This window comes from Trichosurus vulpecula, chromosome 4, assembly GCF_011100635.1.
Source record: "Trichosurus vulpecula isolate mTriVul1 chromosome 4, mTriVul1.pri, whole genome shotgun sequence".
NCBI classification, from domain to species: Eukaryota; Metazoa; Chordata; class Mammalia; order Diprotodontia; family Phalangeridae; genus Trichosurus; species Trichosurus vulpecula.
Genome location: NC_050576.1, coordinates 191,820,603 through 191,881,550, shown reverse-complemented (window position 1 = coordinate 191,881,550; position 60,948 = coordinate 191,820,603). Strand labels below are relative to the sequence as shown.

At 44.1% G+C, this 60,948-nt stretch overlaps 2 protein-coding genes across 2 annotated transcripts in view; both read left to right on the top strand.

Moving 5' to 3' along the window:
- The first annotated feature begins 474 nt into the window (after positions 1-474).
- On the top strand, positions 475-8,982 carry C1QL1 (complement C1q like 1). The gene is made up of 2 exons (XM_036757777.1): positions 475-1,074; positions 8,803-8,982. Exons 1-2 carry the CDS (start codon positions 475-477, stop codon positions 8,980-8,982), a joined length of 780 nt encoding a protein of 259 aa, XP_036613672.1.
- A 45,674-nt stretch (positions 8,983-54,656) lies between these two features.
- The window catches only part of KIF18B (kinesin family member 18B), a 19,398-nt gene continuing 13,106 nt past the window's right edge, over positions 54,657-60,948 (top strand). Inside the window, exons 1-2 of the mRNA XM_036756931.1 lie at positions 54,657-54,742; positions 60,038-60,367. Of these exons, the coding sequence (XP_036612826.1) occupies positions 54,682-54,742; positions 60,038-60,367 (391 nt within the window). The 5' untranslated portion in view covers positions 54,657-54,681. The remainder of the gene's footprint in view (positions 54,743-60,037; positions 60,368-60,948) is intronic.

Below are 60,948 nucleotides of genomic sequence, written 5' to 3'. Positions count from 1 at the left end.
GTACCACCCCCTCCTCTACAGCCTCCACCCGATCCCCCTCTCGGGAGGCGGGTCCCAGCCTCCTGCAGCCCAATTGAACCCTAGCCCCGCCCGATACTTTGCCTCCCCTCCCGCCCGCAGAGTCCGGGGGAGCGGCCGGGGGAGCGGCCGAGGGGGCGGGGCCCGGCCGAGGGGGCGGTGGCCGCGGCAGCTGTAGGAAACGGGAGGTGGAGAGCGGGCGGCGGCGCTGCTCAGTCCGGGCCGCGCCGCGGGAGGGAGAAAGGGTGGGAGGAGGGAGAAGGGCTAGGCAGCGCGGTGCGCTCCGCCCGGCCCCATGCCCGGAGCTCCGCAGGACCGCCCCTGAACACGGGCGCCCCACTGGTGCCCCCCCGCCCCGTTGGCACCATTGCCCCGACGGCGCGACCGGGCGGCCCGGCGCTTGCTAGGCTCCGCGCCGGGAGGAAGACGCTGCTGGCGGCCGCAGTGGGAGTGGTGATGCTGCTGGTCCTGGTCGTGCTGATCCCCGTGCTCGTCAGCTCTGGCGGCCCCGACGGCCACTATGAGATGCTGGGCACCTGCCGAATGGTGTGCGACCCCTACCCGGCTCGGGCCCCAGGCTCCACCACTGCCGCCCGCCCCGACGGTGAACCCCTGAGCGAGCACAGTGGCGCGCCCCCGCCCTCCACTCTGGTGCAGGGACCCCAGGGGAAGCCTGGCAGAGCTGGGAAGCCTGGACCCCCAGGACCCCCAGGAGATCCTGGCCCCCCGGGCCCTGTGGGCCCCCCTGGGGACAAGGGTGAGCCCGGGAAACCAGGTCCCCCTGGCCTCCCGGGCCCTGGAGGCAACGGTGCCATCAGCACCGCCACCTACACCACGGTGCCCCGGGTGGCCTTCTACGCTGGCCTGAAGAATCCCCACGAGGGCTACGAGATCCTCAAGTTCGACGACGTGGTCACCAACCTGGGGAACAACTACGACGCGGCCAGCGGCAAGTTCACGTGCAACATCCCTGGCACCTACTTCTTCACCTACCACGTCCTGATGCGAGGAGGGGATGGCACCAGCATGTGGGCAGATCTCTGCAAGAACGGGCAGGTGGGGACAAGGAGAGGCTGGGGCTGGAGTGGAGTGGGGAGAAGGGCAGGGTTGTGAGAACAGAGAAACTTTAGCACAGGGTCACTGAGGTAGGTGGGTATCCGGGAATGGGAGTGCGGAGGTGACTGGGAATAGGGAGTTCGGGCTCTGCGGTGGCACGGTGTGTAGAAAGCACTAGATTTGGAGTAAATATCTGGGTTTTAGTCCTCTTTTTGCTGCTGTGACCTTGTGCAAGTCACTTCCCTTCTCAGGGCCTCAGTTTCCTTCTCTGTATAATAAGCAGATTGGAGCAGATGATCTCTAAATTCCCTTCCAGGTGTAAATTGGAAGAGGGGAACGACAGGTGGGCACTGAGAGTGAATGGGGAGGGCCCAAAGGAAAGAATGCCTGGAGATGAGACAGGTGGGGAGGGGGACAATTGGAGATAGGAGGGGCCAGAGAGACAGGACAGCAGGAGTGCTAGGAGGCAGGAAACAGGAGATACTGTGAGCTTCAGGATGGGAGGGGACAATTAGAGCAGGTGAGCAGGTACTAGGACCAAAGGGGCTTAGGATAGCCAGGGCACACTGGTCATTAGAGCTGGAAACCCACCCTCCAGGGCCTATAGCCCTTAGGTGCTTTCTGGCTGCCCTTCTTTCAAGTAGGAAGATACTGGGTAAATCAGCATCTAGCCCTGTCCCCATCCCCCAGGACGTAGCAGGGTAGTCCCTGTGGGAAAAGTTTGCCTTCCAGAGACATGGTTTGCAGGTGTCTGAGTTCTGTTGCAGTTCCTCTCTCCTCCTTATTTGCTTGGGGGAGGGGAGAGGGTGGTATCCAAAAATTCTGCCCAGGAGAGTCTTCCCCCTTTTGCCCGAATACTTTGAATCCCCAGGAGACTATAAACCTGAGATCGAACCTGGAAATGCAGGAAGCTGTGGCTGCCTTCACCTTGGGGGAGAAGGGAAAGAGGAAGATCTGAAACTCTAAGCTTCAAATGCTAACCTCGCCCCCCTGCCCTGTCCCAGCCCCCAAACTCATCCCGTAATTATTCCTTTGACCTGGCCTGGGCTGAAATGTCCCTCATAGCTGTCCACTGACCTAAGGGGTAGGGTTGGTGGTCAAGCCAAATCCTCAGATTGTGGGAGCAGGAGGAAAGGGTTCTCAAGCAACTGAGCAGAGTGGGGAGGGACCAAATTGGGACCTTGGCCTCAGATTATTCTTTTCTCTCCAATAGCCCTTGCCTTCTCAGCCTGTACTAAGGCTCATAAGTACAACTAAAGGTGGAGGGGGTGGAGATCAGGAAAAAGTCATGGTGCTTTGTTTGTGTCCCTGTCTCATCCTTTCTTATTCTTTCATCTCTGCCCCCAGTTGCTAAATTGGGCAAGCTAAGCTTTTCCCTGGCCTTGATTAGAACACAATTCTGCTTATTAATTACCAATAAAAAAATCAGCAATGTCACCGTTGAATGCTGAGCCCTGAGTTTCTCCTTTTTCCCAAAGAAAGTTCGAATTCAGAGCTTTCAGGGGTTGGGATGAAGGGCTGTGAGCTTGGTCTTTCCAAGACAAGTGAGATACCCACCCTCTCCAGCCCTGCCCCATCACTGGCTGGCCTGAGGGGAGGTGCCTAATGCTAAAAATACACGAATATCACTTATGGAGAAATTATGACAGCTTACTGCCATCACCAAACAGAAAAATAGCCTGACATCCAGGCCAGGGGCACGGTCTGGGCAGAGCCTGGCAAATCGGGGCCCTACTCTTTGAGATAGCATATGGGGATGGGGAGAAGTTCAGGATCAGTGAATGACTCAGGGAAGCAGCCAGTGGGGGAGGAGAGAGCCCCACCATCTCGAGGCGCGGACACCTTTAATGTGTAATCATTGCCTACAACCCCTCCCACATGATCATTCTCAAGACCCCTGGCACCAACCCTGACACACACTTCTCACCCCGGTCAAGCTGTCCTTTCCTCACTGTTCATGATATTCATTCTAACCAGGTTGGGGGGTGGGGTAAGAACCTAATGTGATGTGCTCCAAGCCAGCACCCTCTCCACCTTCTCCCTTCCAGAACAGCTTTGGTGGGCACCTGGGACTAGCCTTGTAGGAAGATACAACAAGGAAGAGACAGGGAAAGGAGCAGAGCTGGGAGGAGGGGTAGGGAGCAGGGGAAAAGAAAGGGACCAGGGGAGGGGCATTAGGTTTCGGGATGAGCCAATAGGGAAACTTGTTGCCTGAGAAGCAGAATTCTTTCCTTTTCCCCTGGGTCTCTACCCTAAAGCCTGAGAGAAAGGGCTTCCAGTCACTATCCAGGAGCTGGTCTTTCCCTAGTCTTCATTCTCCTCTGCTGGGGGTGTCTTCCTGGACGCTCTGGGCAGGCCATTCATGTCTGCTATTGGCTGCTTCTCATATCTCTGAGGTCCAGCCTGCACTTTTTGTTTTCCATTTGTGGATGCTCAAATTTCCCTCAAACCCTCCCGTCTCCCTGACCACTGAACTCTCTCAAAGGAAGGTGTGGGCAGGTCCTTAGACCTAGACACTGGAGAGTTGTAGACCACTCCCCCAGATTGGGTCCTTGGGTGCAGGGGCAGGGAGATAGGGGGAAAGGGAAGGAGGAAGTGCTGGCTCTGACCCAGCCATGTGTTAGGCAATGCAGTTATAATATAGAGGGTTGTTCCACCACTACCCAGGTCATTTATAAGGGCTAAACAGAAGGGCTTTAAAACCTTGGAGTATATGAAGGAGTATGGAGGTCTGTTGGGTGTGGGGTATAAAAAGGAATTCAGTACCTGTGACCAGTATTAGTTACTAGAAGAAGAGGGATTCTGGTCCTAAATCTGTCACTGTGTGACCTTGGGCAGGTTATTTACCCTCTCTGGGTCCCAGTTTCCTCTTCTGAATAATGAATAGGTTGGACTAGATGATCTCTACAGACCCTTTCGGCCCAGAAATTCTGCACTACTGATTCTAGAAGAATCAGTGGGTGGTTGTTTTTTCCAAGTAGGGAAAAGGGAAGAATTTTAAAATGTGATTTTTAGAGGAGACTGAGGCAAGAGTTAGCTTAATAGAGGAAGGCAGCATAAAAAAGATCTGGCTTCTTTCCTTCTAGTGGGTCCAGGAGTGTGTGTTTTGTCTCTAAAGTCTAAGGGAGGATTCAGCCATGACTGGTGACCAGGGGTGAACTATGTCAGAGTCGTGGCCCCAGAATCCACTTGAATAGTCTTGTTGGAAGGCAGGCAGCCCCAGCATCTCTCCAAAGCAAGTGAAATACATTTACCCCATCGTAAGGTTGGTTCACTCATGGTGTTGGAGGAGAAGACCAGGAAAGGCTGTGTACACCAAGGCCCTTAGTGGATCTGCTTCCTGAGGGAGTGGAGCATCCACTCAGGAGCCAAGAGACTTTAAGAGGCAGTTCTTCAGTGGCTGGCTTCTTTAAAGTCCCTATTTGAGTCCAGGGGAGGTGAACTCCAAATAAGCGTGCTGACCAAGAGAGGTTTCAATAGCACCACAAATGCATAAACTCAAAAATTCCTGCAAGAAATAGGATTAGGCTGAAGATCCATTCCCAGCATTTTTTCTATGGAACTAACTGACCCTAGCAACATTGTTTCACCTTTTCATGGGCCTAATTTACAGCCTTGAACTTTCGTCTTAGACCCAGGATAGGCAATCTAGCCCAACCTCTCATTTGACAGATGAAGTAACTGAGTCCCAGGGAGAATAACTGACTTAAAGTGTCCAAAGTTACACAGGTAGTAAGTTTCAGAGAAATTATTTGAACCTAGATCCTCCAGAGATCTTTATACATTGCCTCCTGTTTTTCAGTTTCCCTTCCAGGGAACTGGTCAAAAGGAGGTGACCTCAGCCCTGCAAGAGATTGAGGCCAGTTAGGCAGTCATTGCAAATTCCCTGTTCTCTTCCTCCATGGGAATCACAGAATCTCAGATTCGGAAGGGACGCCAGAGACCATCTAGCCCAACCCTACCTAAGCAGGAAGTGGCAGCATGGACTTGTAGTCAGGAAGATATGAGTTCAAATCCTGCATCATACATTTATACCTTACTTAAAACACGAATAGCTTTAGGATCCTGAGCAAGTCACTTAAACCTCTTTGAGTCTCAGTTTCCTTATCTGTAAAATGGGAATTGTTGTAAGGGTCACACATGTTAATATATGTAAACTTTGCAAACCTTAAAGTCTTATGGAAATGCAAGTTTTTATAATATTCTCTATATTATCACCAACAAGTGGTCATCCAGCCTCCACTTGAACCCAGACATCAAGTAAATGAGTCTCTTCTGTTCCCTTTCCTGATCTCCCTCATCATTCAGTAATCCCAAGTTCCTTCCTCCTTTCTGTCTCTGGGGTCCTGATTCTCAAGGTTCAGTTCTCTGTCCTTTGGAATAGGACTGGAATAGCACAATCTTGATGCCTCATTAGACAATTAGGATAATTTCAAGAACAACCATTATAATTAATAAACAATAATCATAATACTTCTAGATGCCTGTCATATCACTAGGAGATTTCTAATGCAAGATTATTACATCATTTATTCAGAAAATATTAAAATGGATTTGGTTATTAAAAATGCACTCTTAATGAGTGAAGACCAGATTAATCTGAGTAATAAAAATAAATATCAGTAATGTATTAGCAGAGATAACAACATGTATACATAATAATAAATGATACCAAGATCAGGGAAAGAACACCAAAAGTTAGCTGCTTATTTCTCTGGCGTACTCAGCATTTTAAAAGCTTTCCTCAACATTAAATCCCCCCAAAGCCCTGTTTTTTTATCATATCAAAAATCTAACCTGAAAGTATCAGTGGTAAAAAATAGAATCTTCTCACCCATCTCCCAGAAGGAGAAACTGAGTTTCCCTACCCTATCCTAATCTTCCCCTGGGCTTAGCTGGAGAGTGAGTGTGAAACCAAACAGAAGTTTTTCTAGGGAAAAGGGACCAGAATTTGAGTGTTTGGACATTAAATGAATGGTGTGCACATATATGGAGGTCCATTCCATCACTGACCTGCGTTGCTTCTTTGAGCCCATAGGAGGCAGTCAGTTCTCTGGTGGTATTCTACCCCTTGAGTGGCTACTTTAGGATCATAAATTGGAGGGCCAGTAGATTGGGGAGAATTAGGGAAAGGAGCAGATCAGGAGGGACTCATCCTGCTCCTTAAAGGACCAGAGATGTTTCTAAGGTTATAGGCAGGAATAGTGAACTAAACGCCTCTCTTGTTTCTATGTGGTTGGCAGTAAGATTGTGTCATCCCTCTCCACATCCTGAAGTGACTCCTGATCCTGGGATTCAGGCTCAGGGTGACCCCACATTCTAGGAAAAGGCTGAGCAGGGAGTCTTACCTTTCCCCTAGGCCATAGCTAGAATCCCCTAGACCTACACACATCCCCTATAGTCTACCACAAAGGGACATTTCCATGAAAGGGAATGCAGAACAGGGAAGAGGGTGAGGGGAACTCTTCAGAATGGGCAGTGGGGAAGTGGTTCCCCTTCCCTTTGTCACACCAGCAAGGTGAGGGTCAGGGAGCTTCAGATGCAAGATTTCCCCAGTCCTAGTTCAGTTTTAAGCCTAATGCCTTTATACACTGCTTCCCATATGTCAATTTCCCCTCTAGGAACCAGATCAAAAGGAGGTGACCTCAGCCCTGCTACAGATTGAGGGTAGTTGGACAGTTGCTGCAAATACCCCATTCTGTCCCTCTGTAGAAATCATAGAGTCTCAGAATTGGAAGGGATATCAGAGACCATCCAGCCCAATCCTACCTAAGCAGATATTAAAGCTTTAATAGCTTTAAACTGTGCCAAGACTTTGGGGATACCCTATATTATCTCATTGATCCTCACCTGGGAGGGGTGTGCAGCGTATTATCCCCATTTTACAGATGAAACAACTTGCCCACAGTCACGTATCTAGTGAGTAGCACAGCTGGGACTCCAGCCCAGGTTGGTCCATTCCAAGTTTAATATTCTTTCTAGTTCCTTCCTTAAGTTGCCTTCAAAATCAAGGAACCCAATAGACTCATGATCCTGAGATTTAAAATCTCAAGATGATCCAGAGAGGGAGAAAACATACTGGCATGCCCATTGCCCGCACTGAGCTGTTGATGTCTCACTCTCTCTTGTTGTCACTTTACTTCTACCCCTGAAAGGAAGAAGGAACCAACTCCAAAGCTGGAGAGTCTTGGAGGGAAGAGACCATGTGGCCATATCCCTGGCCGTGGGGTAGGTGGGGCCTGCCAACTGAACTTCCCATTTGCATGAGGAGATGGAGGGAATTCCTCAGCCTCCTAAGTCTTCATGTGGTTTTCAAGCTAGCATCCCCAATTACCCTGCCAACAGAAAGCAAGAGGAAGATTCCACCTGCGCCCCAGAGGGCAGCAATGAGTAAGATCCTGGTTTGTTAGGGAGGTGGGGAGAAGGTTCCCTTGTCTTCCTCTGAATTGTTTCCTTCTGATGAAAGAATTGCCTTTTATACGTATAGTAGTGGAAAGACCACTGGACTGGGAGTCAGAAGAGCTGGGTTCTAGTACCTATGGCCAATTGGTAGGTAGACCTTAGAGGTGTCATCATAAACCTTGAACCTCAGTTTCTTCATCTGTAAAATGGGAATAATAAACACGTGCTCTATCACTTCACAGTTGTTTGTGAAGATCAAATGAGATTCAGTGATGTAGGCAAAAGCCCTTAGTTGACAGTAAAACTATATATATATATATATATATATATATATACACACACACACATATATACACACATATGTATACACACATACCACATGTAAGATATAATGTATCTATGAGATGTCTATGTTATATATAAGATATATGTATATATATACACACACATATATATAAGAAATTATTATTATTGAATGGGGGAATGATTAGGAAAGGAATAAAGATGGCTTTTCAGCTACAAAAGCCAAAAGCCATCCCAGTCCCCTTTTCAATCAGTTGGGAGTTTGGGTGGGGGGAGGAGCAGAGAAGAACTGCAAGTTTTTCTGGTTCGCCTCCTCCTTCCCTGTAAGTAATTAGCATCTGAAGATAGAATAAAGTACAACAGAGCTAAAGAGGCCCTAGAGATGATCTGGTTCAGGGTTCTCTGTAAATTAAGGGGGCCCCAAAAACCTGTGTACAAGTCTCTTCTTTTGCACCACTCCCCACCCACACTCAACCACCCTACCAAACCAAAGAGGAAGATTCCATCTTAACTCCAAAGTGCAGCAAGGAGTAGACCCTGGCTTGGTTTGGTTTTTTTTTGGGGGGGGGGAGGGGAAGGGATCCAAATTGTTTCCCTCCGATCGAATAAATGGAAAAAAGATATTGGAGATCAGACACCTGAAGGTGGGAAAGGAGGGGGCCATGGGGATACTCTGTCCCTTTGTCTTCCAGAGGTGCGGCCCGACTCTACACGAGTAACTGCAAGAATTTTGACATTCATTCCCCTAATTTCTCCCCCTCTTTCCCTCTCCCTGTCATCAATTCCTTCATCTTCTGCCTTTTTTTCCTGTCTCCTTTTCCTCTGTCCTCCCTTCTCTTATCTTCTGCACCCTCCACCCCATCCTCTCTCCCTCTCCTCTATGTTCTGTCTCTAATCCCCGGCCCCTCTCCTCCTCTCCGTTCTCCCTTCCCTATTCCTCTGCCCCCTTTCCTTCCTCTCTTCTGTTCCTCTCCCTGTCTCTGTCCCTCGGTTTCTCTACCCGAACCCCACCTCGGCACCCAGGTCCGGGCCAGCGCCATCGCCCAGGACGCTGATCAGAACTATGACTATGCCAGCAACAGCGTGATTCTGCACCTGGATGCTGGGGACGAGGTCTTCATCAAGCTAGACGGCGGCAAGGCGCACGGCGGCAACAGTAACAAGTACAGCACCTTCTCCGGCTTCATCATCTACTCCGACTGAGCCCGGGCAGGGCGTCTCTCCCTCTCTCGTCCCTCCCGGACCCCCTCCCACCCAAGCCACGCCCGAGGGGCAACCTCGGAACTACCCTCACACCTGGACCGGACGGGTGGAGAGGGGGGAATGTCCCTGGTCTCCTCCTGCCTCCTTCCCCCCACACCTCCCCAGCGAGACCCCGAAAGGAAAGGAGGGGCTAGGGGGGTGGAGGATGGAGGCAGCCTCAGCCTGCTCTAACACCTGAGACCTCAGGGGCCACCAGGTGTGCGTCCACAGACCAGGGCCCCGGGGTAGCTCTCGCTCACAGACCGCCCCTTTGATCCTGGGGCTGTAAAGACCTCCACCCCTTCCGCACTGTATATATGTATAATACGACTGTATATTGTTTCGGAGTGCCGCGTCCCCCTCCCAGTTCTCCTAATCCCGGGGGAAGGCTGGGAAGGAGGAATTATCAGAAAGGTAAGCCTCTCCCCCACAGGGGCTCCTCCCGCTCTCTGCCTCTCACCTTGGGGAGGTCAAGTTGGGGGGTGCCCCGGACAGCCTTCCTCATCCCCCCCAAACTCTTTCCCCCAGCGATACCCAAAGCCCCTGGCCCGGCTCCGCCGCGCCCCGTCTGACCAAAGCTATAATAAAAACACACGTCCATCCCGTTGGCTCCTCCTCCCGTCGGCCGGAGATGGGGAGGCTGAGTGAGAGCGGGGGGGTGGGAGAGGGGCGCCGTGTGGCCCTGACCCTTGAGACTTGGAGAACAGGTGAATGTGAGAAGGCCTGATGCCTGAGTGACAAGCGAATCCTTTGTGAAAGGAAGAGTTTGGACCAGGTGATTTCTTCCGGCGCTGATCTTCGATGGTTCCAACGATCTGGGCTATGATTACAGTTTCCCCTTGCGATCCGTGTGCTTGAGACCCGAGATGCTGGGGAGAAGAACGCTACCTACTCTCATTTTCCCTGGCAGGGCTTTCTAGAGATCATCTTGTCCATTCCCCCTGCCTTTAGACCAGACCAAACCCATACAGATGAATGGGCCTTCAGCTCCATTTGTAGGGGTCCTATTTTCCCTCCACAACCAAAGTGAAATATGAGTCATCCGGGGCAAAGAATTCACACGGAGAGATACAAAGGGAGAGGGGTGTGGAAGTCAGTTCTTCCACCTAAAGAGATTATTTCAGTTACCAAGTCCAGGAAAGAACATTTGGCCTTCTAAACCCAACTCCACCTACAGCCTGCAAGGCAGGGGAAAAAAAAATCTGGTACCGTGGTCAATGTTATTGTCCTTCCTCCCCATTCTTTCTTTTAAAGAAATTATTGATGCCTTTTGGTTTCTATGTCACATTCATTTCCAGATATATCCCTCCTTCCTCCTCTACCCACCCTTCCAGGAATACATACATATATACAAACATACATACAAACATACATACATACATACACACATACATACATACGTGTGTTGCCAATATATCACACCCAGAGTCCTGCCCCTCTCCCCTGCCTCTGAAATAAGGGAAGTACAGGGTGTAAAGTTGCTGTGTAAACTCTTTCCTAGGGCCAAGCTTGATTATTCACACAGCATACCCTTTCATATAAATACTTTTCTGCATTCCTAATATTCCTTGTTTCTTTCACACATCATAATTTGTTTAGTCATTCCTTAATCAATGGATGCCTACTTTGTTCTCAGCACTATAAAGTGCCGCAATTAATATTTTGCTACATATGGTACCTTTCTTTCTGCCCAGGAAAGCCTTAGAATATATGCCTAGAAGCGGGGGATCTCTGAGTCAAAAGGTATGGACAGTGCATTTTCTTAGCAGAACTCCCAATTACTTTCTAAACTGGTTGGACCAATTCATACTTCCACCAAGAATGTATTAGCGTGCCTTTCTTCCCATAAGCTCTCTAAATCGGCTGTTGCCATCTTTTGTCATCTTTCACAGTTTTCTGGGGGTGAGGTGAAGCCTCAGGGATATTTTAAATTAGCATTTTTTCTTATTTGGAGCAATCTGTCAAATGTTAATAGTTTGCAATTCATCTTTTGAGACCTGTTTATTCATATATTTGACCACTTTTCTGTTAATGAATGACTTATGGTCATATATATTTGTGTTAATTCCTTATATATCTTGGAAATCAGATCCTCACTAGAGATATTTGATGAAAAGCCCCGCCCCGCCCCCCCCCCCCCATTGACAGTTTCCCTTCTTATCCTAGATGCATTGGTTTTGTTCTTCAAAACCTATTGGTCTTGTTTCATAAAGCCTACCAGGAGACAAAACTGACTAAATTCAGTGTCACCAGTTTTGAGTTTAGCTGAGGACTAAAAAAAGAAAAATAGATAGTTGAGTCCAATTGGTTGGAGGAAGGAGGAAGGAGGAAGGAGAAAGAAGGCGAGGAGTGAGAAAGGAAAGAAGTAAAATGCATGAGTAGGGAAGGGTTGGTAACAGTGCTGGAAGTTCTGTCTTCATAATCTAGGGAGATTGGTACCCCTAGGAATGAGCCCATTTTTATCAAGATCACAGATCTATACCAGGAAGAGATGTCATTTCCAGTTCCAAAACGAAGCATAAATATACTCAATTTTCAATTATCCACCCTAGAGGGGTGGTAGTAAGAGATGAATTAAAAAACAATAACAGGTAATGCAGAAGTTAGTTTTATTTGCCAATGAAGAGCATTAAATGTTTTTTTTTTAAATTTATGGGTTTCTTTCTAAATCTTTTTGGCTCAGGCTAATGCTAAAATGAATTTGCATTCCCTGAGTAAGCAGTCAAGGAATGGGGATTAAGAGGGAGAGTCTTTAACATTTGCCATGGACAACTTAGACCTTAGAGGTCTCCTGTTCAGGCCCAGGAGAGGATCTCACCCTGTGTAGGCGCCCTTACAAACGTAACTGGCTCTCTCAGAGACTCCCTGTTTGTGATGAGGTTATGGCTACCCTAGAGTTGGGCACTCCAGTCTTACTGCGGGCAGAGGTCCTGTGGATGCCTTTGACAGAGCTGCTCTTTGATAGAGGCAATCAGGGTCAAGTGACTTGTCCAAGGTCACACATTGGGCTTGGCAGCCAGAGGGCAGCACAGTGTGCGGGGAAATGCTATATTTGGAGGCCAAGAACCTGGAATCTGACTCTGACATCAGCTTTAATTTCCTCATCAGTAAGATGAGGCAGTTGGCCTAGATGATCTTTAGGGGCCTTTCCAGCTCTAAATCCTGCGACCTTTCCTTATTTTTTTCTTGGGAAGAAGAGTAGGAATGGGTATTATGGCAGATATAGCCACTGCTTAAGCCCCACACCTTTCCAGCTGAGGTTAGGAAGTGAGAATGTGAAAGACACAACTTCACTGTCCCTATGCCCAATAATAATAACAACAGCTGGCATTTGTACAGTATTTTAAGATTTGCAAAGTGTTTTATAAATATCGAGTTTTATCCATACTGTAACCCTGGGAGATAGGTGCTACTATGATTATTCCCCTTTTATAATTGAGGAAACTGATACAAACAGGTTAAATGACTTGGCCAGGGTCACACATCTAGGAAGCATCTAAGGCTGGATTTGAACCCAGGTTTTCCTGACTCCCACCCCTCCTCCCATGCCTGAGCACTCTGTGCACTATGGCACCATCTAGCCGCCATATTAAAATGTATTTCTAATATTCCAAACCCAGTTTTTAAATTATCTTTTGTTTTGACGGCCTGTCCCTTTTCTCCTCCAGAGAGAGAATCATCTACCATAGCACACTGCAGATGTAAGGTACACTAATTCTTTAAAACCCTTTTCATTACACTGGTATATACTTCTCTAACTTCAACACTGCCAATAATTGAGGTTTGATCATGTGTGTACACCCTACAAATATGCCCCCTCCTTTTTAATTTCCTAAGGCCTTGGAGGCAGGCAATTCACATCTGTCCTCTAGCTGTTGTTTTAAAAATCTCCCTTCTGCATTCTCTAGTCTCTCCAGGCCTCTCTAATCCTCCCCAAGGATCCCAGATCTCCAGAGGCATCCCTATCATCCACCAAAGGGGATGTTCTCTCCACCCTCCCCCTAGTCCCACCTAGCTCTTGGTCTTTTAGCTACCTTGGCAGAGGAAGAGGATTTGAAAATATGCCTGGAGCAGCAGTGCCCGGCTTTCAGGAGCCCCCACTGGCCAAAAGACAGAATATATCTTGTGCTAGTGACTTGGAACAATCTCTACCCTCCTCTGTGGCAGAGGAACTTTATCTAGGGAATTTCACCACTCCAAATTACCCATGCTCTGTCATGAACACCGAAAGAACACTGGAGCTAGGGTCTTCCAGTTTTGCCATGTCCACTTAAAGAGGCCTCAGCTTTTACTGTCATAGAAGGGAGAAATCTTCAAAGCAAGAAGGTGGGACCAAGCCTAAGGGATTCCTGAACTCTTTCTCCCCATTAATTTTTTTTTTTGGAGGGGAGGAGGTGAGATGATGGGGTTAAGTGACACAGCTAGTAAGTGTCAAGTGTCTGAGGTGGGATCTGAAATCAGGTCCTCTTGACTCCAGGACAGGTACTCTATTCACTTCGCCACCTAGCTGCCCCTCCCAGCCATTTTCTTTTGGAGGCAATCAGGGTTAAGTGACTTGTCCAAGGTCACACAGATAGTAAGTGTCTGAGGTCAAATTTGAACTCAGGTCTTCCTGACTCCAGGGCTGGTGCTCTATCCACTGTGCCACCTAGCTGCCCTTCTCATCCATTCTTGACACTTAATTTTTTTTTTTATTGGGGACATGGTCTAGAACTTGAAGAGATCTTAAAAGTTATTTAAATCCAATCCTCTCTTTTCACAGGGTATTGAGGCCCAGAAGTTAAGTAAAGTGATTTGCCTTAGGTCACACAGGTGGTAAGTCAGGATGGGGGTTTTGAATTCTGATTAGTTAACTCCAAGTTCTTTTTCTACTGCCTACCTTTCCTCCCATCCCAGTTCCAACTCCATGTCATGTTCCTTGGAGCCATTTAGTAAAACTAGCTTAATGGGGTTTTTTTTTGTTCTTTGTGGATATTAGAAATAGAAATCTGAAGGGTCCCTGCTAATCCTCTTCCCATCTCCATACCTTATTGCCTGTCCAAAGCTTTGCCAAAAGTCAGGGTTCAATAAATGTTTGTTGAATTAATAATAATAGAGCACATTACTTTAGTCCTTTAAAGTTCAGCTTAATATAGTCCAATGGTCCTCAAACTTTTTGGCCTCAAGTCACACTCTTACAAATCACTGAGGATCCCCAAGAACTTTGGGGTTATATTTATCAATATTTCCCATATTCCCATAAATATCTTATTATTATTATGAAAACAGTTTTGACCTTAAAGACTCCCTTTCAGGGAGTCCCCAAATTTCATTTTGAGAACCATCAGTGGCAGGGGTGGGGAACCTTCAGCCTCAGTACAGCTCTTTGGTGGAATCCAAACTTCACAGAATGAATCCCCTTAATAAAAGAATTTTTCTGTCAAACTGGGACTCAGTCAAAAGGTGGATCACAAGGACCTAGAAGGCCACATAGCTAGTAAGAGTCTGAGGTCAAACTTGAATTCAGGTCCTCCTGACTCCAGATCCAGCCCTCTATCCACTGTACCACATAGCTAGTAAGAGTCTGAGGTCAGACTTGAATTCAGGTCTTCCTGAGTCCAGACCCAGCCCTCTATCCTCTGTACCATTTAGCTGCCTCTAGAGAAATATAAAGCATTCAAGTAACCTGCATTTAAAGGAGGATTCCCACCTCCTCACTACCCCTGACCTACATTTCCGTTTCCCCTAAGGAACAAGTCCTTGGGGCTGATGCTGACATGAAACTATGACATTGTAGAGAAGTTCTCTTTCTCAGAGTTCTACATAATCTCCCTAAGACTCATGATATCACCCTATTGAAATTCCCCTAAGGAAGCCAAACATACTTCAGAGCTTGCCAGAGAAACAAGCCTCTTCTCATCAAAACTCCATGGTCCAGATCACTCTCTGGTTTTCTTCTCCAAAAAGGGTGCTGCATAGGAACCAAGCAGACTGTACTCTTCTTTCTCCAAGTGGCAGGCTATTTCAGGGAATTGTCTCTCTCTGGAAGGTCTGGTATCCAAACCAACAAACTCAGGAACACTCAAACCTGGGACTACCCACAAGACAATCAAAAGGCTAATGCTGCCTCCCTTCTCTGAGTAGAAAACCAGGTCCTGGGACCACACTGCCTAGGATCAAAACTCCTGTAATGCCAGAGGGTAAGGTTCGGTAACATTCCTTGAGCAGGTACAAGTCATGAGCTTCTGCTGGAAATCCCCATTACTGTTCTGGAAGAGTGGTAATACCTTTGATGCACTTCAAAGAAGGCAGAGTAAGGTCCAAGATAAAAGGCACAAAAAGAATGTGTGTGTACATGCGTGTGCGCGCACGCGCGCATGTGTGTGTGTATGTGTGTGTGTGTGTGTGTGTGTGTGTGAGAGAGAGAGAGAGAGAGAGAGAAAGAGTGAGAGAAACAGAAAGAAAGAAACAGAGGGAAGGAGAGAGGGCAGAGACAGAGAGAGGAGGGGGGAGGGGGAGAGACAGACACACAGAAAGAGACAGAGAGACACAGAGAGACAGAGAGAGGGGGGAGGAGGAAAGACAGAGACACGGAAAGAGAAAGAGGAGAGAGACACAAAAAGAAAGTGAGACAGAGAGACAGAGACACACACAGAGAGAAAGAGAGAGAGGGGGGAGGGAGGGGGAGAGAGAGAGAGAGAGAGCTTACTTTCACAAGTCAGCTTACTTTTTAGAGGCTAAAAAGAGGGGTGGCTTATCCTGTCATCCAGTCATAAAGATCACCCTATCTCCTATCACTTGCCTCTGCCAAAATGGCTTTCACCCTGTAATTTCATCAGGTTGACTGGGGAATTCAAATTTGTCCAGGGACTCTCCTGATCACCCTCTTTACACAGGATTACTTGTAAAGGGAAAGAGCCCTAAGAAGTCAGGGGAATCAGGAAAGGCTTCCTGTAGGAGGTGGCACTTGGGCTGAGCCATGAAGGAAGCTAGGGATTCAGAGAGGCCGAGGGGATGAAGGAGTATATTTCAGGTCTGGGGCAAAGACACAGAGAGGGGAAAGAACTCATGGACCAGTCTGGCTGAAAATTAGAAAGCAGGAAGGAGAGTAAAATGTAAGAATCAGAAGGTAGGCTTGAGGCAGCTTGTAAAGTGCTTACAAGGAAGGAAGGAAGGGTTAACATCAATCTGGAGGCTGCTCAGCCATCCTTAGTCACCTAAACACAGTTCCCACCCACTCTTACCCTAGAAGGAGAAACTGGGTTTATTTATATACATGTGTCCATGGCACACTGGCCCTGGGCACAGTCAGTGAATCAGATCCAATCTGGGAATGCCCCAGAAGACAAGGACTATCTCTATCCTGGAAGGAGATTGTGGCCTGAATGCTGGCCGGGGAGGCTGACCTCTGGCTTCTATTCCTTAGGGACCCACTAGTTAAGAAGGGACTCCTTTCCCATTTCTCCCATTACCCCTCTGCAGATTTTCCTACCATCTTCCTGGAAGAAAGGTGGGGAGATCGAATCTAAAGTGCTCAGGCAATGCTGTCCAGCCATTCCTAACAGCGCCACGGGAGAATGTTCCTCTCCTGGTTGGTGATGTCCTTTCCCTGAAAACTCGGGAAGGCCCTGGCCACAATTTGCTTCATTCTCTCCTCTCTCTGGTCACCTCCTCCACAAACAGCCTCCCCACCTACAGTTCTAGAACCCTGAATCACAATCAAATCAATCATTCTCTAATGGGGCTGTCAAGCTACCATCATCCCTAGAACTTTCTGGACCAAAGTGCCCCTTCCTGCTCATAACTCCCTTATCCATGTTATTTTCCCTATCAGAACATAAGGTCCTTGGTGACAGAAACCATCTTTGCTTATGTATGTATATCCCCAGCATTTAGCACAGGGTTTGGCACATGGCAGGGCACTTGATAAATGCTTTTTTATTCATTCATTCACATCATCTGGGGAGACAGGACTGAGGTGTGGATTGTAACCCCCATGGATGGACTAGACCAGGGGTGGGGAACCACATGTGGCCCTCTAGGCCTCAGGTTCCCCACCCCCGGTCTAGACCCTTTTCTGGACTGGAGAACTTTGAGTTACTTTCCTTCTTGCCTTTCTATCCTGCCATCCCCCCACCACCACCCTCCAGCTGTGGCCATTTAATAAAATTAGGTTAATGCTTGTTCATTCCCTGTGGGGTCTGGAGATTGAAATCTGCAGGTCCCCACAAACCCAATAAAACCCCTGGCAGGTCAAGATGGAGCTGGAGCCTCAGTGGGAACAGTGATTAGATTAGTAGACTTGCTTTCCCTGTTCCCAATCACCCCGCTGCAGCTCCCAGCTCTTCTCTAATGACCGCTGATAGCCTAGAATTACCCAGCCACCCCACCAGGGACTGCTCAGGTGAGAGGCGGTGAAGCTACTCCTGGGGACCATAGGCTTCCCCGGCTTAATTAGAAAAGATAAAGGAAACCACCCTTTGCAGGGGTAAGGTGCTTTATGGATTCTCATCGCTCCTCAGACTCTATGGTCCTTTTTTATCCTGATGCCATCCCTGAGTGGTAGATCCTGGATCTTGTTTTTGGATAAAGAGGAAGATGCTTATAGAGATGAAGCTGTTTCTCCAGGGTAAGTAGCTGAGGCAGAAGTGGGTCCAAAAAGAATTCAAGATGCCTGACTGCTTCCAAGTCCAGGGCTCCCCCCTTTACACACAGCTCAGCAGCTGTCTGGGAAGGGGAAGTCCAGTAATGCCCTCTGGCCCGATAACCCACAAGATCATCAAAGCACAAGTATTTGCAAAGTGCCTACTATGTACCAGGCGCTAGGGATATGAATACAATAAATGAAAACCATTCCTATTCATAAGCCCTCATTCTAGTGGACTTGGATCTAGAGTTGAGAGGGATTTCAGAGGCCATAGACTCCAACCTCCTCATTTTACGAGTTCAAGGGACTTGACCAAGGTAGTAAGCGTCAGAGATAGGATTCGAACCCAAGGCCTCTGACTCCAGAAATAGTGCTTCTTTTTATCCCAGCACACCACTTTCAATACAGTTCCAGGGAAACATGGCAAGGACTGTCTCCCATCAGATTGGGAATTTCTCAAAGACAGGGACTCCATCTCCCCCTTTGGCTTGGGAACATCAGTTAGGGCAGGGGTTACATATCCCCCCACCACACTGAGAGCTCCCTGAAGGCAAGGTCTGTGTCTCCCCCATTAGACTGGGATCATTACTGAGGGAAAGGACTGTATCTATTTCCCCAAACACATTGAGAACTCGCTAAGGGCAAGGACTGTATCTTCCCTAGAGGACTAGGGGCTCTCCCAAACATAGGTCTCTAGAGACAGACCCAGGAGAGTAGTTTGGCAGCGGGGAGGTTGAGGTGAGATGTGGGATGGATGGACTGAATGACCCATGATGCCCTGGAAAAAAGTACCATCTGAAGGTAGACATCATATTAGAAGGACATGTTATTAATTAAGGAATAATATCTACCCCAAGGAAGGGTATAATGACAGAGATGCCCCTTGAGGCTCCCTCATAGAGTAGAAGGAGGGATTGTGCCCAGGAGGCTGCAGGTCAGAAGTGCCAAGGTTGCTCCTGGATGTAGGGGCTGGGGGGGACGGGCGGTGTGGTCCCGCTTCTGGGGGCTTCCCTAATTGGATGACTTTGCAGGAAGGCCAGTCAGGTGAGTTCCACTCTCTGCAGCTGCTGGCTGCAAAGCACATCCCTGATCGCAAGGTCTTGGGGTTAATTGCCTCCAATCTCACTGGCAGGAACTGATATTTCATTTACTGCTCTGAGGGGAAGCTACCCAGAGAATCAATCCAGGGGCATGGATTGTGGGGGATTGGGGAAGTTGGACAGACTAGCACCTGCTTTGCTGGGGATTTCTAGGTACATCCAGCAGAGCCGGAAGTGAAGGCCCAGAGATGACCAGTCACTTCTTCTAGGGAAAGCAGCTTCAGCCGTTCAGCTGCCCAGCCATGTGGGAGAAGAGCCTCAGAGTCCTGAGAGTGGCTTCTTTGTGGATGGCCCCTCCCCTGCTCCTTCTCAGTTCCTCCAGCTCTGATTTCCACTAAATTTATCAACCCCCCACCCCCACCCCAGCCAGCTGTGACAGGTTGGATACGTTAGCAGGGTTATTTTCACAAGTGAGGAAGGTATATTTGAAAATCGGAACTGGAGGTGTGAGCTCCTCATTCCCTTCCAGGGACTAAACCTTAAAATCCTACAAATGAGGTGAAAATAAGGTGGGAGTGAAAAAACTACGCACAGCAAAGGCTGGGGGTGGGGATAGAAGGGCTGTGAGAAGTGGGGTGGGAGGGGGGAGGGGAAGGCCGGGGTGGGCAAGGTGGGCATCAAAGCATACTTTATTGTTTCCAATCAATTTCGCCACCCTCAGGAATGAGAACCACAGAATGTCAGAAGCAGAAAGGACCATAGATAATAATAACAGCTGACATTTATATAGGCTTTCAGGTTTGCAAAGCACTTTAGATACATTATTTCATTAGATATTTACCGGGGCCCTGTGAAGTGAGTATTGGTGTGATCTCCATTTTAAGGCTAGGAATAGGCATTGGGACTCAAGTTGTGATTTCACTGGTATAGGATACTCTCTTTACCAATGCGTCTTCTCTATGAGTTGTAATTGTGGGGTTTTCTAGGACATTCAGTGTTCAAGTGACTTTCCCAGGGTCACATGGCTAGTCGCTGTCAGAGGCAGGTCCCCTTTGATTCAAGGCCTGCTCTCCAGCCAGTGTACCACACTGTCTCATCCCCATTTTATGAACTAGGAAAATAAGGTTCATTGAGGTTAAGTGACTTGTCCAGGGTCACACAGTGAGTGAGGCTGGAGTTTAGAGTCTGGAGTCTCACACTTTGTGGTACCAAGTCCGTCACTCAATCAACTCCACCAAAACTCCTCATTCAGAGATTCTCAAGTCCACTATTCTCATACTACAGCTAAGGTCCAGAGGAAAGGAAGTGACTTGCCCAAGGTCTCTCAGCATTAGTTACTGACAAAACCAAATCAGGTCTCATATTCCTTTCCTGTTGTGTCAGTACACTTCAGTGGAATCCTTTGCTTGGCTCTCTGCGTCCTACTCTTGAGTCTGAAATATTGAGTATCAAAGCATTTGGTGATTCAGTGGATTGAGCTCTCACCTTAGAGTCAGGAAGGCCTGAGTTCAAATACTGCCTCAGGCACTTTCTAGCAGAGTGACCCTGGGTAAGTCACTTGACTTCCCATTTGCCTCGATTTCCTCAACTGTAAAATGGGGATGATAACAACACCTACCTCCCGGGGTTGTTGCAAGGATCAGATGAGACAATAATACTTAGCACAGTGCCCAGCACATAGTGAGCGCTATGTAAGTATTAGCTGTTGTCATTGGTGTTCCGCTCTGTGTTACCGACCTCTCCTAGGCACATGAGAAGGGTAGAGAAGACATGGACAGTGTGACAGAGTGACAAGAAGCCTGATCCTGGAGTTAGAAGGCTCTTATGCTGGCTCTGACATTCCGTAACTTGTCCTGTGTAGAACCTTGGACAAATGCCTCAGTTTCTTCAGCTGTAAAGCAGGAATAGTACTCCCTTCCAGGTTTAACTCACAGGGTGGTGGTGAAGAATAAGCCTTGTATAGCTTAAAGCTCCATTTGAATGTAGGTGATTACTGTCATCCAACACAAAGGATCGTCCCCGGGCTCTGAGTAACAGCCACGTCCTGGGCATGGAAGCAGGCCTAGTCCGAGAGCAGAGCGGTGTGTGGGGGATAGCACAGGGGGCTCGGGACCAAGTTTAAACTCTGGCCCTGGCATTAGCTGGCTCCAGTAAGTGACTATGGGGAGGTTTCTGTGCTCTGCTTTCTTTAGCTGTAAAGCAGAAATAATACTACTTTTATTGTCTTCCTTGTGAGGTGAGCACTATATGAATGTGTTATTATTAAATTGTAAAGTGCCATATAATGTAAGTTGTTCCTGGAAATGATTAAGGTGCTTTAAGGTTTGCAAAAACATTGTACAAATATTGTCTCATTCTATCCTTACAACAGTCCCAGGGGTAGGAATTCCTATTATCTCCATTACAAACATGAGGAAACTAAGGCAGAAGGCGGTTAAGTGACTTGCCTAGGGTTATACAGCAGGTCAGTGTCTGAGGCTGCCAAAAAAAAAAAAGAAATGAATTAGTGTTTTACTTATATAAAACCATGTGAAAATGTTACCAGATTTTCTGGGGCTAATCTGGGAATCTTGAACTGTGGCTCTGAGTGACTGAGTGAGTGAGTGAATGAATAAAAAGCATTTATTAAGTGCTTATTATATATCAGAAACTGGGCTAAATACTAGGGATAAAAGTGCAAACCAGCAAGACAATCCTTGCCCTCAAAGAGCTCATATCCTAATAAAGGAAGATTATACACTAATACACACACACACACACACACACACACACACAGAAGTACATATGCATACATATCTGTATGTATATATGTGTATATGTGCATGTATGTGTGTATATACATATACATACACATACACACACATATATATACATATACATATACATATATATATCTATATCTATCTATCTATCTATATATATATAGATAGATATAGATATATATATATAGCTGGGAAGGAGGGCAGAAAAGGACATTTACACTTGTTGGGATGACTTAGAGATGACAAGATAATGCTATGGCGATCCTGATTCCTGGTAAAATAAGGTGCTAAGTCACCAATCAGAGCTCAGAATCAGAATCCCAGGGTAGGAAATCCAAGTTCCTACAGGAGAAGGAGGCCAGAGGGCCGGCAGCATGGTTTGAAGAAAGCTGGGAAGGGTTAGGAAGATTTCCTCCCCCTTGTCCCCTCAGCCTTTCTCTTCTTCCAACTAAGTTATTATCTATGCTGTCTTTTCAACAGAAGGGAAGAGGAGGAGGATAATAGAGGAGGAAAGATTTGAGCCTGACAGAAACCTGGTCAGCTTTAAGATTCTCTTTCCCCTGGTTCCCTGGCCCCCTGGCCCCCTGGCCCAAGTGTGAGAGGGAGCTCAGAAAGTGGAAATCGGTTGGTGGTTGGGAAACATAGGTCCTAGATAGGTCCATCATAGCATCGGAGTCCCAGAAATGGACACTCAATCCCATTTACATGCAGCTCTTCTGTCTGACCTTCCTTCTCTTTAATGAAAACCCAGGGAGGAATCTGACTCCTATTTCCCCTACTTTCCTAGCAGAGTATGACCCTCTACCCTAAGCCTCCCCTCTCCTAAGCCTCTGAGTACAGTGCAAGTTTGTTCAGTTGACTTGGGATTTCTAGCAGCTCCTGTCCTTTCAGCTTAGCAGGGTACATCCCTATAATGACAGGCCCCCAGTATAGTATCCAGGGACTTAGGTCAGTGCTTCTCCCTTCCTTTTTGCCCCAAGCAAAGTAAAGAGACGAGGTTCCTTCCCAGATTCTCTGGCACAGTTTCAAGTGGCTTCTGTGGGAGGAATGCAGTCAGCTTCCCTGGTCTGAGGCAACTGTTGGTCAGTCAGGAAGAATAAATGAATACCAGGAGGGACACAGAGAGGATCTTCTCCTTCCTGGGATTCTGCTAACTTATTGACTGACCTGAAGCTAAGGCTTCATATGGTAGTGAGTGGACCTTCTGAAATGACCTGTGAGATGGATGAGGACAGAGGAGACACCTCCCGAGGCAAAAGACAAATATTGGAACCCTGTCATGGACCGTAATAGAATCATGAATTTCTGTGTCCAGAGCAGGTCCCTCTTCCATTGTAGCATCTGAGAGCATCCTGGCCCCCTTCCCTCCACCTCCCACACAAGCCATCTAGAAAATCTACCCAGGTTCAAAGTAACCTTTATGTCTTCATATACTTATACAGCTCACAAGCCCCCACCAATGTGTTTACTTTTATTAGTCATCCAGAAGACATAACTAGTTCAAAGAAAAAAAGTAACTTAATGAAATATCATAGTAGGAAAGGTAGAAATAGAACAATTCTCCCATAAATCTGGGGCACTCTGAGACACAAATACTCACACCACCGATAGGAAGAGTTGACACATACAGAGAACATATATGGAAAAGTACACATACAGCAAACATGTGTGACCAGGGAATACGCATAGAGGGCAACTCATGGGATATCATTGCACTGTTCTCTGCTGGGCCTACTCCTGATGCACACTGCATCCCACTATATCTCTTCTGTTCCTCACCTTCCTTTGCTGGGTTGTTTTGACCAGCAAAGATTTTAACAGTTGAGTGGCACAGTAAATACAGCAATAATTCTGGAGTCAGGAAGACCTGGGTTTAATCCCACCTCAGACACTCCCTAACTGACCCCGGGCAAGTCACTTAACCTCTCTCTGCTTCATTTTCTTCAATTCTAAAATGGGATAATAATAGCACCTACCTCCCAGGACCATTGTGAGGCTCTAATGAATAATAATTGCAAAGCATCTTAGCTTTATACTTCAGCACAGTGCCTGGAAAATAGCCAGCATTTAATAAATCCTTGTTCCTTTGCCCCCTTCACTTGTTCTTGCTATGGCTATTCACTGGGTCTCATATGAAGCCCTCCATATATCTAGAAGAGAAGTAGGTTTTTCCAACTCTCTTTTAGCAAAGGTACTAGAGGCTAAGTTTTGGCTCTTTTAGTGAGGAAGGTGAGAGGAAACAAACATTTATTAAGCGCCTACTATGTGTCAGGCAAGGCAGCTAGATGGCTCTGTGGATTGAGCACTGGGTCTGGAGTCAGGAAGACTTGAATTCAAAATTCAACCTCAGACACTAACTAGCTGTGCAACCATGGGCAAGTCACTTAACCTCTGTTTGCCTTAATCCATTGGAGAAGGAAATGGCAAACCACTCGAGTATCTTTGCCAAGAAAACCCCACAGACGGTATTGTTGTGATATAGTCCACAGGGTTACAAAGAGCCAGACACAACTGAATAAGGATATGCCAGGCACTGTACTAAGCAACACTATCTTGTTTGATCCTCACAACTACCTTGAGAGGTTGGTACAATTATTATCCCCATTTCATAGTTGGGGAAACTGAGGCAAAGAAGGTTAAGTGACTTGCCTAGGGTCACATTGCTAATAAGTGTACAAGGCCACACTCGAATGCAGGCCTTCCTGAATCCCGATCCACTATGCTATGTGGCTGCCTTTCACAAAACCACTCTCAACAGACTTGTAAAAAAACAACACAAAAACCCAATACTTGGTATCTTTTTTCCACGTAAGGAAAAGGAGATCTACCAGCCTCCAGAATCTTAGCCTCCTGGGGTCAAGATCTTTTGGAACACAGACCAGTCAGCCAGTAGATTAGAATCTTCAGGCATTTAACCTGTTTTTAACATTTTCTTCCTGATAGAAGCATCCACATCCTTATTCCAAGTCTCTAACTGGTTTGTAATAGGCTGAGGTTTGATCGTATTCTGCCCAATAGACCAAGGCAGTATGGTATCTCAGATTCAATAAGGAATGAAAAAAAAAACATTCATACAAGACCTGACAGCTAACAAAAGGAAGGATATCAACACTGAGATCACTACAGTGATTTGGCTGAGCTCAGTTTCTCCGCTTTCTAGGTAACCCATGGTAGTCCTCAGGCCAGAAATCAGGGCGCGGCTGGAGCCCTTTGTGGCTCTTTGTACTGAGGTGACTAGGAAGCCACATTATCAGCTCAATCCTCAGTTGAGCCACTTAATTTATGAAAAGAGTTTCAATTCCTTTTAAGGAAAAACTAGCCTACCCTGCATAGGGCCAGACCTTAGGATATTACTTCCACTGCATGCCTTAGGGTTAGTAAGACTCCCTGAACTCCAAGCTATATACAGTTCAAATCATTTAAGTGGCTGCCATGTCTACAAAATATTATCTATATCTAAGGTGCCAAGATTTTTCTTAGATTCTCCAAAATGTTTTGGGTCTCTCACATAAATAAAGGGGTAGCAAGCAAGAGCAACAACAACAAAAAATTAGGTGGAGCTACTATGAGGGATTGCATCACCTCTACCTCAATCCTTTATTCTAAATTACTGCTTTTACTTTGTGTAACCCAAGGAGCAGAACTGAACTTATAGGGATGGGGTTCAGTCTTAGGGGATATAGCAAAAATCAACAACCTCTGCGACTCGTGTTACCGACATCTAAAGTTGCCTATTTGAAATTTCAGAATATAGCTCAAATAACCTGTCTTTCAGTCTCCACATATGTGGCTAAAAAGGATCCCTGATCCCTTACAAGCACTCAAGGTAACAATGCACGTATGAGATATGTTGTTGTTGTTGAGTTTTTCAGTCATGTCCAATAGAACAGCCTTATCCTGCCCCATAGGAAAAACAAAAATAAAATATGTGTGTGTACATACACACTTACAAACACACACATATGTATATAACTCACAGTAGCTGTAATCAATACATATAGTTCTTGTTCTCTCTCTCTCTCTCTCTCTCTCTCTCTCTCTCTCTCTCTCTCTCTTTCTCTCTCTCTCTTATGAAGTCTAGGGTCCTAAAGTCCACCAAACTGATAGCATCATTCTTTGGTATGCCCTTCCCTCCCCTTCATCCAAGAACTTGAGTATCTCTTTCATCCTAAAGATTAATAAAGGTATCCATCCTTATGGTGCTGCCCTGAAGGTAAGAGGACTCCATCTGAAGGGAAAGGAGCCTGGGGTGCTAAAGTGCCAAATACCTTTCCCTGCCCTATCCAAATAACTCTTGGTAATAGCAAAAAGCAAAGACCAGAACTCTTGTTTTTCCACATCACGGCTTTAGTCCCTTGCTGATCCTACAGTTTCAAGGACTATGTCCTTGATCCTATTTTTCCCAAGAGATTTGTGCTGCCCAGAAAATATCCCTTCTCTCTTTAGGAAGCTGGATTTGGGACCTCTCAAACTTGAGGTTGCCAAAAAGGCAACCCCACGTGCTTCTGCCCAGGAAAATCCTTTCTTCCTACTGTAAGACTAGATGTTGAGATTATGCTACTAAGGGGGGGGGGGGAGGGAACTTCCTCCTCCAATATTCCATGGTTTGGAAACTTTCACTCCTTGGTCATGTGTTTCCTCTGTCCAGTGTTGCTGTTTCTTATATTAATAGGTTACACCATTACCTTTTCAAGGTTAATAACAGGAATTTGTAGAGTCCAAGAACCATCCTCCAGGGAAGTGTGAGCAAGGGACTTTGTGTAGTCCTGATATACCTCCTTCCCAAAACATCAACCTGAATGTGACAATATGTATAATGTTCCACACCCTTAGTCCCCCAATTTCTGCAAAGAAGGAAGAGAGGTACATTTTCTCATCCATTCTTTGGGAGAAACTTGGACTTTATAATTTCACACTGTTCAGTTTTGACTATATTGTGGTCTACTTTATCTATATTGTTTTTCTGGTTCTGCTTACTTCATTCAGCATCAGTTCATACAGTTTTTCTGTGTGCAGCTTCCATTTTCTAGACAAGCACAAGAGGTGATCCCTCCTAAAACGCACCTCCACCAGTCTGCTTCCTGCTAACACGCTAACAGACAATATTAGCTCAGAGTATGTGCTAAAATGACACGATAAGGACCATAAGTACAAAACATTCCCACCATAAATCCAAAGTGTATTCTCCCACAAATACACACAGCATCCATGGGAAGAATGGGGAGAAGCTTCCATAAAAACTTCACAGAAGTCTGAGCCAATCCACATATCCAGTAATTATTGAAATTCACCATCCAGAAGGCACCAAGGAGCACCTTTCATTGGAAGAGATAATCAAACATCCTAAACTAAAATCCTCCATCCTATAAACCCTATAAGCTCCTTATCTCTCCTGATCAACCTCCAGGACATGTCCCTTTTCTTCCAAAGTGCCAGTGGCCTTGTGCCCGACCAACTTCCATGGGTGACGGAAAATTCAATAACCTTTCCCAGAAAGTCTGTAGATGTTGTTACTGTGTCTTTAAGAAGCGGTAGCATCTTAGGTTATTAAAGTTCAAACTATCATCCGATGAGGAGTCTGAGTGTTTAACTGTCATTCTAGAAAGAATAACTATGATGGCTGACAGAGAGAAAAAGACTAAGAGAACTTTTATCCTGAGAGAACACACTTCAGTTTCTATTTTGCAAAGAAACATGAGATTTCTTGAGAAAATACTTAAATTTGTATCTTGAGAGAACTAACAACAGCCCTGGAAAGTAAGTGTTATTAGTATTTCTATCTAACAGTTGAGAAAATTGAGGCAAGTGACTTGCCTAGAGTCATACTATGTTTCCCGAATTGAGAAATTCTCAGTTTTAGTCGTGATTAAAGGTAACTTTGGCTGTAACCTTTCTCATAACCGATAGATTGGAAATAATTATGCATTTGTTTTATTATTTGTTACATTGTTAATAAATAGTATAATCAGTAACTTCTCTGTTTATTTAAGTCTAGGATATTGGCAGTATGTGGAGATAGATAGCAAACACATGGGAAAACAGTTTCTTTAGTTTATTAAATAAATACTATTTAGTGTCCTGGGTAGAGCTCAATGCTAACTGTATAATTAATGAGAAAGATATTAAAATTTTCATAACTAATGTGGAAACATCAGAACATATCCCTTGATTACCTTAGACCCTGAAATGAGAATGAATAAGGAAGATGGCAAGTAGAGAAAGGGGTGATTATCTTACATAGGCTATAAGTGAGGGAGATAAACCCCCCAAATCCCTGCTATATACAGATATACACACATATATACGACTATTACATTTTCCAGGCTTTGAGAAACCCTTCTCTCTGTCTGACTCTCCTCCTCTGTCTCCCCATTTCCCTTAATTTTGGCAAGACAAGGCATTTCTCAAGGTTCTCTCTTAGCTCTGGTTCTTGCTACCTGTGTGACCTCAATAAAACCACCGCACCTCAATAGGCCTCAATTTCCTCAACTAGAAAATGAAGAATTAGACTAGAGGTATTCTACAGGACCCTTGCTCCACAAGACATATTTCCCAGGCCATGTCCCTCCCACACATACACATCCCTTCTCCTGGAAACTGAATGTACGTGTTTGTGGGGAGGGGTATTGTGAGCTGGACTCACTGGGAGAATAAACTTTCCAGAAGTTCCTTTGTATCGGTGCTACCCCCTACCCTAACTCAACCAAATTTTCCTCAACTACAAGAATCCATAACTATATCTCTGATGATATCTCCATATATAAGATGGTGATTTAAATTCTGTGCTGTCAGTGTTTCCTTAATCAAGTGCGAAATTCCTTTGACGAGGTTAACTCCCTGATACGGTGTGAATTCCTTACCTCGTCCTATATATTTGTTGCCTCATTAACACATCATTGATGATCATTACTCTCCTTCACTTACTCCAGCTTCGGCCAATCTGGTCTTCTTGCATTTCCCAGAGTTCAGCATTCCAATCCCTGCCTCATTGTCTTTGCATAGGCTGCCCCTGATCTGGAATGCATCTCCCTCCTCACCTCTACCCACGTGGCTTCTTCCAAAGCTCAGCTCATGTGCTGTCTTTTATAGGAAGTCTTTCTTGAAAGGAAGGAAGGAAGGGAGGGAGGAAAGATGGAGGAAGAAGCGAGAGAAAGAAGAAAGGAGGGTGGGAAAGAAGAAGGGAGGGAGAAAAGGAAGGAATAAGAGAAGGAAGAAGGAAAAGAAGAATGGGGGGAGGGAGTAAAAGAAGGAAGGAGAGAAGAAAGGAAGGAGGAACGGAGATAAAGAGGGAAGGAAGACAGGAGGAAGGGAGAGAAGAAAGAAAAGAGGGAAGGAAGGAGGGATTGTGGGAAAGAAGGAGGGAGAAAAAGAAAGAAAGAGAGGAGAAAGGGGGAAAAGAAGAAAGAATGGAGGGAGGGAGTAAAGGAAGGAAGGAGGGAAGGAGGAAGGGAGAGAAGAAGGGAAAGAAGACAGGAGGAAGGGGGAGAAGAAAGAAAGGAGGGAAGGAAGGAAGGAGGGAGGAAGAAGAAAGGAAGGAAAGAAGGAAAGAAAGAAAGAAGCATTTATTAAGACCTTACTATGTCCCAGGCACTGCTCTGATGCGCATTACAAATAACTCATTTGATCCTAACAACAACCCTGGAAAGTACGTGCTATTAGTACTTCCTTTTTATAGTTGAGAAAATTGAGGCAAATGGAGGTTAAGTGACATGCCTAGAGTCATACAGTTATTATGTGTCTGAGACCATTATTTGAACTCAGATTTTCCTGACTCCAGGCCCAGCACACTGTTCACTGTACCACCTAGCTGGACGTTGTTTATTTTCTCTCCCTTCTCTTCAAATGATTAGGTATACACTTATCTATTTATATTTATATTCCCTCCAACCCCCAGCAGAACATAAGGTTCTTGAGGGCAGATGTTGGTTTTCATTTCATCTTTGTATTCCTGGTTTTTAGCATAGTGCCTTGTATACTGAAGTGTTAAAAAATAATGCTTGTTGGATTAGACCAGATTGACTGATGATCTGAGGTCACTTTATAGAATGGGACTTAACCATTGGCTTCTGGCCTTTAAATGGAGTGAAAGAGTGGGAGGCTGGAGAGCTGGAAGGCCAGTGAAACACATGGACTCAACCTGCTGGAGACAAATCTCCTCAGCTATGTGGTCCCTCTAGGTTACCATTTATATCAGACAACCATGGTCTTAAAGGAAGAGTGGGCTTTAGGGAACCACTGTGCTCTGGAGATGGCAGTGGAATGAGGTTATCGAGGATCCACTAGACCATCAGTGGTATTTTTGGACCAAGTCATCTGGACACAGTAGAGGAGTTCCTGGTGTTCAATGGTCTGTATTCTTGAGGAATGAAAAGACTTGGGTTTCATATGTACTTCCAGTGTGTCAATTCAATTCAGCAGATATTTACTAAGAACCTTCTATGTAGGGGCAACTGGGTGGTACAATAGATAGAGTGCTGGCCCTGGAGTCAGGAGAACTTGAGTTCAAATCTGGCCTCAAACACTTATGAGCTGTGTGACCCCGGGCAAGTCACTTAACTCCAATTGCCTGAAAGAAAGAAAGAAAGAAAGGAAGGAAGAAAGAAAGGGAAGAAAGGAAGAAAGGAAGGAAGAAAGAAAGAGAAAGAGAGAAAGGGAAGGAAGGAAGAAAAAAACTTACTATGTGCATTAGAAACTAGAGATAAAAAGACAGGAATAAAACAGACTTTGCCCTCAAGGAGCTTACATTCTTTGGGGGGGGGGGGGAATTAAATGTCTAGATATGGATAAGTAAATATAAAATGCATACAGAGTAATGAAAAGTAATTTCCAGGGAATGAAACACTCATACCTGGAGAGATCAGGATAGATTTCCTCTAAGACATGGCATTTATATTCAGCTTTGAAGGAAGTCAAGGATCCTGTGAGATCAAGGTAAGAAAGGAAAGAATTTCAGATAGGAGGGACAGCCAGTGCAAAGTCAGTCAGTTAGCCAATAAGCATTTATTAAATGCCTACTATATGCCAGACACTGTGCTAAGTATTGGAGATGCAGAGAAAGCTAAGAGACAGTCCTTGCCCTCGAGGAGCCCATTAGCTGGTATGGGAGGTGATGTGCAAAAACCCATGTACAAACAAGCTATATATAGGAGAAATTGCATATAATCGACAGGGGGAAGGTGCTAGAATTAAGGCAGATTGGGAAAGGCTTCCTGTAAAAGATGGAGTTTCAGCTGGGGCTTGAAGGAAGCCAGAGAAGCCAGAAAGCAGAGGTGAGGAGGGGAAGCATTCCATTCATGGCAGGCAGCCGGTGAAGATACTCAGAACTGGTCATGTTTGAGGAACAGCCAGGAGGCCCATGTCATTGGATCTTAAGGGTATGGGTGGGGATGGGATGGGATTGTAAAGTGTAAGAAGGCTAGAAAGGAGATAGGGCTTTGAATGCTAAACAGAGGATTTGATATTGAATCCCAGAGATGATAGAGAGCCACTGGAATTTCTTGAGAAGGGTAGCTGACATAGTTGCACTTGTACTTTAGGAAAATCACTTTAGCGGCTAAGTGGACGATGCACTGGAATGGGGAGAGATTTGTGTCAGGCAGACTGGCCAGTAGACTACGGCAGTAGTCCAGCTGTGAGGAGATAAGGGCCCACGCCAGGGTGGTAGCAGCATCAGAGGAGAAAAGGGGACATATTTAAGAGATATTACACAGGTAAAATCGATAGGCCTTGGCAATAGTTTGGATATGGGAAGAGGGGAGGGAGAGAAGGGGTTTAGAGAGAGGAGTTGAGGATAACACGTAGGTGTCAAGACCGGGGAACTGGAAATATAGTTGAGGGTACGAGTTAGAAAGGGGGGAAGTTTTGGGGAAAAGATTATGAGTTCAGTTCTGGATATGTGGAGTTTAATATGTCTACAAGGCATCTAGTTCTTGAGATATCTGATAGGCAGATGGAGATGTGAGAATGGAGGTCAACAGAGAGGTTAAGGCTGGATAAGTAGATTAAAAAATCATCAGCATAGAGATGATAATTGAATCTAAGGGAGCTGATGAGATCACCAAGTGAAAAGTTTAGAGGGAGAAGAGAGGAGACAAGAGATGGAATGTTGTAGGAGGAATAAACAGGCCAGCCTGGGGGCCATCTCCAGTCGTCCTGATCTATGTCTTGCCACTGGACCCAGATGGCTCCGGAGGAGAAAGTGAGGCTGCTGACTTTGCACAGCCCTGCGTCACTTAAATCCAATTCGCTTGCCTGTCACAACATCACCTTCCCTATGTCATGGTCCTCTTTGAGAATGAAGGACAAACTACAATAGGATCACAGATCTAGAGCTAGAAGTCCAAAATAATCAAAGCTCACATTTTAGACAGCGATCTCCTCATTACACTGTGAGTTCTATGACAGCAGAGACTCATGGTCCCCTTTGAGAATGAAGGACAAACCACAACGACAAAACAGGCCGGCCTATCTAGAAGATGGCATGAAGGAGAGTAATATGCAATGTGTCTGGGAAAGGAGGTGGGAACCAGGTTGTGAAAGACTTTAGATGCCAAAGAGAAGAGTTTGTATTTCAGTCTGTAAGGTAAGAGGGAGCTGCTGGACCTTGATGAGCTGGGGAGGGGAATAGTCAAACTTGCAATTTAAGAACATAGATTTAGGAGCTGTGTGGAGGATGGGTTGGAGAAAGGAGAAAGAGGAACTCCTTATGGGTAAAAAGACCAATTAGGGCCTATTGCAATAGTCCAAGTGAAGGGGGATGAAGGTCTGCACTAAAATGGTGATGGCCTGAGTGGACGGAACAGAATGTAAGATGTGAGATATGTTATAGAGGTAGAATCCATAATACTTGGCAACTGATTAGATTTAAGGGGTGAGGAAGAGAAGTGTCAAGGAAGACACCAAGGTTGCAAACCTGGGTGACTGGGAAGGTAGTGGTCATCTCAACAGAAACAAGGAAGTTAGGAAGAAGAGAAGATTTTAGGGGAAAGATAGTGAATTCTGTTTTAGGTATGTCGAGTTTGAGATGCCTATGGGACATCTAGTTGGAGATGGCCAATGGGCAATTGGTGATGCAGGACCGGATTTCAAGAGAAAGACTGGGATTGGGACACTTCCTGGCTATGTATCCTTGGAACAGTCATTTTACTTCTCTGGTCCTCAGTTTCCTAATCCTGAAGATGGAGATGATGATACTTGCTCTAGCTACTTAAATGAGGTTGTTGTGAGGAAAGCTCGTGCTAGCTTTGAAGTGGCATTAGAAATGTGACTTTACCATGCATCACAATCAAGATGGATCTGAATTAATCGGTTCTGAAAGTATATCTGGTTCTGGAAGAAACAACTGCATGACACATCCTGCTGACTGCGGTAGGCTTGTCAACTCTCCCTAATAGCTCCCCGTCTCCTTCATTTCCTCCCTGAGAGAGTGGAAAACTGGATTTAATACTGCTTCACTCTGCCATCTTGTGGCCATTCCTGGAAATTGTACCTTCCCCAGAGGTCTGGAAGGAACATCCAAGGATTGGAACCTAGCAGCATCCCCTCTCACCAAGGAGAAATCATAGGATCATAGTGGGGCCATCTCCAGTCATCCTGATCTATATCCTGCCACTGGACCCAGATGGCTCCGGAGGAGAAAGCAAGGCTGCTGACCTTTGCACAGCCCTGCCTCACTTAAATCCAAATCACTTGCAAGCCACGGCATCATCTTCCTGACGTCACGGTCCCCTTCGAGAATGAAGGACAAACAACAATAATAGGGTCATAGATCTAGAGCTGGAAGGTCATACAGTCCAAATAATCGAGACTGTGATTATATTAATATAATTATTACATTATTAATTATGTTGTTAACATAATTAATATAATGATAAATGATCAGACTGTGATCTCCTCATTACACTGTGAGTTCCATGAGAGCAGAGACTGTTCTTTCCCCACTCCTTCTTGGGATTCCCGGTGCTTAGCACACTGCCTGACACATACTAAGGGCAAAAAAATGCTGGTTGACTGACTGATTGATGCAGTGCTTGCATGTTTACAAAGTGATTTCCCCATAATAACCCTATAATATTACAAATATTATTATCCCCATGTTACAGACGAGGAAACTGAAGCATTAAAAGATGAGGTGACTCGCTCGGGGTCACACAACTAGTTACAAACAGAGCCAGGGGTTGAACCCAGGACTCCTAACCCACTGTACATTTTTGTTCAGTCATTTCAGTTGTGTCTGACTCTTGTGACCCCATTTCTCCTCTAATGATTTGGATGAGACATAGTATGATTCGCCCTATGCACCGCTCCCTAGCTTCAGACTCTCAGCCCTGCCCTGAAGTATCAGTGATTGTCCTGCTAAGGATATTTTGCATGTGGACAGGCCTTTCACTTCTGAAAGCCTTTTCACATGACTTACTCATTTCAGCCTCACAGAAGCATCGGAGAAGTTGATAGATCACATGTTATCCTCCTTATACAGATGAGGCACAGAGAGATCATTGGAACTAGAGCTGGAAGGGGCTGTGGAGTTCATCCAGGCCAACCCTCTTATCTTACATATGAGGAAACTGAGGCATGGAGAGATTAAAGTTACAACCTACTCCACACAATTTAATTTAATTTAAAAACATTTGTTAAGCTCTTATATGCAAGGCAAAAGAGGAGCCTAGCATAGTGGATAGAGGATTGGTTTTAGAGACAGGAAGACCTGGATCCAAGTCATACCCCTGATGCAGATTAGCTGGGTAACCATGGGGCAGTTATCTACCCTCTCAATAACACAGGCTCCTCTCCAAGACTATAAGTTAAGGGTTTACCTTTTGTCTTTTGGACGACATACAAACTCCTCTATTTGGCATTTAAAGCCCTTTGCAATCTGTCTCCAGCTTAAATTTCCAGGCTAATTGCACATCATTTCCCTCACTAAGCTCCAGCCAGACTCTGTTACCGGCTGTTCTCGGTACATGACCTTCTATCTCCCTATTCTGCACCTTCTTACAAGCTGTCCCTCATGCCTGGGGTGTTCTTCCTTCTCACATTCACCTTTGGAACCCTGGCTAGCTTGAAGGCTCAGCTTAAGGGTCACTTCCTTCAAGACGCCTTTCTGGATTCCCCCTGGTTGTTACACTCTCTGCCTGTTCCCTCCCCACCACAGTATTATATTTATTTTTTATATTTCCTAAATATACCTACTTGTGAATATCTTATATCTCCCCAATAAAGGCAATGACTGCCTCATTTTTGTACTTACATCCCTAGATCCTGGCAAAATACCTGGCATGTACTCAAAAATTTAAATTAATCTGCTATCTCATAAATTTCAGGGTTCCCTCCAAGGGTACAGATTGCCACTCATCCAGTGGTGGGATTCAGCCGATTCACAGAACCAGTGCCTAATTTTAGGTTGAGTTCAGCAAACTGGTTGTTAGTGGGGGCAAGGTCTGCACTTGCCACATCAGGGGTGGGGGTGGTGCCTCAGCTCAATTCCATGGAAAACCAGTTGTTAATTTATTTGAATCTAACCACTGCACTCATCCACACCTAACCATCCTGTGTAGGTCTTGTCCATGTTCTCCCAAAAGTTCTCCATAAGAGATCCACCCAACATACTGGAGGTCTTTTTCTCTTTCTCCCGATATCACAAGGGTAGCAGAGGGGCACTCTAGCTTTCCGCCTGCCGTGCATCATTCTTTCCACATGACCAGGGCACCTTCTCCTCCTATCATACAATTCCTTGATAACATCCTTCACTCCTATTTTTCCAAGCCTCTACTTGGTTGTATGTTATAGCCTCATCACCCCACCTCCCCCAATGTGCTTCTCCATAACCCTCTATGTGACAATCATTTTTAGTGAATTGGAGGTGGTGGAGTTCTTTGTTTTGTTGCCGTATGGCAACACTGGTAAAATGTTAATATTGAAAAGATGGGCCTTTGCTTTCATGAGAAACTTGGGTTTTGTTGAGATTTGTAATTTCCTGAAAGTAATCCAGTCTTTTCTCCAACACCTTTGTAACTCTGGGCCCAACCTGCTCATCCCACATACATATACTGTAGAAAGGCTTCTATAAGTGTCCATCCAAATGCATATTGAAAACTGAGCATTACACATTTTTCATCCACTTAGTTTGTCCTGTGCCCTGTCTAAAGGCAATCTCCTTTGTGAGATTACAGATCTTTTTCAGGAGGCTCTACAATGTCCTGGGGCTTGATGCAAATAATGCAATGTCATGCGTAAGTAGCAATAACCAGAGGACTTCATTGTCCACAAGCAATATTTCTTCAACCTGGATTCTGGGCTAAATCTTTCATCGTAGTAGCAAACACCTTTGATGAGCACACATCTCCCCGTTTTAGGCCTTGTGTGAAGTGGGTTATATGTGTTGTTTACCTTCCAAGGAATCTTGAGTGATCTTGATCTATGGAAAGGAGACACCTCATTGTAAAGGAGCCTAAAAGTCAGCGTTCTGCTCTCCTGAATAAATGCTTTTTAAGCAACAAAATAAAAGGTACAATGGCATCTTATAGTCTCTACATCTTTCAGTTAATTGTGAAATAATCGTTAGCATTTATATAAGGATATAAGGCTTACAAAGCACTTTACGAATATCTCCTTTGTTCCTCACAACAACCCTTGGGAGTCAGGTGCTATTATTATCCCTATTTTACAGATGGGGAAACTGAGCCCAGCAGCAGTTAGATGACTTGCCCAGGGTACACAGCTAGTACATTTCTGAGGCTGGATTTGAGCTTGGATCTTCTTGACTCTAAGCCTAGCGAGCTATCCACTGGGCCACCCAGTTGCCTCAGAAGGCAAATGAGAGCCAAACTACAGTGGCCTAAAAAGCAAGATAAAGATTTTTGTATTTTATCCTAGAGGCAGTAGGGAACTACCAACGAAGTGACCAAATCTGTGTATTAGAAACCTGAATTTGCGGGGCAGCTAGGTGGCACAGTGAGTGCTCTCATCGGCCCTAAAGTCAGGAGGACCTGAGTTCAAATCTGACCTTAGACACTTGACACACTTACTAGCTATGTGACCTTGGGCAAGTCACTTAACCTCAATTGCCTTGCCTTCCCACCTCCGAAAAAAAGAAAGAAAGAAACCTGAATTCGGCAGTTATGTGGAAGACAGGAATTTGAAAGGGGGAAGACTAGAAGTAAGAAGAACAATGTGTAGCCTAATGCAATAATCTGGAATAATCTGGAGCAGGATAGACGAGTGAGTGGAGAGAAGGGAACAGTCTTAAATAGCAGACCTGGGGTTTTGAACCCAGCTTCTTCCTCCCAAGCTAGTCTTCCTCCCATTACACCACACTCCCTCTCAAGTAACAAACCAGGATTTGAACTCAGGTCTAATACCCAAGTCCACTGCTGCGTCTCCTGTATCGCACTGTGTGCCATTCCCCACCCACCCACCCCCTTTTAGGAGAAGGGCAAAGTCCCTATCATTGGTGTGCAGGCACTCACCATGATTAGGAAAGAAAAAGGAAAAAAAAAGATTTTCCTAGGATACAAAGACTCATGTCTGCCAGGCCATCCTCCAATAAGCTGATTGTCACGGTAGCTTTCAATGTACTCTTGGATAATGATGCTGAAACTTGGAGAAAAATGACTAGGTCCCCTGGGACTGGAAATATCAGCAACTGTGGCTTCCTCCAAGCGCTGGCTTGTAATCACTAACACTGTCTCTCCCTTCTTCCAAACGAGAAAGCAGTCATGGGTGCTCTCAGGGGTCCAGGAAGCAACGTCTTAATGATGACATCATTGTTATGAAACCAGACCTTGAAGCAAAGTCTGTCACTCCCCCCTCATTGTGTAACCTTGGACATGTTCTTTCGAATCCCCAGATCTCAGTTTCCTACCCCTGTAAAATGAGAGGGTCAGACCAGAATATCCCTAAGGCCCGTTCTGACTCCGGCATTTTATTAATATAAATTTACTGCAATGATGCATAATGCACACTACATCCCTAATACACCCTGAGCGCTCATTACGAATATATCATAGAGTGGCTCCATGTTAAGACAGGTCATCTCGAGGTCACCTTTAAGGAGCTACTCCGTGAGGGAATCTTTATTGCATCTGCAATTAATACTATCAACGGCAAATGTGAGGGCAGCTAGGTGGTGAAGTGGATGGAGCAGCTGGGCTTAGATCAGGAAGACTCCTTTTCCTGAGTTCAAATCTGGCCTCAGACACTTTACTAGCTGGGTGACCCTGGGCAAGTCACTTAACCCTGTTTGCCTCAGTTTCCTCATCTGTAAAATGAGCTGGAGAAGGAAATGGCAAACCACTCCAGTATCTTTGCCAAGAAAACCCCAAATGGGGTCATGGAGAGTCAGGCACGACTATATGCAGATGACTCTATCCTTGAAGTGTGCAAGACAGCCAGCAATTGGTCCTGGGAGACTGTAGCAAAAAGCTATAGGAAGACTGGGGCTCTGTATCGGGCCATCTTACAGAGAAACTGCTCAGTCTGAGGTTTTCACAGGTAACATTGAACTGAAAATTGTGAGAATTGGGCAACACACATCGGCCAATGGAATGCTGAGCTGACTGGGAAGGAAGGGAAGGAGGGAGGAAAAGAAGGGAGGGAGAGAGGGAGAAAGGGAGGAAGAGAGGAATTGAAAGGAGGAGGAAGGAAGGATTCATTAAGTGTGTAACATGTGCCAGACCCTACACTAGGAGCTTTACAGATATTATCTCACTCGATCCTCTCAATGGGTATGGCCGATAGGAGTTATCGTTATCCCCACTTTACAGTTCAGAAAACTGAGGCAGGTAGCCGTTAAGTGGCTCGTCCAGGATTGCGCAGCTGGCCAAGTGTCTGAGGCTCACTCCAAGCCCAGCGCCATCTAGCTGCCTCTAATGGAATGACAAATAGAATAGAGCAGAGGAGGCTGGTAAACAGATTGTGGAACCGATATGTTGCTAAGTCCCAGATCGAATGAAAAATCTCAAGATAAACCAGCAATATGTTTATTTGACACAAAGAGAAAGAGCAATGAAATTAGAATGAGAGGATCTGGATTCACCTTTTACTGTTATGTGCTATCTGCGAATCCCTGCATGTTACTTAATCTCAGTTTTATCATCTGCAAAATGAAGGAGGTGGAATATATATATATATATATATGTATGTGTGTGTGGGTGTGCATGTTCATCTAGATACACATCTAGATATACAAATATATACATACACACACACACACACACACACATATATATATATATGTAATGGGCCTTTACGTGTCGGTCTGAGCCCCATAGCAACAGGTAGTTACTATGATGGTTATTGTCATCCATTTTTTGCAGATGTGGAAACCAAGATTTGCCCATTGTCACAAAGCTACTGAGTATCAGGGCAAGATTTGAACCCAGATCCTTCTGACTCCAGACCCAGCACTCTGTCTCTGCTACCAGGCCATTTTTAAGGCCCTTCCCTTCTTCTATAACTAGGAGCCTATTGTAGCTGAGATAATGAGACCTTCCACACAGCTCTCAGCTGAATTCTTAAGCATTTGCATCAACACCCCCTATGATCCCTAAAGATTATGTTCTAGATTCATTGGGCCAATTCCAAGGGTCAGAGAAGGGATTCAGTTCTGCTGACCATTCTGCAGCATTTAGCAGCTATTGATCTCTAAATGAATAATTAGGTGGTCAACTTTACCCCTAGGCTACTCGGTATTCTTACAGATCTCATATATGGTGTGTCCCAGAAGTCTCAGTACAGTTTGAGCTTTAATAGCTTAATAATAGTACAATTTTAAGCTTTAATAGCTCAATATTGCACTAAGTCTTTTGGGACACCCTGTTTTCAGGTGAAATTTATTGAACAACGTGCATTAGCCCAGAGATTGTACCACCTGGTGCATGCCTGAACCCACTGGACAAGTCTTTTCTGAGAGCACATTGGTCAAAATGTGCAAGCCTCATTTGTAGACAATCCACTCCATACTCATGATTGGTCACAGACCTGCAATAGCCTGTTGTCTGGATGGAAATGTAAGATGAAGGTGGGTCCCATAATTAACCTAAGGATGAGATATGTCATATGATAAGTGAACTTACCTCAAGATAGGCAATCTGTTCAGCATAGATACTAATAAATATCCAGAGAATAACAGACAAGAGCTGCTATTTTAGAATGAGGAAGGCAAAACCTTTCACAGAAGTTAAAAAAGGAAGAAAAAAACCTTACACTTTTGAAAAGCACATTTATAGGACGATAAGCAGCAAATTTCAAAGAAAACTATTATTTAATCATTTTTTAGTCGTGTCTGACTGTGACCCCATTTACGTGGCAAAGATACTGGAGTGGTTTGCCATTTCCTTCTCCAAGTCATTTTACAGATGAGGAAACTGAAGTAAACAGGGTGAAGTGACTTACCCAGGGTCACACAGCTAGAAGGTGTCTGAGGCCACATTTGAACTCAGTAAGACGAGTCTTCCTGATTCTAGACCCAGCACTCGATCCACTATGCCACTTGGCACCCTCAAAGCAAACTCCCGGCTCTTAATAACATGCAAATTAGGACTTCAGATTTTTCTACATATTGATCAGTTTTGCTAAAAAAATTTTTTTTCTTCCTTTGTTTCCAAAAATTCTTTGGCATAAGGGAAGTTCCTCTAGAAGAGGGGAGGAAACAGGATACAGAAGGGGAAAGCCAGGCAATGCAAAGACAAAAGAATATCAGTAAAATCAATTTTAAAATTCTTAACATGCAAGTAAAAAGGATTACAATAAGCTATGCTAAATACGTTTTTTTCCATTTGGGAAAGGAGTATCCCAAAATGGGGGTTGCACTTACAGTCATAAAAGTAGTAACAGCAAAAACAACAACAAAGAACTGGTCCAGCCATTCTGGAGAACAATTTGGAGCTGTGCCCAAAGGGCTATAAAACTGTGCATACCCTTTGACCCAACAGTACCACTTCTAGGGCTGTATCCCAAAGAGATCATAACAAAGCGGAAATAATCCATATGTACAAAAATATTTATAGCAGCTCCTTTTGTGGTGGCAAAGAATTGGAAATTGGGGGGTGCCCATCAACTGGGGAATAGCTGAACATGTTGTGGTGTATGATTGTAATGGAATACTATGATTGAGAAATGATGAGCAGGTGGATTTCAGAAAACCTGAAAAAACTTACATGAACAGATGCTGAGTGAAGTAAGAACCAGGGGAACATTGTATATAGTAACAGTAACATTGTATGATGACCCAACTTTGATAGACTTAACTCTTCTCAGCAATACAATGATCCAAGACAATTCCAAAAGACTTGTGATTAAAATGCTATCCACATCCAGAGAAAGAACTATGGAGTCTGAATGCAGATCGAAGCAGACTATTTTCACTTTTGGGAGTTCTGGGTTTTTTCCCATTTGTTCTATTTCTTCTTTCACAACATGACTAATGTAGAAATGTGTTTTGTATGATTGCACATATATAACCTATATCAGATTACTTGCCATCTTGGGAAGAGATGAGGGAGTGAGAAAATTTTGCAACTCAAAATATTTCAAAAAACAAATGTTGAAAATTATCTTTACATGTAATTGGAAAAAATAAAATAGTATTAAATTTAAAAATTAGTGCTTTCCAGCTTTGACATTCTGTGATCTTCATTTCTGATGAATTGGGGAAGGGGCAGGTCATATGGAGGATTAAAGGCAGTATGGTGGAACAAAAAGAACACTAGATTCGGAGTCAAGAGGACCTGGGTTCGAATCCCAGCTCTGTGACTAACTTCCACTCTGGACTTCACTTTTCTGTTCCCTAAATGGTCGGATGAGATGATCCCAAAGGTCCTTCTCTACCAGCTCCAGCAATCTGGTTCTGTGGATAATCACAGCATAAAACGGTGGACTGAGCATTTGCAAAGGATAGGTAGCTTCTGGATGCTCCAGCTGTTGGCGTTTGGCAAACCAATGTGGTCATTGTCAGCAGAAAAGCAGAAATGCTTTAGGTTGCTGATTCTAGAAGGATAAACAGGGGAAGAAGAGGAGGGAGGGAAATACACAGTAATCATAGCTGTGGAAAACTTTTTACAGCAAGTTTCTCTGATAAACACCTCATTTCTCAAATATGTAAAGAACTGAGCCAAATTTATAAGAATACAAGTCATTCTCCGATTGAGAAATGGTCAAAGGATATGAATAGGCAGTTTTCAGATGAAGCAATCAAAGCTATCTATAATAATATGAAAAAATCACTATTGATTAGAGAAATGCGAATCAAAACAACTCTCAGGCACCAACCCACACCTATCAGGTTGGTTAATATGGCAGAAAAGGAAAACATCAAATGTTGGGAATGTGGGAAAATTGAGACACTGGCACACTGTTGGTGAAGTTGTGAACTGATTCAACCATTCCGGGAGAAAAATTTGGAACTATGCCCAAAGGACTATAAAACCACACCTACCTTTGACGCAGCTATTGCTACTAGGTATGTATGCCCAAGAGTTTTGTTTTTTTTAAAAAGGTAAAGGATCTATATGTACAAAAATCTTTATAGCAGCTCTTTTTGTGGTGGCAAAGAAATGGAAATTGAAGGAATTCCCATCAATTAGGGAAGACCTGCAGAACTTGGCTGTAGGTATGGGCCAAAATTAAAATAGGCTAAACTTCTTTGGGCCATGGATAGATTAGACTAGTGACAGACCGATGATGGTTGCTCTGGGTCATGTGACAGACAGGAGAGAACATACAGTGGCAAGCCTACATTTTTCATTCGTCACCCCAAATCCTTGGCAGGTTGCTTGTGGCTCTCGGGCAGTATGTTGTACAGGCCTGAATTAAGAAATGGTTGAACAACTTGTGGTATATGACTATGACGGTATACTATTGTGCTATAAGAAATGAAGAGGAGGATGTTCTCAGAAAAACCTGGAAAGACTTATATGAACTGATAAAAGTGAAATGAGCAGAACCAGGATACCATTGTATACAGTAACAGCAATATTGTATGATGATCAACTGTGAATGGCTTAGTTATTCTCAGCGATACAATGATCCAAGACAGTTCCAAGGAACTTATGATGAAAATTGCTATCCACCTCCAGAGAAAGAACTGGTGGAGTCTGAATGCAGATTGAAGCATACTTTTTAAAACTTCCTTTCTTATTCTTGAGGTTTTTTTCTGTATTTTCTTTCACAACACGACTAATATGGAAATATATTTTGCATGACTGCACATGGGTAACCTATGTGAAATTGCTTGCCTTCTCAATGAGGAGAGAGAAGGAAAGAATTTAGAACTCAAATTTTAAATTAAACTAATGTTAAAGATTGTTACTGCATATAATTGGAGAAAAAATAAAATATTTTTTAAAAAAGAAATCACTGATTCTAATTTGAGCAATGCATAGGGCTAAGCCACAAGTACAGTGGATGGAACAGCCTGGGATGGATGGAACAGTCATAATAAATAGGATTGTTTATTCTGAGTATAATTCCTCAAAACTCCAGGGAGTAGTTAGCCCCAGGCAACAGCTACCATAAAGTTTACAAAGCTCAGTCCATATCCCCATAATTCATAGTTCTGGAGCCCCCACCAATGAATCTAGCTTTACTAGTTAGCCAGAGTACACAATTAGTTCAAAGCAAAGATATTTCATAGAATGGCATAGTAGGAAAATTAGAAATAAAATATTTTTCCCCATAATCCTAGACCAAGATCTCCTACAAATACATACAGCATAAATGAGAAGAATGGACACACTTAGGGAAAACACATGCAGAGGTACCCATGTAGGAAACATTTGTGAATAGAGTACATACATGAGACAACTCAAATTTCTGCATGGCTATTGATGCTTTCTGGTACTATATAGAACCACTGATGACTTCTAGGGATGGCATCCCTCACACAGGCCCATTTCCCTGTGGTCTTATAGTATCAGCTGCACGTGGAATCTCCTCTACTCTGTTGGATGTAGTTTTTTTTTTCTGAAAAAAAAGTTTTATTTTGAACATAAGCATAAAAAAAGATCATTTACACGCTCACAGAAGAACACTAAAAGAAGATCCTTGATTAAACCATGGATCACTATTTCATATAACTTGCTTATTTTTTAAAAATATAATAATAAATTCTACACATTTTAAAAAATTGTTTTGCTTGTTTATATTTCCTTCCAAACTTCCTTCTGTTCTCTTCTGTACATTTTAAAAAATAATCACAATATCCCCCTCTTTTTTGCTATCATTATTGCTAACCTCCTTTTCTCTGTCTCCCCCAACTCCAGTTGTTTTTGAAGAGGACCAATGACATTATAGGGTGATGATTTGTATGTGAATTGGATTGAAGTGAGGCAGTGTTGCAAAAAGTCATCAGCCTCATTCTCTCTTCCACAATTATCAAATTCCAGTGGCAAGACAAAAGTTGAGATGATAGGTGATAGCCCTGGGATCTCATCTGCTCATTCCACCAAGAGTAATCTTCATATGCTTGGGGTGGAAATCCCTTCAACTCACCAAGGGGTCTGAGGCCTGTCAGGTTACCCTCAACCTGGTCTGCCAAGATGATTTTACTGGGATGTACCTGCTTCTTGTGCTACGGCTTCTTGGAGCCACAGGTGAGAGTTGGGTGAATCAGGTGGACACCAAAAGTGGACAAGCAGCCCTGAAAAGGGCTCAGCGAGCCCTCACACCAGAGGTACTAGTCCTCCTTAAACACCCCACACACCTCAAACCTAATTAAAAACCAAGAGAAAGAAAGAGGGGGAAAAAACCCTCTGTAACAAATAACCATAGTCAAACAAAAGGAACCCATGCATGGACATGGAATTTCTGCTGCTCCATTGGACATGGAGTTTCTAGCAGACAATGGTCTGCTCTGCTGGTTTCTTCACTGACTCCAGTTTCTGGCTCAGCTGAAATCCTTGACTTCCTCAAGGAAGTAACAGCTGTGCCAGGATCTGTCAGCTTAAAGCCATAGGCTTCCTATTAAAGCCTCTTGTTTCCCAGGAAAAGATTCTCGGCCCCAGGTGCCAACCTCTTTAGAACAAAAAGTAGGGTTGCTCCCATCAAAGTAATGCTCTTCATGTTAATCTTTTCTTTGGACTCCCTATTCCTGGTGCAAAGGCTTAGGACCCTCTGTCAAAGACCTTATCCTACCTTATGGTGAGTATTTCATTGACTTCCCAATTTTCAATCTCTGAAGATTTTAAGCCAGGTGATGGTTATTTGTTTAACCACTACCAAACAACTCTAGGGTTTAGTGTTCCTCAGTTTTAAAAATCTAGACCTTTTCTATTTTCCAAGTAGAGTCTTCTTATCTCCCCTTACCTCTTCTCCCCCCCGCCCCACCCCATACTGTGCCATCCAGTGACAATGGCCTCTTTGCTGTGACTCAAACAAGAGACTTCATCTTTCCACTCCAGGCATTTTTCACTGGCTGTACCAAAAGCCTGGAACGTTCTTCCTCCACATCTTCACCTCCTGGCTTCCCCAACATCCTTCAAGTCTCAACTTAAAGCCCACCTTCTACAGCAGGCCTTTCCCAATCCCTCTTAATTCTAATACCTGCCCCCTGTTGATTACTTTCAATTTATCCTGTGTATTGCTTGCTAGTACGTAGTGGTTTGCATGTTGTCTTTCCCATTAGATTATAAACTCCCGGAGGACAGGGACTATCTTTTGCCTTTCTTTGATTACCCAGTAATAGGTAACACACACTATCTGGCATATAGTAGGTGCTTAAAAAATGTTTTTTAATCGACTGACTGAACAGGTGCAGAAATGAGCTAAGCTTTGCCAGAGACAGGCAAAATCATTGTTTCTGCTACCAACCTAATCACATTCCTGGCCCTTCCTGTACAGATGTGGCTCAAGTCTGCAAGGGGCTTTCTGCCTGCTTATATCAGTAATAACTAAAGTTCTCCTTGAGTCTAGGAGCCAGTCTTATAAGGACAGATGCCTGGTATAGGCCAAAGAGAGACTTCATATATAATGCAAGTAGAAGAGGCTGCTGATCCCAAAATTGACCTTTTCAGACTCAATATTTCTTTGCATTTTAATATTGTCCTATAACACACGGGATAAGGAATGGATAGCCTAGTAAAGGAGGTCTGGACTAGGAATCTAAAAGGGTCAGGAAATCTAGGATCTGGTCACGAAGCTATTATATGATCTTGAAAGGAGGAATTATTTCATTCTTTGTATGCATATCACCAAATTCTAGCACATGTTTATTGTTCACTTGTTTTAGTCATGTCTGACTCTTGGTGACCCCATTTGGGGTTTTCTTGGCAAAGATACTGGAGCAGTTTGTCAATTCCTTCTCCAGCTCATTTTACAGATGAGGAAACTGAGGCCAACAGGGTTAAGTGACTTGCCCAGGGTCACACAGCTAGTAAGTGTCTGAGGCCAAATTGAATAAAATGCTTATTGATTGATTGGACCTGAGTTTCCTCGTCTGTAAAATAAGATGATTGCTAGAGCACCACCTCTAAAATTTTATAACTTATGGCTGTGCTAATGAGCCAAGGGGAGAAGTCCTCACCCCTTTGGCATGGTATACAATAGAAAGAGAATTGAATTTGGAGTCAAAGGACCCAAGTTTGAACTTTAGCTGTTATTTACTAGCTATGTCTAGTGCCTGTTAGGAGGTACATTGGATGGACAGCTGAGCCTGGAGTCAGGAAGCCCTGAGTTCAAATACAGCCTTAGTCACTTACTAGCTGGGTGACCCTAGGCAAGTCACTTGACCTCTCTTTGTCTCAGTTTCCTCAACTGTAAAGTGGAGATAATAACCACCTACCCCCCAAGGCTGCCATGAAGATCAGATGAGATAATATTTGTAAAACACTTAGCACAGAGTGCCTGACACATCTTTGTTGTTCAGTAGTTTTTTTTCAGTTGTGTCTGATTCTTTGTGATACCATTTGGGGCTTTCTTAGCAAAGATGCTAAGAGAGGCTTGCCACTTCCTTCTCCATTTTACAGATGAGGAACTGCGGCAAATAGGATTAAGTGACTTGTGCAGCGTCACATCACCAGTAAGTATCTAGGCCTGGATTTGAACTCACAAAATGAGTCTCCTTGACTCTAGGTCTGGTGCTCCATCCACTGCACCACCTAGCTGCTCTGGTAGGTCCTTAACAAATGCTCATGTCTTTCCCTCCTATGTGGCAAGTCACTTCTCCTCTCTGGCCTCAGTTTCCTCATCTATAAAGTAGTCAGGCTACATCTCTAAGGTTCCTTTCTAGCTCTATAGCCTTTTGTAACGTAGTGGTTCCTCAGGGGTGTGTGGAGTGTTCAAGGAGGACTAGCACCACCGGTGTGAGGGCTTGCTGAACCCTTTTCAGGGCTGCTCATCTGCCTTTGGTCTTTACCTGGCACCCAACTCTCATCTGTGGCTCCAAGAAGCTGGAGCACAAGAAGTGGCCACACTCCAATAAAACCATCTCAGCAGACGGACTAAACAAGGCTGAGGGTAACCCAACGGGTCTCAAACTCCTTGGTGAGTTAAAGGGATGTCTACCCCAAGCATATGAAAACTTCCCCTGGCAAAATGGGCAGATGAGAACACCATTCCAACGGCCATGAAAGCGGATGAAGCAGATGCTGGGGAGTGCTTAGAGTTTGGCAAGATGCTGAAGACACAGAGGTTAATCCACTGCATCCCTGGCCATCACCAATCCTCCTGACTTTTGTCTTGCCACCAGACTTCTTCCAGATGTCTCTGGAAGGGAGAGTGAAGCTGATGACTTTGTATACTTCTGCCTCACTTAAATCCAATTCACGCACCAGTCAAGGCATCGCTCCATGATATCATTGGTCCTTTTCAAAAACAAAGGACAAGAAACAACAAAACAAAGACAGTGGTCCTTGAAAATCAAGGACCTAATCATAGATAAGGAGACAACAGTGAGATATCAAACTAACTATAAAGATGATCCCTTTATGAGATTCCAACAGGTTCCTTGGGTAAACTGGAAAGGGAGTAACCAATAAGATGAATGGTAATAGACCACTCATTTCCAGTTGACCTTTAAAATTCAGTCCAGGTAGAAATCAGTCTGCAAGGGGTCCTGGCTTCTGATGAGAATAGTAGGTAGAGTTGGGAGACTAGAAATTCAGGGAGAGGTGGCCACCACAGAGAATAAGGCCTGGAATTTGGGAGCAAGACTGCTCCATTCGGGCAGGAGGAATGTCCAAATAGATGCTGTTACTAAACTACACCCTCCCCCACCCCAGCCCCTGCCGCCACTACAGATCCCAAAAGAGAAATTTCATTCTATATTTTTCATTCTGCATCACTCATATTTCTTTAGGCTCCTTCATAGGAATATGAAGCATTTTCTACTGGATACCTGTTTCCTTTTCATTGTTTTAAATGTTTACTTTGTCTATATAAATAATGTTAACCACTGGCATTTGCTAGTCTGGTTGTATTTATTGAGGAGGCTATTGAAAGGAGAATATCTCCACAGAAGAGAGAGAAAGAGATCTAACACGGGTGTTTTGCCAGAAGCACTGTCTCTACTGGGGTCTTAGAGCTAAAAAAGATAAAGAGAATTATAGATACTTTGATATAAGTTATCAGAGCAAGGAAGGAGTGTTGTACTGGGAAATGAGTCAGTAGCAGGCTGAGAGAGGGGTGTATAGGAAAGGCTGTGGCTACAACAGGAGTCTCCCAAGCCAGTGATTTTAGTAGCAGACTTTTAGAGACAATTTTTCCTACTTTGGTTGTCTCTAATAATAACAATTCTAGACCAAGCATAAGACTGAGAAAATAGCAGCATGGCAAGCCAGTGGATAGGATATTTGTGGGCAGGGAATTTGGGGGATTGCAACAAAAGACACATGGACATTGTCAACTATCTCTTTACTTATGCTTTACTTCTTTCCTCTTCAGATGAACCTCTTGCTTGGTGGGAGTCCAGGCCTAGACAGAGAAATTGGGAGTGTCTAGAATCTAAATTGGCCTAGAATCTAAATTCTACAACTTTGGGATAATCCACTCACAGATAAACCAAAACAGTCTTGGCCTCTTAGAATCACTTCAGGAAATCTATTGGCAGGCCCTAATTGCTTCTGACAAAGAGTTGAACCCATAAATTAGTAGTCAAGGAGCAATTTCCTTACTCTAGCCAGGGGTGGGAAATTTGTGGCCTCAAGGACACATGTGGCCCTCTAGGTCCTCAAGTGTGGCCCTTTGAATGGATCCAAACTTCATAGACTATATCAAACTTCATAGAACAAATCCATAATAAAAAACAAATCCATAATAAACAAATCCTCACAGGACAAATCCATAATAAAAAAATCCATAATAAACAAATCCATAAAAGGATTTGTTCTGTGAAGTTTGGATTCAGTCAAAGGGTGGTACTTGAGGACCTAGAGGGCCACATATGGCTTCAAGGCCACAGATTCCTCACCCCTGCTTAGTCTCTGTTCTTCCAGTGATTTCCAAACTATATAAAATGTTTCCTTTTTAAAAAAATTGCTTCATCTCCCTTTTTCATAAACCAATATGTGCAAATTTCTTATTTACCCCAATAAAATTAAGAATTTATTATAATTTCTATAACAATCCATAAATCTTAAAAGTATTGTAAAGTTACATAACATGTATCGATAAGATCCTTTACAATTTTCATTTTTACAACTTACACAAGTAAAAACCACAACAATCATACTGGTAATGTGATGGGTGAGCTTGTTTGGGAGCACAAAGCTCTTCAAAGTGTGGTATCATTGATGGTTATTTCTACTTGTAATCCTTTTTCAGCCTTTGATTAATACAGAAGCTATAGGAGAAAAAACCTATTTCATTCACACAAGATCTTATGAATAATAGAAAAATACATTGCTTTGTTTGATAAATCAGAAATTTATTTATTTACTTGTAATGAGGATAATCAGGGGAGTCCACGTGATCAGCTGAACTGGGGTCCCTGCCCGTACATGCTCCCTGGATGTTCTCAGTAAGATTTGCAGGTTCAAATGCTTGTTTAAATGCATTGTCACAAGATGAGTATATTAACCATTCTTCAGCTGGAGTAGGGACAAATGCATCCTATTTGTCAAATGATTCCTTATACTTAGAAATGTATAGGCTTTTTAAATAAAATGAGAACTGTTTTTCTGTACCATTCAAACGATTAATAAGCAAGTCTTTATTTTATTTAAGGGACATTTTTTAAAAACTGAAAACATTAAAAATATTATTTGGTATATTTATTATCCATAGTCTTAACTTTCTCCCACAAATTCAATCACTTTATCTTTCTGGATAGAGTATAAATTTGGGGATCTTGCATTTATTTACTTGGACTATCTACTTTTTCTAAACCATATAGCAAAGACACAAGTTTCTGAAGGAAATGTTTATTATAAAATTGATTTGCTTTCTCTTTATTGTCATCCCATTAATAAAAATGGCAATTTCTTCTTTTAGTTTTAAACCCTCTGATGTATGCTAACATGAGAATTCTCAATCATTGAATTCTTAATCATCTAGAAGTTTTCTATACTTTGTCCCCATATCATCATGCAATTGTTCAAAGAGCCTTCCCTTAAATGAACTGTTTTTATAAAGTTGACTTCTCTTGTAACAACTTGAAAAACTGTATGTACTCTCTTCCTTCACATTTCTCAGCGCAAGTGATTGCCTGTGAAGCACATGATAGGTTCAAATTGCATAAAGGCTGCATCTGAAATTTGTGCTTGTAGACCTGTGTTTTGTCCTGACATTGTACAGTTCAGTACAATTCTCCTATGTCATAAAATTTTCACTAAAATTCAATTCAGCTGAAAATTTATATTGTCGTGGGAGTATCATCAATAGGTTTGCAGAGTCATCAATCTCTGCTAGCGTTAGTTTCAACAATAGATCTCATATGTAATTATAACTAACTAGAATCATTGCTTCATCTGCTTCAACCCAAAATAGGTTTTAGTTTTTCACATAATTGATGGCAAAGATCTTTAGATATATGATCAATTCTGCTTCACACCATATTATTTAAATGTGGAGCCAATCAAACTCCTTTTCATATGATTCATCAAGCATTGTTTAGACCATATTGATAGCTACAGGGCATACCACTGTTTCTTCTATCAAATGAGACTTTTATACTTAACAATTCTGTAAATAGCCTTATGTCATGCAAACAATCCTTTTGATGCCACGAGTATGGTTTTGAAAAAAAAATTGGTTTTGCTTAGTATCTCATTCCCTCCATAAAGTCTCTTGTGCAGTTAATGTATTCCGCATGCATACTTCATGTACTATATTTCTGCTATTTAGACTAATATTTCTAATATCCTTGTGTATATTAGTTCCAAAAATCTAATGGAGATTTTTCTATTTAAACAGGTTATATATTTATCCATTGTGAATGGACAATATTTTATTTTCTAAAATTAGAGACAATTTAAAAAATCTAATTGGGGGGCGTGTCACTCATCTAAGATATGTATATAGTAACATGGGATGTCTAATTGTATAGACAGGTGGCTTGAGTTATCTCTGGTATCTTCCTTACCTCTCTCCAAGGAAAACTGTAATTCCTGCCTTGGGAACAGGAAAGAGGCCATGAGGCCAGTTGGCCTCTCTATTCTCTGAGAGAGGTACCAAACTAGAATGATATCTTTTCACTCCTCTTAACACTGTTGGTCTAGGGTCCATTTAGGTTTAAAAAGCTACTTTCTTGCCCATTATCTCTTCATCACCAGATGGTCAATATAGAAATCAGATTGATTTTATACTTTGCAGCCAAAAGGTAGAGAAGCTCCAGTTAGAACAAGACCTAGAGCTAACTGTTGCTCAGATCATGAGTTTCTTATTGCAAAATTTGGACTTCAATTGAAGAAAGCAGGGGAAAACCATCAGACTGTATAGGTATGACCTAAATAACATGCCCTATGAATATGAAGTGGAAGTGAAGAATAGATTTAAGGAATTAGATCTGGTAGATAGAGTGTCTGAAGAACTATGGACAGAGGTTTGTAATATTGTGCAGGAGGCAGCAACAAAAACATCTCAAAGAAAAAGAAGAGCAAGAAAGCAAAATAGCTGTCTGATAAGGCTTTACGAATAGCTGAGGAAAGAAGGAAAGCAAAAGGTAAAGGAGAAAGGGAAAGATATACCCAACTGAATGCAGAATTCCAAAGAATAAATAGCAAGGAAATATAAGAAAGTTTTCTTAAATGACCAATGCAAAGTAGTAAAAGAAAACAATAGGATGGGAAAGATAAGAAATATCTTTTAGAAAATTTGAGCTCTCAAAGGGTCGTGCAAAAATTGGCATGACAAAACACAAAAATCATAGGGACTAAACAGAAGCAGAAGAGATTAAGAAGAGGTGGCAAGAATACACAAAAGAACTATACAAGAAAGATCTTAACATCACCAATAACCACAATAGTGTGGTTACTGATCTAGAGCCAGAGGTCCTGGAGAATGAAGTCAAGTGAACCTTAGGAAGCATTGCTAACAATAAGGCTAGTGGCAGTGATGAAATTCCAGCCGAGCCATTTAAAATCCTAAAAGGAGATACTGTTAAAGTGCTGAATTCAATATGCCAGCAAATTTGGAAAACTCAACAGTGGCAACTGGATTGGAAAATATCAGTTTATATCCCAATCCTAAAGAAGGCCAATGCCAAGGAATGTGCAAATTATCAGTCGCACTCATTTCACATGCCAACAAGGTTATGTTTAAAGATTTTGCAAGCTATACTTACATATTTGTGTCTAATGGTAGCCCTCTCTAAGGTGGGGTGGGGACGGAGGCAGAAAAAAATTTTTTTAAGTGCACAACAGAGAACAAAAATAAACTTAGAAGGAAGCACAGAAAGGCAGGGTAGCTTTGAAAACGATGTGTAGTACTTATATAATTTTTCAAAATAAGTACACAGTGTGAAATAGAAATGCATGGTTTTGTGTTGAATCTTCTTCTCATGTTGTGCTGTGTACATGGAAACGTTCTCTTTTTTGTCTTTATGTATTTAAATTCAAAATCAATAACAATAATAATGATGATGATAAAAATAAAAAGATTCTGCCAGCTAGGCTTCAGCAATATGTGACCTAAGAATTAACAAAAGAGCAGGCTGGTTTTTGAAGAGGCTGAGGAACTAGAGACCAAATTGCCAACATTTGATGGATTGTGGTGAAAGCAAGGGAGTTCCAGAAAAAACATCTACTTTTGTTTCATTGACTACACTAAAGCCTTCGATCACAACAACATGTGACAAGTCCTCAAGGTGACAGGAGAACTAGATGATCTTATGTGTCTCCTTAGGAACCTGTATGTGGGTCAAGAAGCAACAGTTAGAAATGAACATGGAACAACTGATTGGTTTAAGATTGGATAAGGCCATATATTATCACCTTATTTATTTAACTTATAAGCAGAGTACATCATGTGAAATGCCAGGCTGGACAAATCAAAAGACAGAATTAAGATTGCCAGGAGAAATATCAAGTCTCAGATATGCTGATGATACCACTCTGAGGCAGAAAGTGAAGAAGAATTAAGAAACTTCTTGAGGATGAAAGAAGAGAATACAAAAGCTGGCTTGAAGTTTAACATAAAAAACCTAAAATCTTGACAACTGGTCCCATCACTTCCTGGCAAACAGAGGGAGAAAAAAACAGAAGCAGTGACCGATTTTATGTTCTGGACTCAAAAGATCAGTGCTGACAGAGACTGCAGTCACGAAATTAAAAGACCCTTGCTCCTTAGAAGGAAAGCTACGGCAAATCTGGACAGCATACTAAAGATCAGGGGTATCACCTTTCAGAAAAAAAAGTCCAGACATTCAGAGCTATGATTTTTTCCAGTAGCAATGTATAGCCGAGAGTTGGACTATATAAGGAAAGGTGAGTGCCATGGAATCAACGCTTTCAAATTGTGGTGCTGGAGAAGCCTTTTGAGAGTCCCTTGGATGTCAAGGAAATCAAACCAATCAATACTTAGAGAAATTAATTTAGACTATTCATTGGAAGGTCAAATAGTGAAGCTGAAGCTTAAATACTTGGGCCACGTAATAAGAAGACAGGACTCACTAGAAAAGACCCTGATGTTGGGAAAGATTGAATGCAAAAGGAAAAGGGAATGGTGGAGGATGAGATGGATAGATGATGTCATGGAAGCAACAAATATGAATTTGGGCAGACTTTGAGAGAGAGTGGGGGATAGAAGGGCTGGTGTGGGGTCAGGAAGTCAGACACGACTGAACAATAGCTTTGCCTACAGGGCTGCCTTCACTCTCCTTCCTGGAGTTGCTCCTGAAGACAGTATGGAACCACAAGTGCCCGCTCTGAAACAGAACTGAATGTCTCTCTTCTTCAACCCTTCCCCTCACCCAGGCACCCAGAATCGAGTTATTCTCATTTTCTTCACCAATTAGAAGAGTCATGCAAAAAATACTACAAGGCTTTCAAAATTAACGTCATTGAGAAATCCAGGGATATTATGGTATTTTTCACCTTCCACACCAAGGTCTAACTTCAAGTTTACATCCTCGGTATTCCAATGCAGCTAGCAGTTCATCATTCTTCTGTGTCCTCAGTCTACCTGAAATGCCAGGGACGGTGGCTCGACTCCCCTGCATCGAGGTGGGCATTGACATTCTACCCAGGCTCCAATCTGAACTCAGAGCTGACCTCGTTTGTGCATGCCGGGTTAAATGATTGCTGCGCGGCATTCACGGTCACTTGAGGACAATTTAACCCGCGAGTCTCGCTTTTGGTGACTTTGATTTGAACTTTGTTTTCATTTTTTTTAAATGGCTGTATTTATGCAGGAGCTGCCCTGGAGACCATCCAACATTTTTGGCCATTGCTCTGCGCCCCCAAGGAACTTCCCTCACAATTTAGAAAATTTTGCATCACCCTCCTTTGAGTTGTACGCTCGCCTTGGTCGTCTTTCAGAGACTACAACTTCCAGCAAGCCTAAAAGAAAACACAAGTTTTGCGCATGTGTAGAGGAGGACTAGGACTTGGGGGAGAGGGGGAAAACGAAGCGCCTGCGGCTTTAAGGAGTCTGTTTCTATTGGTCCGAAGTGACCCAATCAGAGTCTTGAGAAGTAACCAATGAGAAGAGCGATAGCACGGAGCCCGGCTTGTTTGAAAGGGCTGGCCGAGGGCGGAAGTGGCGGTTGGCGCCAGTGGCCGGGTGGGGATAGGGGGAGGAAGTTAGACCTTGAGCGCGAGCGGTAGGGGTGGTGGGGGGCGGGGAGGGGAAGTGGGGGAGGTATATGTTCGAATCTGAACAGGACCAGGGCAGCGGAGGCCACCGCGGCGTGGGACCGACCAAGGGTAAGAAGACCCCGAGCCGCCCCGCGGGCCCCAGACCGGCTCCCGAGTCTCTGTGGCTCGAGATACAGTCTGGAGAGCTGACAGGTCCGGCCGTTCCCCTCCCCCACCCTGACACTTCGGGGGGACGGAGAGGTGGAGGGAGGAGCAGGTCCTCTGGGCACATCTGGATGAGGGAGCATTTCTCTCCGCCCTCCCCGCCATGGTTCTGGAATCGGAACATCTGGGTTCAAATCTTGCTGTGTGTCCTGGAGGTTGTCACTGTATCCTCTCTGGGCCTCAGTTTCTTCATCTGTAAGGGGATGACTAGTTGGCCTCTGAGGACGCTCCCAGCCCTTAGTCTATGATCAACCACGATCTGCATGAGAGTGGTTGAAACTACATCTTCCTACTGTAATCTACAAGGTATAAGTGAAACTGACACTGCCCAGAGGAAGCATTGGAATAAGGTCACATCTGGTTGGGGAGGGATGTGATTCCCAAATCAGCTAGCATTTTATTTATTAAACACCTAATGTATGCCAGGCTTTGAGGGGACAAGAAACAATCCCTACCTCAGGGAGTTTGCATTTTGTTGGGAGAGAGAACAAGAACTTTTAAAAGTATATACAAAATAAAATCCTGCCTCCCTCTGGAAGCCTCTCCTGATCTGCTTAATGCTACTGTCTTCACTGTGTTGATTATTTCCAATTTATCACACTTATAAGTATGTTTCTGCATAGTTGTTTGCTTGTCGTCTCCTCCTTTAGACAGTGAGCTACTTCGGGGCCTGGGACTGTCTTTTGCCTTTCTTTGTATCCGCAGCTCTTAACACAGTGCCTGATGCGTAGTAGGCTCTTAGTAAATTTTTATTGATTTAGTAATGGGGAGAGCCCTAAATTGGGGGAGGAAGAATCAATCAACAAGCATTTATTAAGCACCCACTATGTGTCAGCCACACAGATGCTGGGAATACAAATTTGAAAAATGAAACTACTCCCAAGGAGCTTATGTGCTAATAGAGGAGACCGTATGTGTGGATATAAATATATACAGGATAAATATAAATATATATATGAAGTAATTAAAGAAAAGGTAGGAGGGAGAATATTAGCAGTTGGGGGGAATCAAGAAAGGCTTCATATAGAAGGTGGGGCTTAAGCTGAACTTTGAAGGAATTCTAAGAGGAGGCGAGGAGGGAATACTCCTTGGGAGAGCAGCCAGTACAAAGATATAGAGAAGGGAGACAATGTAATACATAAAGGACAGTGACAAGGGCATTTGGCTAGTCTGTCAGGTGCATGAAGTGGAGTGATATTTAATGAAGCTTTGAAAGTAGTTTGGGACCAGGTTGTAAAGGACTTTAAATGCCAAAGGAGTTTGTACTTGATCCTAGAAGCAATTAGGAGCCACTGGAGTTTGTTGAGTAGGGAAGTGACATAGACTTGTGCTCATTTAGGAATATCAGTTTGGCCACTGTGTAGCGGATGGATTAGGAAGGGGAGGGTTTGTAAAGATGGGCGGAGGGGTACACAAAGGCAACAGTTTGGGGGCTATTGCAGTAGCCAGGTAAAACGTGATGAGGGTAACTGGGGATGGTTCCAAGAGCTGATGTGGAGGTGGATTCTACAAGACTTGGCGATTGATTGGATATTTGGAATGAGGAGTTAAGGATAACTTTGAGGTTTCCTACCTGGATGACTAGAAGTTTGACTAGACTGGATGAGGAAAGGGATCGATGAGATAATGTACATAAAGAAACCTTTTAAAGAGCTCCTATAAAGTAGGTCCTGGGGAAAGTCTGTACATCTTTTTCTTCCTAACTTTGAAGGTTCTGGGGGCAAAGTGCTTCATCCTTCTTTGTGACTGATCTCCCTTCCCTTGTCCCCTTTGTCTTCCCTTTCCTTTCATAGTATCTTTATAAACAGGAAAAGAGTGCTTTCGTGACCTCAAGTTGAGCAAGAATGGTTGTCAGTTTCCCATAGAACAGTGAAGGTTCATGGAATCATAGAATTTGTAAGGGGATGGCACCTCAGAGACCATCTAGTCCAAACCCTTCATTTTTCAGAAGAGGGGAAGTGATTTGTCCAAGATCATAGAGGTAGTAAGTGGCAGAGCCAGGATTCAAATCTAGGTTGTCTGACTCCAAATCCAGTGCTTTTCCCACTGCCAAGACTGTCAAGAAAAGGAATACATTTTGGATCAATTGGAGGCTTGGAAGAGATCATGATCCTGAAAATGACCTGTGTCTCTGGCTTTCCTTTCCTGTCTCTGCAGCTTGCTGGCCTCCAGGTTTTAATGAGCTGCTCCGGGGTAGAAATGAGACATGACTGTAGCATCTTCCCGGCGCTTTGGGCTCAGATATTCTTTCCAGTTTCAGATGAAAGCAGTCTTGGCAAACATGCTCTCATTAATCTTTACAGTCCCCCTGGGGAAAGAGGGAATAGGAGCTGTCCTCCCTGCCTCGGGGAGAGGAAAACTGATGTCCCTTAGTGAGGTGGCTTGTCAGGACACCCCCACCCCCCAGTTAGATATAGATTAAGGATGAAGACCTAGGCTTGTCTACAGCAACACAAATTGTCATATCCACAGCTCTGTCCCAGGGAGAGGAAAAATATCTCATTAGGCAAGCAGACTATTTCCTAGCCCCTTGGGAAGCAGTAAAGAGGTGGACAGGGATCATAAAGGTTACTGACGCTCAGTTACTATGTCCATTTTAATTCCTTGAGCGTGTAATTTGGTAGCAGTGTGGCACCTTTTTAGCTGTGATATGACATGTGGATAGCTGAAATAGGCACAGCCCATCCTATCCCAAGTGGACATAGCCTCAGTGGTTCTTAACCCATTTGAGCCAGACGTGTCTTTTCTAGTATATCATGTGACAGGAAAGGAATGGAATTATAGGAATGAAAGAACATTGTTAATTAGGATATGTGTTGGGAATGTGGTATGTCAAGGGTGTAATGTTTAGCATACTATAGCCTATCTGCTAGGTAGGGAACTGAACTATACAAAAGGGTTGCTGTTATTGGGTGTTGCCACCTTCATTTGGGGGAGGAGATGTTTAAAATCATGATCTACCTGCTCTCATAACCACATAAAATAAGCAATGAAGAAAAACATGACTTTGGTCAGGATGTGTCTGGAATGCTGTGTTCAGTTCTGGGTAGTGAATATTAGGAAAGAGGCTGGAGCATGTGCAGAGGAGGGCAACCAGGTGATAAGAGGACTGGAAAACATGTGAAGATTGGTTGAAGGAACTGAGCATGTTTAGCTTGGAAAAGAGAAGACTTAGAAGCTCTGTTCAAATATATGAAGTAGATGAGGAGTTGGATTTATTCTGTTTGACCCAGAGGGTAAAACCAGGAGCAGCGGGTAGAAGCTGCAGAGATGCACACTTACTTCAAAGTAAAGAACGATTGAGCTGTCCATATTGAATGCTGGGCTGTTATCTCGGGAGGTAGTGAGGGCCCCCTAATTAGGAGTATAGAAGCAGATACTGGTCCACCTTTGTTAGGACTGTTGTAGAAGGGATTCTTGGTAGTCTCAGAAGCCCCTTCCAACTTAATGATCTTCTATTCTCTACACTTTAACAGATGAACTCTAGGGGTTAGAATGAAAATGTAGGCAGAAGCCTGGGTCCGAGTCTCACTTTGTGACCTGAGCAAACTTGGTTGACCAAGTTCTTCTCTCTGTAACTCAGACTTCCTATCTCTTTTTGTTTTTCAGTTGTGTCCAATTCTGACCCCATTTGGGGTTTTCTTGGCAAAGATACTGGGGTGGTTTGCCATTTCCTTCTCTAGATCACTTTACAGATGAGGACTGAGGCAAACAGGGTTAAGTGACTTGCCCAGGATCACACAGCTAGTGAGTGTCTCTGAGTTTGGATTTCAGCCCAGGAAGACTTGTCTTCCTGACTCCAGGGCCCAGCACTCTATCCACAGTGTCAGTGCCCCTCCTATCTATCTACACAATAAGAAAAATCATCATAACACCTTAGAGCCAAATAGATTTTTTTGAATCTGACCTCCTCATTTTAAAGATGAGACAATTGAGGCCCAGAGAAGTTAAGTAACTTGCTCAAAATCACACAACTTTTTAGCAGCAGAGTTGAGACTAGAACTCTCACCACTCCCAAGTTGCATATACTTTCCACTATACAGTACTGCTTTATTGCCTTATAATGATTTCACTCAGGCATAGACCCCTGGAACATCTCCCTATTCTCTCCTCCACCCACTACCCCTACTCATACCCCAGTCAATGCTATATTCTTTGAGTTAAGCCCCTTGATGCTTTCCTGTTGTCATCTATGCTCTCCAGGGGAGAGAATATGGAGAAACAGAAGTATAAGTTCTCAAGGGACTTATAGTCACACTCAATTGTGTGATCCCTCAGAAATGGGAGGGACCGTTTTCCGTTTTGTTTCTGTATCTCTAGGTCTAGCACAGTGCTTTGCATGTAGCGCCATTTAAATGCTTTTTGAAGTGAATGGAATATTTGAGACTGTTTTCTTTAGTGCTGTCTGTAGAGATGTTTACTAGATGGTATGGGGGTGGCAATGGAAGAAAAATAGAAAGCCTATTTCTTGTACCCCAAATTGCTTACAGTCTAGCTGTGCCTTACTCAGGGAACTGGAGGCAGGTGGGTGGTGGGGTGGCAGAGGCAGGAATTCTTCCAGGAATCTGTTCCTGAGCCACACAAACTGCTAATGACGACGGTGAGGCAGATAAAGAAGATAATGAAGACAAAGCATAGTGCAAAGAAGTCAGGGTTGTAGTCTCAGCCCAGCAGCCGCTGACTGTGTGACCCAGACGGCACATATACAAAATTATTTAAGAATAGCTCAAGCCAACATACCAACAAGTGTAAAATCATATAGTACAAAGTGGGTATTGAGTGCACCACAGCCTCAGGGTAAATGATTGATCCACGTGGGGTTGAATTAGTCAAAGAATTTTTCCTTGAGGAGGCGAGTTTGAAGCCAGATTCTGAAGAGAGAAGGGTTCATCATGATGAGGGAAAGGGCAATCCAGCTAGAGGCATGGGGGGGAAATAAACAAGCTATGTGTGGAGAATTACAAACACATCGACCAGGCCAGGGCCAAAAGGCCAGATTGAGGTATCGAAGAGTCAGAACTGAGTAAGTCAACAAACACTTGGGAGAATCATGGGGGGTCCCTGAGTGGTAAGCTGTTTGGAAGGGGGAGGGAGCAGAGCGTTTTCCTGGTTCATACCTGGAGATGTAATTTGATCGCAGAATTTTAGATTTGGAGCTGGAAGGGACCTAATCTTCATCTTTATCCTGTTCCTTTCTAGGGACTGTCATGGTAATGGCAGAGGAGGACAGCACAGTGAAGGTAGTGGTCCGAGTGAGGCCCCCTACTCCAAAGGAATTGGAGAGCCATCGAAGGCCTGTGGTTCAGGTGGTGGATGGGAAAGTGCTGGTGTTTGACCCTGAGGAGCCAGATGGTGGTTTCCTGGGCCTGAAGTGGGGAGGAAGCGTCCAGGATGGTCCCAAGAAAAAGGGCAAAGATTTGAAGTTTGTCTTTGACCGAGTTTTTGCCGAGACAGCCACCCAACAGGAGGTGTTCCAGCACACCACCCACAGTATCCTGGATGGGGTTCTTCAGGGTTATAACTGCTCAGGTGAGGAGTCAACCAGGCAATATTGTGTATAGAGCCTGATAGTAGGTCTGGGGGTGGGGAGAGATATAGTGAAAGTGTACACAGTTTTTACTATATTAATTATATTTGTTTATCCATTTCTTGAGAGAAAAAGGGATTGTTTCTGTCTATTACAGGAGTAGTCTTTAGAGTGGGGGCTGTGGCATGGCCCCAAGGGAAGAGTGTATGATTAACCAATAGGAAAGAAAATGGTTCGCATCCCACTCTCCCTATGATAGCCAATGTTGGGCTTGTCTCCAACACTATCCTATCCTCTTCACCTACGATCACTGAACACTCCCCTGCTCCATCCCTCCCTGCTGCTGACCTCCGATGGCTGTAACCAGGCATCCAAGGTCGCAACTTGACTGCAACCCTGGCACCCATACCAGCTGTGCAAGCAAAATTCTCTGTGGACCATGCCTCTTCTCCCCTTACTGATATCCCCACACTCTTCCCCCAAATCTCCTCGTGGTGATCCAGGTAATCCATGAAGAGCAGCTGTTTCTCATCAGGCAGTACTTTGCAAGCCAGGGCAGTGGTCAGTATGGAGGCCCTGCCTC

Coding starts and splice junctions, on each gene's coding strand:
- C1QL1 (XM_036757777.1), top strand. CDS start 475: ATGCTGCTGGTCCTGGTCGTGCTGATCCCCGTGCTCGTCAGCTCTGGC. Junction 1,075..8,802: donor ATCTCTGCAAGAACGGGCAG/GTGGGGACAAGG, acceptor CTCGGCACCCAG/GTCCGGGCCAGCGCCATCGC.